The sequence below is a fragment of the Quercus suber genome, unplaced genomic scaffold (assembly GCF_002906115.3).
Source record: "Quercus suber isolate HL8 unplaced genomic scaffold, Cork oak 2.0 scaffold_582, whole genome shotgun sequence".
NCBI classification, from domain to species: Eukaryota; Viridiplantae; Streptophyta; class Magnoliopsida; order Fagales; family Fagaceae; genus Quercus; species Quercus suber.
The window spans coordinates 78,666-143,784 of record NW_027070027.1 but is presented as its reverse complement, the minus strand read 5'-3'; the positions used below and the strand labels follow the sequence as shown (position 1 = coordinate 143,784).

Here is a 65,119-nt window from a genome sequence, read left to right as displayed (position 1 = left end):
TCCAAGTACCTTACCAACCTACAGTTAAACCATTACCCCAATACCCAATTGGACTTGTTTTGTAGTGACAGTTCCCCTTTTGATGCACGGCCCCCAAGTACGTGACTAACCAATTTGATGCGCAGATCCCAGTATGCGGCTTACTCCTCTGCACGAATCCCAGTACGTGACTAACTCCACAGCAACCCTTTGATTGTTATAGTTGATTTGCAGCAGCTTCACATAGAAACACCAATAAGATTTTCAATGTTGGTGCAAGAGACTTTACTTGGTTATAGAACCAAAAGGCGTACAAGAAACGCAACAAGAACTTTTTCTTCTGTAGGAGGAGGCTAGGGTTTCAAAAAGAAAATCTTATGAAGCTCTCTAGGGTTAGGTTTTTCTTTTCCCACCTCCTTTAAATAGGAGCTTAATGGGCTCTCCTATTCCAAATAGGTTTACACAAACCTTGGGCTTTCCTAGTCCAATGAGGATTATACAAATCCATAAACAAATAGCCTTTTAGAATAAAACATTACTGGCCATAATCTGAAAACCCGTAAGCTCAATCGATCGAGATATCTATTGAGCTTTAATGAATCTCGACAGATCGAGCTTCTGTCAAGGAGGTATCGAGACTTACAAATTGCACTTTTCTTGAGCAGTTCTTGAGTAGTCTTCATGTCTTCAATTTAACCACTTGTAATGATCATCTTGAACCTACTTAGATTTAACTAAATACAAGTAAAGTGCGTTTTGTCAAAAGATATGCCAATTACATAAAAATATGTCCTCAATAGTTCCGAAGCGGCAAATAATGCTCCTTTAGATGAAGCTTCGGATATTTTTCTCTATGATAGTGGCCAATGGTTTTGCCTCGACTCATTTGGTGAAGTATTCGATCGCTATGACGAGGAACTTGAGCTGCTATATGGCGATGGGGAAGGGTCCAACTGTGTCCCATCCCTACTGGGCAAAAGGCCAGGGGGCACTCATCGTTGTAAGTTCCTCGGTTGGTTGCCATATGATATTGTTGATGCATTGGCACTTGTGACACGCCCTTACGTAGGACTGGGCATCCTTCTGCATAGTGGGCCGTTAATATCCAGCTTGTATCAGCTTATGAACTAGTGAGCGTGCTCCTGAATGGTTCCTGCATATTCCTTCGAGTACTTCTCTCATGACATAGTCTGTTTCATCGAGGATCAAGTACCTCAAATATGGACAGGAGAAACCCATTTTGTAAAGGACATCCCCCCATCATGATGAAACGTGAAGATTGTACCTTTAGCTTACGGGAAGCATCGCGATCTTCTGGCAATGTCCCATTCCTAAGGTAGGATATGATCGGCGTTGTCCAGTCAGTTCCTAGGGGGATAACCTGTACTTCCATTTTGTCAATGGCAGGGGAATATTGGTTGAAGGATAGTACTTGATTGGTGACGTCTGTATACTCGACGAATGCTACTTTGGCCAAACGATCTTCCTGTTTGTTCTTTTCCCATGGGATTTGTACGAACTTAACCGAGAATTCCTTGCTCATCTTGCTTTTAACCATGATCAAGTATTCTTTCATTTGTTCCCCTTTCACCTCATAATCGCCATTAATGTGTTTGGCCATAACTTATGAATTGTAGTGTATAACAGCTACTTCAGCTCCCGCTGCTTTAGCTAAGTCGAGGCCTGAGAGGAATGCTTTGTATTTGGCCTCATTGTTGGTTGTTGAGAATTGGAGGCGGACCGCACATTCTATTGTATCTCCCTTCGGTGATCGTAGCATGACCCTAGCTCCTTTAGCCTGTTGGTTAGACGAAATGTCTGTCCATATCATCCATGTCATCGGTTTCTCCTCTTCGTCTTTCCTTGTCATGAATTCAACAATGAAATCAACTATAGTTTGTGCTTTGATTGTGGTCCTAGGTCGGTATTAGACATCGAACTTGCCGAGCTTAATTGCCTATAGAACCAATCATCCTGCTACATCTGAGTTGTTCATCGTCTTTCATAGCAGCTTGTCTATTTGGACTACTATGGTGTGCGCTTGGAAGTACGGCCTAAGTTTCCAGGTAGCTGTGATCAATGAAAACACCAACTTCTCCATTGGGGGATATCTCCCCTCAACTCCCCGAAGTGCTCAGCTGGTGTAGTATACGGGTAACTGCACCCAGTCTTCCTCCCGTATAAAAGCGGAACTGAGTTTCTCGAAGGTCGTCTAAATGGCTTACTTCTCGTGTGCTATTTACGAGCATGTCATCTATGTATACTTCTACGTTTCACCCGATTTGTTGTGCGAACATCTTGTTCACAAGTCTTTGGTACATCACCCCGGTGTTCTTTAATCCAACGACACGACTTTGTAGCAGAAGAGTCCTTAGCTCGTGACAGACGAGGTTTTCTCTTGGTTTACTTCATCCAACCTGATCTGATTGTATCCAAAGAAGGCGTCCATGAAACTCAGTAACTAGTGGTCAGCCATCGAGTCCACAAGGAGGTCAATGCGTGGGAGTGGATAGCTGTCCTTCAGGCATGCTTTGTTTAGGTCGGTAAAATCAATGCACATTCTCCACTTGCCGTTTGCTTTTTTGACCATGACCACGTTGGCCAACCATTCGGATAGTAGACTTCCTTAATGAAACCTGCCTTTAGTAGTTTGCATACTTCTTTAGCTATGACTTTGTCCATTTCTTGGGTGAAGACCCTCTTCTTTTGCCGGACTAGGTGGATGGACGGGCATACATTGAGCTTGTGTACCATGGTAGTAGGGCTGATCACTGGCATGTCCTCGTGACTCCAAGCAAAGACATCTCGATTGGTCTTTAGGAAGAGGGCAAACTCTTTACGAACCAAAGGGTTGGCTTGTATGCTGATACGCGTGGTTCGACCTGGGACGTTGTCGTCCAATGAGACTTCCTCCAAGTCTTCTGTGTGTTCTACTATTACCCTTCTATCTTCAATGTTCAGTATTTGCAGGTGATCATCCATTTCCAGCATGAAGACTTAACATTAGCGAGCGATCATCTGGTCCCCTCATGCCTTCCCTATCTCGTACTCCGCTGGGAACTTTACCAGTAGGTGGTTTGCGGATATAGCTACCCTTCATACGTTAAACATGGGTTAACCAATGATGGCATTATAGGCAGAGGAGCAATCAACTATAAGGAAAGTAACCTCCTTAGTGAGCTGCTGAGGGTATGTCCCAATGGTTATCGGCAAGGTGATGGTCCCTATGGGGAAGATCTTGGTGCCACCGAAACCTACTAATGATGCGTCTAATGGTAAGAGGCGTTCTCTGTCAATCCTTATTTGCTGGAATGCTAGGTAGTAGAGGATATCTGTCGAGCTCCTGTTATCTACTAGAACTCGTCAGGTATTGAAATTTGCAATTGACAAGCTGATAACCAAGGCATCGTCATGAGGGTGGTGTAGTCGCCTAGCGTTGTCTTCTATGAAGCTTATGACGGGGTTGTCAGCCCTTATTACCTTTGGAGGCTGTCCGGAGATTTGGACGCTCTGTACCATATGTTAATGTGTCTTCCTTGCCTTTTTATATGATCCTGCCATAGTGTTTCCTCCTACAGTTATCCTTATTTCTCCAAGCGAGGCTATAGGCCTTTCTTCAGCCAGTCGGTTGGGCTCGGGTCCCTTGGCAAGTTTTCACCACCTTTGACGAACCGTTGTAACTTTCCCTGCTTGTTGAGGTTTTCGATCTGCTACTTGAGGTCGTAGCACTCAGAAGTTTCATGCTTATGGTCTTGGTGGAAGTGATAATACTTGTTCCGGGGCCTTTTGCTTGGATCACCTTTCAGCTTATCTGGCCATGTTAGCGTCGCATCATCCCTTATCTACATGAGGACTTTATCCAGCGGGGTCTTCAAAGGGTTGAAGTTTACCATCCTCCGCGATGGGGGTTTCGATCTCCTATCTTCCCGTCAATCATTCATCCGGGCTACCTTCTTGCTTTTGTCTAGACAAAGGTCATCTTGCCACTGTCTCTTCCTTGGCCCGTCCTCTCGAGCTATCATCACGTCTCGACCATTGTCTTTGGGTCATTTTGTAAAGGGAGAAGAGAAACTCCCCTGGTCATAGCCCACGGGTGAAGGTAGTGACAAGGACTTTGTTAATCAGGAGGGCCTCTTTGTTGAAATGGGTTACATATAACCTTAGGCTTTCATCTTCTCACTGCGTAATGCTTAGTATGGCCGCTGAGGATCTTTTGTGTCTTTTTCCCTCGATGAAGTGAGTGACAAAGTGTCCACTCAACTCTTTGAAGGTGGAGATAAAGTTTGGGGTAAGTTTGCTGAACCATACCCTTGTTGGCCCTTTCAAAGTAGTAAGGAAGGCCCTGCATATAATTTCATTTGAAGCTCCTTGCAAGTGCATGAGGGTTTTGGACAACTCCAAATGGTCCAGTGGGTCTCGCAAACCATTATATGCCTCTACCTATGGCAATCGGAACTTGGCCAGAAAGGGGAAAGAAGTCACCTGTGCGGTGAAGGGTGAGTTAGTCTGTTGGACTAGTTCGTCCAAGCTGGTGGAATCCCGTCCTCTCAGGGCATTCATCATCATGTCCATTTTTTCTTTCATCATTTGCATCTCCTGTACCATGCGTAACATGTCAACTTCCAGCTCGGAGGGACGATTGGTATCCTGCTGATCTTGTCTACTAACAGCATTGCTTTCCTCTTGGTCATCCCTTTCTTGGTGATCATTTGTCGGGGGATGATTGTTGTCACGTTCGTCCCTGTCTTGTTTGTCATTTCGATCGTTTGGCTCCTGATCATTCCGTTGCTCCAGCTGTCGTTCCAACTTGTGATTCTGTTGAGTGAGCCGTTAAACTGCTATGGCAAGGGTTTGTACCTACCTCTCCAATGCGTTGGGTGGGTTCCCGATCTCTTGGTTGGTAGTGGCCATTGATCGTGTTAGGACCATACAATTCTTTGTCATTGAAACGGTGATATGGCTTATCACTTGTTTCCCACAGACGACACCAACTGATGATGTTATGAAATCGTCAGTGAGTTGTAGGCTCCAAGTCAATTCAATGGGTACCTGTGAATAAGAACAAAGGGACCAAATAGACGGCACTAGTGTGGTACCGGCCAAAAACCCTCCGAATGTCAAGTTAGTAAATGAGAAATCTCTATGAACTTTATAGTGAGAGAGCTAGAGAGTTTCTGTGTACCTGAGAAAAGTGGAGGTCTAGTATTTATATAGCAGCTGGTGGGAACCAAGGTCCCTTGAGAGGGGGATTTTTTCTTATGGAGAAGATCTGGTATTAGGGTTTTCGAAATTTTAGGGTATCTTTCCATATGAGGGAGATATGAATCTGTAGCAGGTCCATCTTACGTGATTAGCAAGATGTTTCCTTGTGTGAATTTCTGTGAGGGTCAAGTTAGGCCATGCCAAACCCATCGACTCTCGATTCTCCCTGTCGACCTTCTGTTTGCCCTTCAAACAGTACGCCTCTTCAGGATTTAGTGTGGCCTCGTCGCTTTTTATTTCGACACTCTAGTCCCTTTATCTACTCCTGAGGGACCGATAGACTTGTAGGTGTTATCGGTTACTCTTGTATGACATGTCTGGTCCTTAGTAAAAATCCCTATCACAAAGTATCCCTTAAGACTTAAACCCTGACACTTACCCTCCCACACCTATAAGCACTTGTAGATGTGGAGTGACCATCACATCAAGAGTGCACAATAGTGCTTATTAATTAATATGTCACAAATCCCAAAAAAAAAAAAAAAAGGTCCTGTTAATGAGTGTCTGAAGACAGTAGAAAACGTTCATTTTTTAATTATAATCAATCCCTTTTTTCGTACAATTGCACATCTCTAAAGAGGGTTTCTCTGTGTGTGTGTGTGGCTTTCCAATGCAGTGGGGAACATTAAATTCCTATTTAACATATGCACAAATGCAACCATTAACAAAAGCCATTTAAATATTCACATAATATTTTTTTTTTAAATGACATCAATTATATTCTTGACACATCATTTTATAAGATTTTTATAGTAAAATTTATAGTAGTTCTAGAATTTTCCTTCTTCTTGGAATTCAAACCAATTGGAGTGTTTTCTATATAGTATAAATATAAAATAATATATTATTTAACAAGCATTTCTGCATTGGAGCCGAGCTCCATACCAATTACATAATTTTAGGAGCATACAAATGAAGAATAAAATATCTTCAATTTATTGAATGCTAATAGATAGTTCATAATTTCAGCATAGTCCATATCTTCTTCTTGAGGAATTTCTTGTACCAACGAGCTGAATGTTTAAGGTATCTTTTATTCCTATTTTTATAATCTACAAAGTTCATTCCAAATCGAATAGTGTAACCAGAGGACCATTCAAAATTATCCAACAATGACCAAGCAAAATATCCCTTAACATTCGCACCTTCCCTATATATACCAAAGAAAGAAGTGAAATCCAGTTAGAATTCTACAATTCTGTGTGTGTGTGTGTGTGGAGAGAGAGAGAGAGAGAGAGAGAGAGAGAGAGAGAGAAAGAGAGAGGGAGATTGCAATTACTTGATAGCCCTAAGAAGATACCAAAGATGGTCACGGTGATACTCAAGTCTTTGTTGGTCAGCAAGGGCTTCCTTAAGCGACAAGGTAGCATTATTGAATTCACTCACTCCTACAAATATAGTTGGGAGAATTTAGCTTCAAATGGAAATCTCATAACTAGCAATAACGCTCCCATTTTTCACGAGCTTGTGGGATAATTAAAAAAAAAAAAAAAAAAACAAAAAATAAGGAGTTAGAGGAAATTACCATTCTCAGTGATGTAAATTAGTGGATCGTGGTACTTCCTCTTTATATAGAGCAAAATCTCTCGAATTCCTTTAGGATAAATATAGAGCCAACTTGAAGCCGTCTGCGATTTTTAAGGGATACTAACATAAGACAACATGATGTGATTATCTTTAATTGCAAGGTAGAATACATATATATATATATATATATAAAGATATTCATCGTATCATTGATATCCAAAAAAAAGGTTGTTTGTTTTTCCTCTAACTACTAGAACGAAAATGTTGATATGTATTTAGCTAGCTAGTGCATACCGCTGGACCAATGAGGATCCCATTCCGTGAAGCTGCAAAGACAATAAAAAGAATGACCTAGTTAGTATTGCCATATTAGATACATAAGAAACTCATAAGCATGGCTGCAAGTGTTGGATTTGTACTTACCGGTAAGATTAGCGGCAGAATCTGTCGTGTAACTTGCTCTATCACAAGCAGGTTGAGGGGCATAAGTTGCATAATAAGCAGTATAGTAGTTTAATCCTATAAAATCAAATGACCCTTTTACCAGCTTGGATTGCTCTTTGGTGAACTTGGGTAATCGGTCTTCAACGAGAAATCGCATGCTATGAGGATAGTAACCATTTGTCAATGGGTCCATACACCTGCAAAAACAATAGAAAATTTTAAAATCAAACTTTTTAATACTTAGGCACTGGAAAAAAAAATTATATATTCTTTGTTAAAATCAAACTTTTTAATACTTAGGCATTGGAAAAAAATTATTTGACTTCTAAAAATGGAAATAGTATTTTGTATCAATGATACTACCACATCATCTGTATTAAAATCTAATAAACAATAGATATGTGTAAAATAGCTACACACTAACACATGTCTTTCATTTATTAGTGAATAGTTATTTTTTGTAGACATGTCTTTCACTTATTATATTTTGATACTGCTAATGTAGTATCATTTGATACCAAATAGCTCCTAAAAATGAGTTAGCCCTCCAAAGTCCAAAGAGTGATTTTTTTATTTTTTCAAACGTTTCAATATCAAATTAGATAACTTTTGTATATTTATTAGATAACTTTTATATTCACTTTACTTTTGAATGGTGACTTATTTTATTTTATTTTTTGAGAAAAACTTATTTTAGTATTTAAAAAAAAAATTCAAGACTTTATCTTTAAAAAACAAAACATATATATAAGTGCTACTTACCCTTAGCAAAATTTCCAGATCTTGCCCCTGACTTCAATACATAATTAATCATTAAGAGATCAAATTTTGATCTTGCCCCTGACTTCAATATACTTTCATCCCATGACAAAAAATCCACATAGAAGAATCTTACAAGAGAAATCTAAGAAACAACACTTAAGCACTTAAGTCTTGCCTAACGATTAAATTATAAAATAAAAAATAAAAAATAAAAAACATGTAGCAGACCTTACCATCCAAGCATGAAATCAAGGGAACGTAGTGCGGCCCCGCGGTCTCTCTTTGTGTGATACAATGGCTTTATCCAGTGACTCGGTAACGTTATCCCTATTGCACCTTTCTGTGCTGCCTGCATGGTGAACATTTTTTTTACACTCAAAGCTTATTCAAGGGATTTCTTATATTTATCTAAGTTAAACTTCGTTATCATTGTCCAAATCAGTTTAGAAATAGCTATTTATGTGGAACTGTATCATTTCAAAAAGAGGAATGCTACAGATACAAACTATTTTACAACAGTTTTACAAATTGTTGTTATGGCTAACTTCTTACTGGTTATCATTTGAGCCTGCCAATGATATCACTTTTTTATTTATCAATAATCACTTACCACATCAGTAGTTTGTAAAATTTTTTGTAAAAAAATTTATATCTCTAGTATTTTCCTTTTGGAAAACCAACCATGTACATTTAGGGTTTTTTTTTTTTTTTTTTTAAAATTAATTATAAATCTAATATGTTAAAATTTTGTAAGTTGAACCTGATATTTTTTCCTGTACACTTCAACAGCGGCTGCATGAGCAAGCAGTTGGTTGTGTGTCACCAAATATGGCTCTGTCCCTGAATTCCCACCAGTGCAATTTAGATTTTGCCAGGCAGAGCATCGACCTGGTGCAAATAATAATCCTCCTGCATAACCATTAGTGCTGAAAGTCCATGGCTCATTTAGTGTGATCCAATGCTTTACCCGATCACCAAATTCCTTGAAGAGAAGTTCCGAATAGTCCCGGAAATCATCACTAAATATTAGATGCATACGTTAGAATAATCGCTAAATAAATTCACTTTTTCTTGATAGCTTAACCTTTTGGGACAAATGGAGACTTGTCTCTCTATTCAATGTCCCATTTTTTTAAAATTAAAAATTTCACCTATTAGGCTCAGCCATTGAATTGGACCCCACTTATTAAAGAGATTTGAAAGCCATATATGAAATTGTTAAAATAATGGTTAAATTTAATAATTTTAGGTTTTGACACAAATGCTAGGTTATAACTTAATATCAATGTCCTCAGTTTTTCTTTTTTCTTTTTAACCCTAAAATGGGAGTCGTTTAGAATCATAATTATGTATGATATAGTTAATATATGTAAAAAATCTATAATTGGATGGAGAAGAGGCATGGATTATTTGGTGAATTATTCTTCTTCTTTTTTGGGTAAATATTTGGTGAATCATTGATCACTTACACAATGTGTGGACTTTAGGAAACCACCATACTCATCTTCTAAAGCTTGGGGAAGATCCCAATGGAAGATTGTTACAAAAGGCTGTATACCTGCATGCATTCAGAAATAGAAAAATAAAGTGTGGATTATAAAATGTAAAATAAGATCTAGATATTTTGGAATTTTAATATTGAATCCTCACCTTTGCGTAGAAGCCTATTGATGAGCTTGTTGTAGTAATTGATTCCTTTCCTATTAACACCACAACTTAGTTTTCCTTCTGAAATTAGTTTCAAAAATGAGATTGTTAAAAACATAATATGGTCACAAAACAATAACCATTCCATACCACCTAAGATGTGTACTTGATGGTACCCATTTTTATGTCATTTTTATTGGATGGATCTAAACTTTTACGGGATTATGAAAAAGATAATCTTACTTGGCAGTACTCGAGACCATGAGATTGAGAATCTGTATGCATCTAAATTCATCTTTTTCATAATCCGAACATCTTTCTGCAATGTATAACCACAAAACATATATAAATTGTTGGAAAAATCTGAAATGAAGATTTCTTATATTGTGATTATCTTGTATTTGGTTAGATATGCTCAATAATTGTTTTAAAAAATGTGGAAACGTAATTGGGCCTTGAAAATGTAGAAAAGTTGTTTATATATATATATATATATATGTATGTATGTATGTATGTATGTATAAATTTAGTGGCAGAACTAGGATTTCAAATTGGGGGCAAAATTTAAAAATAATATTTAAAAGAATAACCTAAAAAATATCAATATTATAACAAAAACTGAACAAACAATTGTAAACAACTATAATTGTTATACAAAATTGTAAACATAAACTATAATTTCTTTTTTCAGACCTAGTTTAATTATCTCAATAGCTCTCGATCATTTTTCATATTTTTTGAAATTATCTTCAAAAAGAGGGATTGTAGAAAGATTTGTAAAATCTACATCGATACGAATTAGTTTAGAATTCAATTTAGATTCATTATTACACTCGTGGTCCTCTATAATGCATGATAATTAACTACAGCTATATATTTCATACCACTAAAATTAAAAATTAAAAATAAATAAATAAACAAAAGTAGTTACTTCATAGTTACTAACAATCAAAAACAAAAGACTAATCCAAATACATAAAATTTAGACATCTAATTTGATTCCTCAAAATAAGATTATAGTGATATATTGGTTTACTTGTATACTTGTTTCACTACCTCGATTGCTTTTTAGAAAAATTGTTGAATTCAACCTTTTCGTTCCTCTATTCTTCAAAGAATTTAAATTTGGATTGATAGAAAAAACCCGTAGTATAAAACAAAATGGTCAAAGAGATGAAGGAGAGAACAATATAGTAAAGGCTTTAGTGTTTGAGTACGGTACAAGGAAAATGGTTATTTTTTAAAAATTATTTTGAATAAAATATAAGGTCCACTATCAATTGAAATTCAGCGAAAAAGAAAAAGTTTTTTCAATTAAAAAAAAAAAAAGTTTTGGATAACATTCAAAATGTGTGGAGAGCTAAAATTGTGGGACAAGATAAAAGTCGGTATAAACAAATGTGATTTTAACTTGGTAAAAAAATGTGGGGTGAATGAAATTAATGAATCCCTCAATGTTGTATTACTGTGTAACGTTTTTCCCTTTTTCTGATGGTCAAAGCTGGTTTCTTGGGCACCTTTTTGTTTTGTTTTTTGTTTTTTGTTTTTTGTTTTTGTTTTTGTTTTTGTTTTTTTGTTTTTTTTTTTTTTCATACTTCAGAATATATACACACACATATATGCGTGTGTGTGTGTTTCTGCGTGCATGGCCACTTGAACCCTCAATTTTCAAACTATGCAATTATGCAAAACTTTGGTAATTAATTACTAATTAATATGAGTGGTTTTATTTCCAATTTTAATTATGAACATGAAACAAAATATATATATATACCTTGTAGCGATGATATTGATTGTTAGCTACATCTCCAGTGCTTCTATCTGTTATCCTTTCTGCAATTTCATTGTAAGTTAATAATGTATTTAGAGAACACCAAAGGATTCTTTTTTCTTTTTTTTTTACTATTTATGAACTAGTAATTAGAGCCATAAGAGAAATGGAACTAGTATTTAAGCCTCTCAAGTCACAACCATAACATATACAAGTTATTTCTAGTTTGGAGTTCAGTTATGGAAGAAAGAAAGGAAGGGAGGAGAAAGTGAAGAAAAATAAATACGAAAAGATAGGAATGTGACATTTTACGTTGTTCTTCTTCCTCTTTCTTTTTTTCTTTTTTAAAAATCAATTGGGGACAAGTATCCTCAAACTCTGTCATAGATCTTGTTAAGTAATCAATATTTAAATAAGTATTATTAATATTATTTTTATATTTATTTAACAGTTTTAACTTATTAATAATGGAGCAAAATCTAAATAACTTATTGTTAAAATTTTTAACAAGATTTAAATATACCTTTATTAATATTATTTTGATATTCATTTAACCTATTAATAATATAGCAAATCTAATAACTTATTGTTAAAAAATTTTAGAATCTTTTAATGAAGTTACCCTAAAATTTTTTAAGAATCTCAATGGTGCTCCCTTTCCACACTCAGTTTTTTTTTAATTTAGCATTCCACACTAAGACAATGAATTCCCTTATGTGGAATTTGGTATGGGAGAATTCACATTACTCTTGGCATCCAGATTCCTGAGAATGTGATTCCTTGCAATTTAGATGCCTAAGAATGTAATTATTCCTATGTTTGGTTTCATTGGGAATCTCTTAAGATTCTTAAGAATGTGAGATGATAATATTTGGTTTATTTCCAGGAATCTTAAATGAATTATTTATTTTTCCCATTCTATCTTTAGATTTGAATGTGAACTACCAAGTCCTTAAAAAAAAAAAATCTTCCTCTAAATAAATAATGAAAAAATATATGTAAGGACTCAGTTTGGATTGACCCTGAGTATGAATGAGTTTTCAGCCCAATCAAGCCCAAACAATAAATTCATAGAGAGTGGGTTAAAGGTTTAGGCGCTAGCCTTCGTTCACCAAGCATGAACTCTCCTTTATAAAAGAAAACACTTAGAGTTTATTTACAACTGGGGGAATGCTCCTCAGCCCGTGGCCGAGGTGACCTTATTTTTCTCTCTTTCTTTCCCCCCCCCTTCTTTACTTTACTTGCTTTTCTTATATAGTCTTCATCTTCCTATCTCCTTCTTCCATCTGTTGATCATCTATTCGCCTCCCTTCTGGCCATCCGTCCCATCAGAGGCCTTATCGGTACTCAAGTGGTTCACTCTGATCAATGTTGCCCTGCTAAGGGGTTATATCCCCATTAATGCGGCTAGAGGGGTTAGGTGAATGCATTAAGTGTAAATGTGACAGCTTGCTCTGGGCTTGTCCCCTCCAAAAATTATCCTTAGTATGCCGAGGACGAAGAGATCCTCGGCGTGGTTCAGAAAAAGAGGCTTTGTCTAACTTAGCCTTGGCTGGTCAGTCCTCCTCGGCGTTGGCCTTGGGCCTACTATGCGATGGGCTGTGGCTTCAGGCCCACGGGCCCCACAATAGCCCCTCAAAACCCTGCTGCACATTCCCCCGAACGGGGAGGAGGGTTTTGATACCTACGGGCTCTCCTAGGCGAATTGCCCCACAATGGTTTGTGCTTAATGCTGGCGACTTTTTGACTGCTCGATGTGCGTTTCTTACGTTTCAAGACTTAATGCGTGCCCACATTAAATTTTGGCGGCACCATGTTTCCTACGTTCAACGGCGTGATGGTAATCGTTCGGTGGGGGTCTCCTGCTTTTATGTGCAGGCAGTTACACCTGGGGAACCTAAGGGGGGGTATAAGTACCTGTTTAAACCGCCTGGTTCCCTCATTTTCTTGCTTACAGCCATCGATGCGTATGACTTGCGTCTGGTTCAACTTGCACTCTTCCTGAAGAGAATCGCCATATTTCTGTAAGTCTTCTTCTTCTAGTGACCCCCAAATTTCCTTGATTTTATTCCTCCTTTTCTTCTTCTGGAACTTTTAGTCGTCTTTGGGGAATGGGTAAATTTAAGAAGTTGGTTGATTCCGACGAGATGATGAACAAGTTCATTGTCGACTATGGGATACCCAATAATGTGAGTTTGAAGTACTGTGAAGAAGGGGAGTGGTACCTTAAAAGGAGAGAGGGTGAAGTCGTAATCTCGATAGTCGCTTTCGTAGAGGGAGGGATGAAAATCCCTATGAGGCCAGTGACCCTCAATTATCTTAGGCATTTTCGCCTGGCTCCTACCCAGTGTGCCGTGAATGTATTTAGGATATTAGGATGTGTAGAAATCTTGAATGAGAAAATGGGGCTGAGACTGACTCACCACGATGTGAACTGGTGCTATAACCTTCATCACCTGAGGGGTAAGACGTACTATATGAAGACAAGGGACGATAGGATTCGTCTCATCCAGTGTCTTCCTGATTCCAACAAGGGGTTGACTCAAGATTTCCTCATAGTGTCGGGGGAGTGGCACAACGGCTTTCATTGCCCAACAGTAGAGGGGGAGCCAGGTAGGACATCCGAAGTAGGAAACAATCGAGGTTTCAATGTTTTCATCTTTATAACCATATATCCACTTTGGTTTATTAACCGTAGGAGTTTCATTTTTCTTTTCGTAGATCCACACGCCTTTGCACGCCATTTCCACCTAGTTAACAAAGCGGATTTGGAAACAGTTCTCAGGTCGAACCTTTTCCTGAATGAACTTGATAACCAGGTCAGAACCGCTCATCAAATCCTCGGATGCGACCCAGCTCAGAAATCATTCCCCATCCCAAAGCACGTGATTAGAGCTCGTGACTCTCGGCTTACGCAGATCACCGTGGTGGAGGATGATTTTGCATTTTTTGAGGGGTCTTATATACCTGAAGGCATTCCACTAGCAGGTCTCTCCTCATCCCAACAAGTAACGGTGGCCGAGGAAGGACTGTCTAAGAAGGCAAGGGAAGTGGTTGAACTGAGTTCTTCCGAGGACGAATATAGTGTGTTCGACCTAGCTGATCAGTCCAAGGACCCCTCTGGTGACCTAGGGGACCCTCATTTGTCCGAAGCCGATCTCCGGTCTCTAAGAGTTAGTACTCAGGCCGAGATGGGTTTAAAAAGACAGCCCCAAATCAATCTTCTTGACCTGTTAGAAGGCGGTTCCAAGAAGGGTGTACCAGGAGAGTCGCAGCCCCAGCCCCTAGCACCTCCGCAACAAATTTTAACTGTGCAAACCAGGTCGTCTTCTGCCCCCACAGTACCAGACCCTCAGACCGAGTCTCATGACCCGAAAAGGAAGAGACTTTCCAAGGGTAAGAAGCCAATGGATGGGAGCAAATCCCATTCCTCGCCCGAGGAGGGTAGACTTCACAAGCCTCCAAAGCAACTGAAGCTCGGTGATCAACGGAAGGGTAAGAAGGCCACCCAGCAGTCCGAGGCTCAAGCCTGGCTGCCCGCTGCCATGCTCCATGATCAGCCCCTGATGGATAACGCGTCGATGCGGGAATCTCAAGGAGCCGAGGGGGTTCTCGTAGCCGAGGCCCTGGAGAAATCTCTTCTTCTTCACACTGACATGGCCGAGCTAAGAAATATGAGTGGGTCAGAGGTTGTCCTTGACCTTAAGAAATACCTAGGCATGGTGGGTCCTTTGGCACCTATTTACTTTATTCGAATTTTGTCGCTTAGTACCTTCCTTTCTTTTTATGGAGTTACTTGTTTTCATTGGCAGGCTATCCAGGCTCTTTTTAGGTTAGATGAGGAGATCGATGGCCAGGGCAATGCCTTAGCGCAAGAGCATGACAAGTTCTTGGAAGCTGCTAATACCCTTAAGAGATCTGAGGCAGACCTAAAAAAGGCGACCGAGGATCTGGAGGAGATGACGAAGGCCAGGGACGCTGCCGCCTCCTACCTAGCCGTGGCCAGGAAACAAGCTGAGGATCAAACTAATCGCTTGCAAGTCGTTGAGGGTCAACTACAGACTGCCAAAGGGGACATTGTCTATATGAGGGAGAAGTTGACCGCGGCAATCCATGAGAAAGGTGTTGCCGAGTATGCCAGGGATGAGGCTGTGAGAGCTAAGGATGAGGCGGTATTTGCAAAAATAGACGCTGAGCGCTCTGTAGAACAGGCAGAGGAGGAGGCTTTCGCAGATGAGGTGGCTAAGACTGAAGCCATCCTTCGGGCTCAAGTTCCTGCGGTGTGCAGGCATTACTGTTCTCAGACTTGGCATGAAGCTCTCAACCAAGCAGGGGTTGATGCCTCATCTGACCTTAGGAGGGAGGATAGGGTATATTACCCTACTGCCATTCGCGAGGCTGCACCTGCTGCTCCCGAGGAGGGGTCCTTATTACCAGCGGTTAAGAGTGACGATAAGACCGCCGAGGATATATCTTTAACTGACCAACCACCCGAGGAGGTTGAGCACCAGAGAACGTTGGGGGGAGTTATAACCGAGGGTCAGGAAATACCACAAGATGTAGCGAGGCTCCCTGCGGACCCTTCGATTTAACGCACTTAGGCCTTGGCCAAAGCCTTTGATTTGCTTATCGAATTAATTTGCATACTAAGTTGAGGGAACTGATATATGACATAGGATAGTTTTGTTTATTTTCTCTTTCATTTCATTTTGTTTCTTGCCTTAGCGGCGTTGTAAGGAAATTGTATACTTTCTGTTTAAGCCGAATGCTTAGTACTTTGCTTCCAACTACAGATATTTTCTTTTGTTTGCTTTACTATAATATTCTGCTCAATATTTGTATTCTATTTTGGAGTTAGTCTCATGAAATCATCTGTTATCCTTTAAATATAAATATAAAGACCGTATCATAGCTTGACTCTAGGTAACGCTTTGGTTTCTCTCCAGATAGTTATTTTCTCCATGGGTTCGAGTCCGAGGACCATGCAACACCCTGGCTCCGTCTAGTACCTCTATTTTTCTGTAAGTATCTAGTTTTCCATTGGGTTCGAGGACCATGCAATACCTTGGTTCTGTCTAGTACTTTTACCTTTCTATAAGTATCTAGTTTTCCACAGGTTTGGGTCCGAGGACCATGCAATACCTTGGTTCTGTCTAGTACTTTTACCTTTCTATAAGTATCTAATTTTCCATAGGTTTGGGTCCGAGGACCATGCAATACCTTGGTTCTGTCTAGTACCCAGGTATAATGGTGTGAATAGTTTTACCATAGGCTTGGGTCCGAGGACCATGCAATACCTTGGCTCTGTCTACCACTTCTATTTTTCTGTAAGTATCTAGTTTTCCCATAGGTTTGAGTCCGAGGACCATGCAATACCTTGGTTCTGTCTAGTACCCAGGTATAATGGTGTGAATAGTTTTACCATAGGCTTGGGTCCGAGGACCATGCAATACCTTGGCTCTGTCTACCACTTCTATTTTTCTGTAAGTATCTAGTTTCCCCATAGGTTTGAGTCCGAGGACCATGCAATACCTTGGTTCTGTCTAGTACCCAGGTATAATGGTGTGAATAGTTTTACCATAGGCTTGGGTCCGAGGACCATGCAATACCTTGGCTCTGTCTACCACTTCTATTTTTCTGTAAGTATCTAGTTTCCCCATAGGTTTGAGTCCGAGGACCATGCAATACCTTGGTTCTGTCTAGTACCCAGGTATAATGGTGTGAATAGTTTTACCATAGGCTTGGGTCTGAGGACCATGCAATACCTTGGCTCTGTCTACCACTTCTATTTTTCTGTAAGTATCTAGTTTCCCCAAAGGTTTGAATCCGAGGACCATGCAATACCTTGGCTCTGTCTAGTACCCAGGTATAATGGTGTGTATAGTTTTACCATAGGCTTGAGTCCGAGGACCATGCAATACCTTGGTTCTGTCTACCACTTCTATTTTTCTGTAAGTAGAGGTTTGTCCTCGGATCGCTTTACTGGAGATGATTCCTCCTTGGGTCAGATTATAATCTTTACACGTGGCATTGATCTCGCCTCCAGCTCGAGGCCCCATCTGTTTCTTTTATGAAGCGCCCATTGTCCGTTCGTGTTCCGCGCTTGACGCTTCGGTGCGCGAAACGCGCCTTCATTAATGTCCTTGTGAATTAACACGAGTCTAACGGTCTACGGCCTCCTTGGAAATTGGTGGCTTCATTATTAGCCCAGCTGATAATTCTCTTTTCAAACTCTGCATGAATTAATTCTTACCAACCCCCATCCCCTATAAAAGGTGGGGAGATGGTTTCTCCACAATCCATGAATCTCTCAACACAAACAGAAAAAATATCTTCTTCCAGCTCCCCAAACCCTTTTAACAACCCCGCCGGAATTGTGACTGGAACTGGCAAAAGCCGGTATGGCCGTAGCCCCTACTAGGCTTTCAGTGCGGCAGAATCTAGGCGTAACCCTGATGGCGCCCTACAAGGTGGCCCAGAGGGATGTTGTTAAAGTACCTAAAATCTCTCCTCGGAGCACACCCCCGACGAAGAAGACGTGCGAATTCACCTCATGGGCGGTGCTCGAGTGTTGCCGTCTCCAACGGCTAACACTAGTGAGGAGTGGAGAGAATCAAGGGAACATCATGGGAGAAGGTATCCCGGAGCCCCTGCATCTACTCCTCTCTTTGTTCCAGCTCCGCCTGGCCGAGAAGGGAGTTGTCGGTGGCCTGGAAACATGATGGCCCTCCCCCTTCTCTGCCTTTTGTCAAGCTCTCCCATTCTCTTTATGCCAATAAAGGGACGGCTTGACACTTCCCACCGGCTAGCTTTTTTAGGGCGGCTCAACCTGGGCCTCTGATTGTAGAAATAGCTGGTGGGATTAACTTGTAAATTTGTTTGTAAAACATGCCTACCTGAGCCTCTGATTGTAATTTGTACTCTTTCTATTTATGAAATAATAATATCAAGATTTCTCTCTTCGCTGTCGCATCTTCTATTTTTTCTTTTTTTTTCTTTTTTTTTTCTCAACCTACTGTAAAACGACTACTTAGAACACTCGCCTGGTACGCCGACTAGCACCCTAATCCTTCCCACAGACGGCACCAATTGTAAGGACTCAGTTTGGATTGACCCTGAGTATAAATGGGTTTTCAGCCCAATCAAGCCCAAACAATAAATTTATAGAGAGTGGGTTAAAGGTTTAGGCGCTGGCCTTCGTTCATCAAGCATGAACTCTCCTTTATAAAAGAAAACACTTAGAGTTTATTTACAATTGGGGGAATGCTCCTCGGCCCGTGGCCGAGGTGACCTTATTTTTCTCTCTTTCTTTCCGCCCCCCCTTCTTTACTTTACTTGCTTTTCTTATATAGTCTTCATCTTCCTATCTCCTTCTTCCATCTGTTGATCATCCATTCGCCTCCCTTCTGGCCATCCGTCCCATCAGAGGCCTTATCGGTACTCAAGTGGTTCACTCTAATCAATGTTGCCCTGCTAAGGGGTTATATCCCCATTAATGCGACCAGAGGGGTTAGGTGAATGCATTAAGTGTGAATGTGACAGCTTACTCTGGGCTTGTCCCCTCCAAAAATTATCCTTAATATGCCGAGAACGAAGAGGTCATCGGCGTGGTTCAGAAAAAGAGGCTTTGTCTAACTTAGCCTTGGCTGGTCAGTCCTCCACGGCGTTGGCCTTGGGCCTACTATGCGATGGGCTATGGCTTCAGGCCCACGGGCCCCACAATATATATAATATATTAATTATGACAAATTCATTAAAACTGTAGTCTAACATTTCAAAATAACAAGTACAATACAAAAATAACTATTTAAATTCTCAAATGCTTTATTCTTAATAATAATTTTTAAAAGAGCTTAATCTATACCTAGCAATAATGGAGGGTCTCCTTCAAGCTTTTTTTTTTCCACACTTGAAACTTAAATAGAACTTTGTTAAAGAATATATCAACAAAGTTGTCTATTTTGTTTATGTTGTTTTGGCGGGAAAAGATAAAGACAAGGGAAAAGATATTGATGATTTGTTTTATATTTTATCTTAATTGTTTAAATGATAAGGAAAAAGGGTTAAAATTGTCAATTTATAAAAAATACAATTTCCTTTAAGCCTGGGAATCTGGATACCCACCTGTTTCAAAGGGAATCAACATTCCTACTAAGAGAGGCTTAAAGGGGGAATTCAGATTCCCCTGGCATCTGATTCTCCAGCATGATTTGCAACCAAATATGAGAATCTTTAGACATTCCTGAGAATCTTAAAACATTACCCCGTACCAAACGCCACATTATATTCAAATTGAGCCATAAAGGGAGAGGTGTTATTATTTTACCAACAATAGTGTCCAATTTCATGCGTTTACTAATTAGTCTATACTAAAATGCCACATTTACTTCATGCATGACTGCCCGAGTCTTTGCTTACTAATGTATCAACCAAATAAATAAATATAAAAGTGAAAGAAAGAGGATTTTCAAAAAAATAAAAAAAAATAAAAAATTCGAAAGAAAGTTTACTAATTTGTCTATACTAAAATGCCACATTTACTTCATGCATAACTGCATAAGTCTTGGCTTACTAATGGGTTTCTGTTAATTAGTTCAACTGATAAAATTTTTGATACTTGAATAGAAGATTTGAAGTTTAATTCTTACTTACACAGATATATCAGCAGGAACGAATGTTATAGGTTGAAACTCTAAATAAAAAAAAGTAAAAAAATAAAAGCTTGGCTTACTAATGTATCAACCAAGAAAATAAATAAAAGTGAAAGAAAGAGAATCTTGGCTTACTAAATAAGACTATCGGTGTTGGGCCCTGAATTTTCACACACTAACAAATACTATTAATAACAACAAGTTGGATCATTAGCTTTACGACCCATAAACAACCATAAACAAGAAGATCAAATGACATTTAAAAATAATAGTAATTCGACAGTTGGAGAAGATGAAATTTGAATTGTGAATAGGAAAAAGTTTGGATCCAAACTTGTTTAGAGTCCAATGCTCTAATCACTGTTAGAAAGATATGACATGCGTCCTGTCATGTGCAATGCACATGACTCAGTTGGCTGAGCTAAGTTAGTCACACACATTACACTTTCGAATATCTCTTTTAGAAATATTGGCAAATGTCAACCAGTTAAGCTACAAAGGTTTTGACTAAATACACAACATTAAGATCCTCTAGATAGAATAAATTATTTCATGGTTAAAATTAAATATTACACCAAAATTTTTATAAGCTAGAACATGGTCTGCATGAGCTTTACAATACTAATTTGGCCCACAGGTTTTGACAATCTACAAAAGATCTGGCAAGCAAGAGCGAGGACTCTAGCCTCCCAGAGCTAGTTCAGCAGAAAAAGTGAAATCCAGTGTAAAACAGGAAGTAAAAAGAATTTTGTACTGCCACTATTTGTACAGAGAATTGAGCTACTATTTTGCTTGGTCATGCTTTGATCCAAGTCCTTCTAAACTCCTAATCCTAAATCCTCATAGTTATCTCAATTTTCGAGCCTCATATCAACCCACATAGTGTTTTTTGTTTTTTCTCTTTTTTTTTTTCAAGTAAGAAAAACGATATTCTTCCTTTGAAATGGATCAATTTTGATAATAAGATGGTTAATGAGTCTAATTCAAATTCAAATACATTTAAAAATAGGCTACCAAATATCACTCCATTAATTCTTTCCAAACCATCCGTTACAAATCAATGATTTAAAAGTAATGTTACAGTCACAAATTATTTTATAACATTTTTACAAAATGTTGATGTAGTCAATCTCTTATTGGATTTCATCTAAACCCACCATTAATATCACTTTTTCATTTGCCAATAATTACTCACTACATCAGCAATTTGTAATTTTTTTTGTAAAATAGTTTGTATCTCTAGCATTATTTATGATTTAAATTGTACTAGAGAAAATGCTATAGATATAAACTTTTTTACAAAAAAATTTACAAACTGCTGATTTAATAAGTAGTTATTGGTAAATGAAAAAATGATATTAGTGGTGGGTCCAAATAAAAATTAATAAGAAGTTGGCCACAACAACAATTTGTAAAAATGTTGTAAAATAATATGTGGCTATAGCTTTACTCACTTTACCCGTTGTACATACCGTGAGTTTAGTTGATTTGTTCTAATTGTAAATCCTTTTGAGATGATTTATTGTAATCGTAAATCAATCCCTACAATTTAGGGAATTGTGTGTGTAATCTTTATTATAAAATATAAATACTATAGTGAAACAGGTAGAACATTTTTACAACAAAGCTATTATTATTTCTCATTTGGGTTCACCACTTAAATCGCTTTATTACCAACCATTATTAGCTTACTACCTAAGTTTTATTGTGAAATTTTTGAAAATATTTTGTTCGTACCATCATTCTTATAGATACAAGACAAAAACACACCTCATTGTGGGTGGAATCCTACCCAACATAATCTCCATATTTTGTATGCTTTTAAATTTTGTAATTCATAATAAATTTTATAAATCTAGAAGTTTATAGACTATTAGAGCACCCACAGTAGATGTGAGATATGTGCCAAATGCTAAATATTTGGCACATATCCCACACCAAACACAAAAAACAGCTCCATAAGATGTTGCATATGTGCCAAAATTATACCATTTGTGTCCGTACCGTTGCAAATTCGCGACAGTACGGACAGATGTGGTAGACCAAAATAATGTTTTTTATTTGGCTTTCTATCTCCTCTCACTTCTGGTCTTGATTTTTTCTCTCTCTTCTCCCATCAGACCCAGCTCTTCCCTTAACAGAGAAAGAACAAAATGACACACTCCACATCTTCATGGGCGAGGCCACTTCGATCGGATCATCGCCATCTCATCACCGTCGGAGGCACAAGCAACATGGGCGAGGCCACTCCGATCGAATCATCGCCATCGTCATCGCCGTCAAAGGCGCAAGCGGCATGGGCGAGGCCACTCCAATCATCGCCATCGTCATCGCCATTGTCATCGCCGCTCCGATCTCGCCGATCTCTCTCTCTCTTTTTTGGTGGTTGGTTGTTTTGATTGTTGCTGGTTGGTTGATTTTGGTTGATGGTGGTAGGTTGGTCGGGTTGTGGGTGTGAGATTTGGGATGGGTATGAGATTTTGGTTGTTGGTGTTTTTTTTGGTGTAGGGACTAATATTGGTTGTAGTTTTTTTTTTTTTTTTTTTTTTTAGTAGCAGTGGCTGATATTGGTGGTCGGTGGTTGATCTATGGGGGTGGCCGGTGGTTGTGGGCTATGGCGATTGATCTGCGGTGTGGGTTGTTGTTGCTGTTGCTGTTGTTGATGATAATGGGGGAAGGGATAATATATTATTTTAACGTGTAGTAAATATTATTTTAATGTATAAAATTGAATTATAAAACATCTGATAAATGAGATGTTGTAAAATGATGTGGTAAAATAATAAAGTAGGCATTTGGTGTGGCAAAATGGCATAATTTTTGCACCAGCTGCTACGGATGCTCTTATGTTACTCAAAATTTTTAATAACATGATAGTCCGTACATTGATGAATCTAAATAAAAGTTTAATAGTGAAATGAATGAAATGGAGAAGACTTGAATTAATATTTTCCAAAATTAAATTTCATCATAATATTGTATAATATTTCACTAGTAATTCATACTTTCAAGTTTCATATTGTTGGAGAGAGAGAAAGAAAGAGACCTGGATGTTCATGAGTGTAGGTGTCCCATATACTTGGTCCTCTACCATCTTCTTTTGCTGCACCTTCATACTGGAAATTTGAAAGAACACACATGTGCACATAATAATATTGATCATATGCTTCACATCCCAGGACATTTGAAACCCAAAAAAAAAAAAAAAAAATGATACAAATTAACATAGAGAAAATAGAGACTTAGTTACCTGGTAAGACGCTGATGCTGTCCCAAAAATAAAACCTTTGGGAAAAATGGTCCGGCTGAATGAAGTGTCATGACTTGATGAAACAGCAATGACATTAGTCAATAAGGCAAGAAGAAGTAGGAGGCCTAAGTCTGGATAGCCTCGAAATGCCATAATTGATTATGGCATTTCGTGAAGCACTAGGTATAATCTGCTGGTTTTTATAGAGGAGCATTACATAATCTAATTTATTTAGAAAAGAAAAAGAAAAAGTAGAGATGAAAGGAAAAAAAAAATGGAGAAGGACATGCTAATGTAAGTGATCATAGCTGTCCTTCAACTGAATGTTTGACATTGTACTTGCCACATAGAATTATAGATATCCTCCAAGTTACAAACTTTGACCATCCACATTAACTCATGAAAAAATTGATCTATTTTAGCATAAAATTTTATTTTTTCTATTTTATTTTTAATCATGTTTTCAAAACACCCATATTTTAATTTTTATAATTGTCTATCTCTTCATACTCTATTAAGATAAGAATGGGATTAGAAGATATAATCTGTCATCCACTTATCTACTTAGTAAGACTTATTTAAGTAAGTCTTGATTTAGTATTTATTTTTTGGCCTTTAGGGCATTCAAGTACATGATTGCCAAAATAAGTCGGAGAGCCTCTTCTCCAAAAATAAACTAGTAGACAAGAACTTATTAGTTTGGATTGCTTTTTTGTGAACTTGGGTAATCGGTCACCAATGAAAGAGAGAGATGAGCTATTGCACTTACTTGATAGCCCTATGAAGATACAAAAGATGTTTATGGTAATAGTCAATTCTTTGGGGGTCAACATGGCTTCCTTGAGTGACAAGGTGGCATTATTGAACTCATCAATTCCTACAAATATAGTTGGGGGAAAGTTTCAAATGGAAATCTAATAACTACCAATAGCATTCCAATTTTTCATGACCTTCTGGGATAATAAAAGAAAAAATAAGTTAGAGAAAATCACCATTCTCGGTGATGTAAATTAGTGGATTGTGGTACTTCCTTTTTATGTAGAGCCAAATATCTTGAAATCCTCTAGGATAAACATGGAGCCAACTTGAAGCAGCCTGCAATTTTTTAGGGATACTAACATAAGGCCAAAACACAATGTGTTTATATTTAATTGCAAGATAAAAGATTAAAAAAAATTAAGATATTCATGATGTCAATAATATAGCATCAATCATATTTATAATTATTTAGTACCATCAATATACTAAAATAAAAATGTTGTTTGTTTTTTTTTTCCCCCCCTCTAACTACTAGAACATACCGGTGAACTAATGGGGATCTCATTCCCTGATGCTGCAAAGATGAGAAAAAAAAAGGGTCATGAGCACGGCTTCAGGTTTTGAATTTGTACTTACTAGTAAGATTAGCACTAGAATCTGTCGTGTAACTTGCTTTATCACCAGTTGGTTGAGAGGCCTAAGCTGCATAATAAGTAGTATGGTAGTTTAATCCTATAAAATCAAATGGCCCCTTTTTATAGATGAACAATGCTAGAAATACAAACTATTTTACAAAAAACTTTACAAATTGCTAATATAGTGAGTAATTATTGGTAAATGAAAATGTAATATTAATGGTGGGTCTAGATGAAAATCAATAAGAGATTGATCACATTAACATTTTATAGATTATATATATAAAAAGTTATCGATATCAAATTAGATAACTTTTGTATTATTGTATATTTATTAGAATTTATATCAATAACAAGGATTGTTTTGTAGACGTAGATATTTTATATTCACTATACTTATGAATAATGACTTATTTAGTTTTTTTGTTTTAAAAAATCAAGACTTTATCCCTTTTTTTTTTTGAGCTAAATGATAGAATCAAGACTTTATCCTTAAAAACAAAACAAACAAAACATATATATAGGTGTTTCCTACCCCCAAGCACAATTTTCGGATCTTGCCCCTGACTTCAATATATAATTAATCAATGGCAGATCTACTTTTGATTTTTGTTTTCATTTGGGTTGAGAAATTTTGTGATTCTACTGCCATAAATTATTTTACAAACTATTGATGTGACAAATTTTTACTAGTTCTAATATGAGTTTACCACTAACATCACATTTTTGCTTACTAATAATTATTTAGAAAAGTGGGTTCCAGTTAACTCAACTGGTAAAATCTCTGATGTTTGAATAAGAGATCGGAAGTTCAATCCCTACTTACACCAAAAACCGATTGATGTCTTAGTTTGATGATAAATAATTATTATCAAGAACAGACGCTATAAGTTAAAAAATCTCTCAAAAATAATAATTATTATTATTTGGAAAATGCTAAAGTCACATTAACAGTTCATAAATTTTTTGTAAAATAATTTGTGTATGTAGCATTACTCTTTGTCGTTTGGACAGGATTAACAAATTGTACATATTTTCCAAACAACCACCAAAAAAAAAAAAAAAAAAAAAAAAAAATTGTACACACTAATTACGTCCCTCAAACAGAAAGGATATATATATATATATATATTGGAAGACTCAAACGGAAAGGATTAAATTATAAAATGTAAAATAAAAACCATCAAGCAGAATTGGAGTTACAGGTTCTGGTAGAAGATATGGACCATACGGCGCTATATTTGGTTAATTAAAATTATCTCTACTAACTTCTTCTCAAAAAAAAAAAAAAATTCTACGTTTTTTTCGTTTTACTTTATTTGGTTAATATTAATTAAAATTAATTAAAATTATCAGGCGGTATAGGTAGAATAGATGCCATATCTAGCAGTGCCAAGAGATCACCCTCCTACATTCATTTGAATTTTTATATTTTCTTCAGTTTTCTAAAGTGCATGAAATATATTGACTAGGACTTCTAAGTATTATGAATTTATGATTCATATTGCTTGTTGGAAGTGGCCTGTTGGGAGAAATCGCCTTCCTACATATATTTGGATTTATATGTAGTCTTTTTACAACTAAATTGCGTAAGCCTTAATTTTCTTTTAATTCTCTAGATTTGTGTTCCTATTACAGCAAAAATGGTCTATACTACCCATTGTTACCTAAAGCAATCCACATTCATTGACTACCATATATCTCAACCCCTACACTTAAAAGATTTTTTGTTTAAAAAAAAAAAAATTTGATAGATAAGACTCTGAATTTGTGTTGGGTTTCCCCTGTTCGGGTTTATTTTGCTTTAGGATGGTCTTTGTGGTTTAGAGGTTTGATGGTTTGGTTGTTTCAGTTGTAAGGTCTAATGGCTTAGACTTTGTAAAGATTCAAATTGACATATATATACTATCAAAAATTAAAATTACGGTAACGTAATACACAAGTTAATTAATAAGGAGTATACAAAAGTAGAAATAAAAATCATTAAAAATAAATAATTAAACTTGTACTGGATCTTTCAAAAATGTTATTAATAAAGTTTTAATAGGAATATATTTTTAATTAATTGAAATATTTAGAATTAAAGTTTCATTTAAGGCTAGTTACCTCAGAAATTTCATTTAACAAATTATTTTTAGAGAGAGAGAGATATAGGGAAACCATTATTGCAACATTGGACTTCTACATAATATTATTATAGTGTTGGGCTAACTTAATTGAGTTTGAAATTATGGGCTCATATACAATTTATTGAGGCCCATACATGCTAGGTCAATGGGCCTAAACATACATGTTCTCTCTACCATAACCATCCTCGTCAAGTTCAACCCATTCGGAATCAAGGCCTAGAAAACTTCAGTGTTTTGTGATCATTATGACATCATTATTGAAAAAAAGAAAAAGAAAAAGAAAGTGATATTGGTACCATCCAATGTGACTAAAAAATTAAATAAATAAAAAACCACCAAATATGACAATTGTAAGATTATATGTGACGTTGGTGCTGGCCAGTGTGATGTTAAAACGATCTAATATTATTAAAAAAAAAAATATATATATATATATATATATATAATGGTGCGGTGCGATTTTGGGTCATTTTTAGCACTGCACTTTGCGGTGCGGTTTAGCTAAAACCATAACTGCACCGCACCTTATTTTTGCGGTTACTTGTGCGGTGCGGTATGGTGTGGTGCAGTTTAAAGTTTAGCCAAAATCATAACCGCACCGCGCCTCATTTTTGCGGTTATATATGCGGTGCAGTTTGAATGATTTGAAGTTTGTATATTTTTCAAATTTTAGGCTTTTTCTACCCAGCCCAAAACTAATTTTTCCTTTGTTTTGATCCAAGTTTTAAACTATTAAGCTAGTTTTTTCTTTATTTTGGGCTAACTTTCCTAATCAACACTTGCTAGGGTTATCAAACTATTTTTTATTTTTTTTAACTAGGGTTATTAAAGTATTAATAATATATTTAATATTAAAAATAATTAAATGTATTAATATATAGAGAGGATGTAGTGCGGAGAGGTTTGTGCGGTTTTCTTATTATAAAATCGCAAACCATATTGCACCATGCGGTGTGGTGCGGTGCACTATTATTTGCGGTGCGGTACGGTGCACTATTACTTGCGGTGCACTATTACTTGCAGTACAGTGCGGTTATGTCATTTTGCAGGCGGTTTTAGTGTAGTTTTTGCGGTTTGTGCGGTTTATGCAGTTTTGTGAACACCCCAAGTTTCAGTTGTGAGGTCTAATGGCTTAGACTTTGTAAAGATTCAAATTGACATAGATATACTATCAAAAATTAAAATTACGGTAACATAATAAACAAGTTAATTAATAAGGAGTATACAAAAGTAGAAATAAAAATCATTAAAAATAAATAATTAAACTTGTATTAGATCTTTCACAAATGTTATTAATAAATTTTTAATGGGAATATGTTTTTAATTAATTGAAATATTTAGTATTAAAGTTTCAATTAAAGCTAGTTACCTTAGAAATTTCATTTAACAAATTATTTTTAAAGAGAGATAGAGATATAGGGAAACCATCATTGCAACATTGGACTTCTACATAATATTATAAAAGTGTTGGGCAAACTTAATTGAGTCTGAAATTATGGGCTTATATACAATTTATTGAAGCCCATACATGCTAGGTCAATGGGTCTAAACATACATGTTCTCTCTACCATAACCATCCGCGTCAAGTTCAACCCATTCGGAATCAAGGCCTAGAAAACTTCAGTGTTTTGTGATCATTATGACATCATTATTGAGAAAAAAAAAATGATATTGGTACCATCCAATGTGACTAAAAAATTAAATTAAAAAAAAAAACCACCAAATATGACAATGGTAAGATTATATGTGAGGTTGGTACTGTCCAGTGTGATGTTGAAACTATTTAATATTATTAAAAAAAAAATTAAAAAAAAAACTATCAAATGTGACAATGGTATGATCATATATGACAAATTTGACAATGAAATCATTGAATATAACAAAAGTACCGTAATATATGATGTTGGTACTGCATAATGCGACGATGGAACTATCAAGTGTGAGTAAAATATAATGAAATTCTCGAATGTAACAAAAGTATGGTTAAATGTGATGTTCGTAAACCTCATGTGACAATGAAACTATCAAATGTGAGAAAAAAATAAGAGAACTACTAAATGTGACAAAAATACAATTATATGTGATATTGGTACTATCCAATGCGAAGATAGAACTATCAAATGTGAGAGGAAAAAAAAAAAAAAAAAAGAGAAGGAACCACCAAATGTGACGAAAGTACGGTCAAATGTAATATTGATATGGCCTCATGTAACAATTGGAAAATTATCAACGTGTGAGAAAAAAAAATAGAANGGCCATTTGGTCTCTATGTGTTAGAGAATGGCACAAACCAGTGACTCCCTATCACTCCTTTCTGTGCTGCCTGCATGGTGAACATTTTTTTACACTCAAAGCTTATGCATGAGATTTCGTATATTTATCTAAGCTAAACTTCATTACAGTTGTTCAAATCAGTTTCAGAAATTGCTATTCATACGGTTTTGTATCATTTGTAAACCAAGTTTAACCAACCTCGTACATTTAGGGGTTTTTCTTTTTTAAATGATAAATTTGATATAGTTACAATGGATAGGGGATTTAAATTCTTGACGTCTCCAACAGAGACACCAGGAGATATAAGTTGAGCTACAAGGCTCTTGGCGTACATTTAGTATCATTTAGTGTAACTTGAAAATATTTGGTTTTAATATTTTAAAGTTTTGTAAGTCAAACCTGAATTTTTTTTTTTTTTTTTGGGTACACTTCAACAGCGGCTGCATGAGCAAGCAACAGGTGGTGTGACACCAAATCCTCTGTTATTGAATCCCCACCAGTGCAATTTAGATTTTGCCAAGCAGAGCATCGACCTAGTGCTAATGATCCTTCTGCATAACCAAGATTACTATAGCTCCATGGCTCATTTAGTGTGATGCAATGCTTTACCCAATCACCAAATTCCTTGAAAAGAGAAGTTCGGCAAAGTCCCGAAAATCATGATCACTAAATATTAGATGCATATGTTAGAATAACATTTGGGGACAAATAGTGACTTACTTTTTTATTTTTAACCCTAAAAATAAAGTTTGAATTATAAAATGTAAAATAAGTTAATGATATTTTGGAATTTTAATATTGAATCTTAACCTTTGCCCAGAAGCCTATTGATCGATCACTTAGTTTTCCTTCTGAAATTAGTCCCAAAAATGAGATTGTTAGGAACATAATGGGGTCACAAAACAATAGCCAGTGCATTCCAATTTCCAACCTAAGATGTGTACATGATGGTACCCATTTTTATGTCCTTTTCAATGTATGGATCTAACATTTTATGTGATTATGAAAAGGATCATCTTACTTGACAATACTCGAGACCATAAGATGGAGAATCTGTATGCATCTAAATTCATCTTTTTCATAATCTGAACATCTTTCTGTAATGTATAATCACAACATATATAAATTGTTAGAAAAATCTGAAATGAAAATTTCTTATATTGTGATTATCTTGTATATGGTTACACATGCTCAACTATTAGTAAAAACTATGTGGAAAATATAAATGGGCCTTGAAAATGTAGAAAAGTCAAAACTGTGTCATATTATTGTGTAACTATTTCGCCCTTTTCCCATTGTCAATGCTATTTTTCGGGAGATCTTTTTTATTTTTCTTACAACTTTTACCATAACTATCTTATGTGTTAGACTGTGACTAACTACCTGTATATTTCATATGAGCTCACTACTTTTTCTTCACCACTCACAGTCTGCTACATGAATAGTTGTGATACAACTTGTGTCATTTTATGTGGTCTTACAATTTTTCAAATCCTTCATAAAGGACAAAGCATTTATGAGGGTTCCATATACAAAAAACTAATACTTGGAAACCAAACTATGCAATTTCCCTATTAAAAAAATAAAAAATAAACTATGCAATTGTGCTACAAGACTCTTACTAATTAATTGCTAATTAACATGGGTGGTTTTCTTTCCAATTTTTATTATGAAGTATGAACACGAAACAGCATATATACCTTGTAGTAATGATATTCATTAGCTACATCTCCACTGCTTCCATCCTTTATCCAATCTGCAATTTCATTGTAAGTTAATATCGTATTTAGAGAACATCAAAGGATTTTTTTTTTCTTTTACTATTTAAGAACTAGTAATTAGACCGCTACGTATTATTAGCGTAATGATTACTCTACAAATATAAGTGCTTGAGGAGTGTAGAAGAGGTAAGAGCCTAAATTCAAGTCTCTATAATAGAGTTTCATATACATATGTTGGGCTTTTGTGGAGCCTAGTTGTGTTTGATCCGGTTGACGACCTGACCCGACCTAAATAATGTTGTGTGGCTTTTAATGAGAGATTTTATGAGGCTTAGTCCATGGAGCAGAGGCTTAGTCGTGTGCACAGGATGTAGAAAACATAGTTTTGGTGATTAGGGTTTGTTGTTGTAGTTTTTAAGAGAAAAAAAATTGTACAGCCGCATTTTGTATTTTTTTTTCCTGATAATAGTGACATTCCTACAACTCCGTGGATGTAGGCAAACTGCCGAATCACGTAAATATTGTCTTGTGCGTGTGATTGCTTTTCTTTGGCGTGTGTTTTTTCTATTTTTTTTGTTTCTCACAGGTTGTGATTTTCGGGTTAATTCCCTACAACATATACACTTATCTTGACATTATCTTGATACTTTTTAACTTAATAATAATGGGAAAAAAAAAATCTAAATAACTTACTGTTATATTATCTTGATATATTTTTTTAATTTTATTAAACAATTTGGTGATGAATATTTTCATCGCCAAGTCATTTGGCGCCCCAGGTTGGTATGTCTTGGGAAGAAAAATAAATACCAAAAGATTTGGGAATGTAAAGTTGTACATTTTACGTTGTTGTTCTTTCTTTTTCTTTTTTATGAAAAAAAAAAATCAATTTTCTGTATAAGTATCCTCAAAGGCTCAAACACCGTCATAGTCTCATAGATCTAGTTGAAAAAAAAAAATGGTGTAGATATTGTTGGGTAACCAATATTTAAATAAAAATTATTAATATTATCTTGATATTTTTTAACTTAATAATAATGTAACAAAATCTAAATAACTTATTGTTATATTATCTTGATATATTTTTTTAAAATTATTAAACAAGTTGATGATGAATATTTTCATCGCCAAGACATTTGGCGACCCAGTTTGGTATGTCTTAGGAGATGATATAGTATGTATAGTGACGAAAAATTTTGTCATTATAGGTATTTTTTGTTGTAGTGCATCCATTACAAATCAATGATTTAATTTGTAATAGTTGTACATTCCTTGAGTTTATTTGATTTGTTCTAATTGTAAATCCCTACAATTTATGGAATTGTGTGTGTAATCTTTACTATAAATACGAGTAATGCACAAAATAGTTTTACAACAAAGCTAATACTAGTTTTCATCTCTGTCCACTATTTATATCGCTTTATTACCAACCATTATTAGCTATCCACTTAGGTTTTATTGTAAAATTATTGTGTTCATAGGTTAATAATCTCCTTATTTTGTATTTCTTTAATTTTATTGATTCGTGTTACTCAAAAGTGAACGGTTTTAGACCTCTTAACACACAACCAAATTGAGTAGCCTAGTTAATTAGCCAAGTTGTTACTTAGTCAAATTAAACAATTCTAGGTTAAAACAATCAAACAATCGTATCAAGAATATATAGCAGTGGAATAATAAATAACACAAGATATGATCACCCAGGAAAACCAAACTGGTAAAAAACCTGGGGAGGATTTTACCCACTGATCCTCAAGGCAAAACTGAATTCACTATGAAAGAATTGAAGTTCATACAAAAAGACTTACAAGCTCCCCGCTTGAATTCCTAATGCTACCTACAAGTAGAACTTACTGACACGACCCCGTGCAAGCTCCGAATCCACGGACTCCTTCTTTCTTGAATTCTTCAATCAGCTACAAGCACCCACGCTTGATATTCTTTAAGCTTCAATGGTAGTAACCTAGTTGATCATCAAGATGTTGAAGTAATCTCTATCTTGAAAACCCTAAGTTTTGTGTAAAGGAAAGCTCCTCTAGATCTCACAAGAGATTTACACAAAATAGCAATGTATGAGCAACAATACAACTGGAGCAACTCTAAAAACGTGGCTAGGTTTTTGCCTTATATACCTAGGGCAAAAACATAAAACCCTAAACGTTTAATGAGTTAGGGTTGAGTTAGAAAAACTGCAGAAAACGCAATCTAGTCAACTTTCGATCGATCGAGTCTATTCTTCGATCGATCGAGCCAGACCGAAATGCCCCAATGCATCTACAGTCTCTCGATTCCAACTTTACAATAATTAATCAACTTTGAGCAAGCTTAAACAAGACTAATCATATTGTTTTGATCATGGTTTGCCGATATTACAAATTAGAGTTCTAAATACAAAAATTCTTAAACCTTTAGAACCTAATAAACTCCCCCTTTGGCAATCCGTGACAAAACACAAATTAAAAGCTTAAAGTTTACAAGTAAAAAGCCCTTTACAAAAATAATGCTCATAAACTTCAAATTCAATCCTAACTACTATCCATCAGTTGCAAGTGTAGACAGCAGCTCAGTTGAATCAACCTGTATATTTCTAAAATACTCAACAAACGCATAAACACATGTGTGACAAAAAAGAGTAAAACAACAGGTATAACATTCTTGTAAGATTCACACAACGCAGAATAAAGACATATATTAATGATCAACTCATAAATATAAAACAATAAGCAGTGAATCACAAAGCAACAAGAATCAATGAATATATCATGTATATCAATCAAAGTAACTCCCCCTAACATGAATATCCCTAAAAATAATATACAAAGTGAAGCACCTAGATACAATCTAAAAACTCCACAAGCTCCTCAAAAACAACAAATCTCCCCCTAACTACAAAAGCCCCTCTACAAGTCAAAACTCCACTCCCCCTTTTTATGATGGAATGCCAAAGGGCAATCACAAGCCAGCATCAAAAGGAGGTGCTGAGGGTGAACGAAGATGCGCAAGGTCGACTCGCAGAGCGCGAATCTCATCAAGTAAATCCACCAAAATCTGACAATGAGCCGCCTGAACGGTCATGACAGTCTTCAAGGTACGACGAACATCAAAGTTGGTCGAAGGAGGTGGAGGAACATCAGCAGCAGCAACATCACCAGCAGTATCAGGAACATCCTCACCAGCAGGACTTGGAGAAGAAGAAGGAGGAGGTGCGCTACTAGAAAGCTCAGACCTAGGGTGTTTAGAACCAGCTCTAAGATAATCGACCCTCTGTCTAAGAAAAGACGCACCTATGGGAGCAATCACATGAAGGGCTCAGAGGAAGGGAAGCCACTAAGATCAAGATAAAGCAAAATCCTATGAATAAAAATAAGACGAACAAGAGCATGAGAAATAGATGAACTCCTGTAAACATCGTTCAAAGAATGAAGAAATAGATGGGGAAAACTGATAGGAGCATCAGTAACCAGAGCGTACACAAATACACACTGCTCGAGAGGAATGGTGTGAACATAAGATATGGGCCAGATAGAATGACAGGCTATCCTAAAGAACAAATAGTGCAACCCGGAAAGCTTAGCAGAAGTGATCCTAGGATCAAAATCCCACTGGATAGAAGTCCCAGTGATGTAAGACAAGACATCGCTCAACTCGGGAGACACATCATAAGGATAGACAGGATTCTGGACCACGGGTACCCCTAGAGCATCAACTACTACTTGAGGAGTAATGGTGTACTCTATGCCTCGTATCCAACTCTTTACCAAAGTGTTGGAATCATAGATGCGGATAGAGATGTTCGAAAAGAACTCTCTAATCAAGGTAGAAGGTGGAGGAGGATCAGAAATATCCACCAAGGGTAACCAACCCCGACGCTCAAAGTTTGCCCTAATGGCAGGATCAAGTTCATCTAAGAGAACAAAACGCTCAGCCCAAATCTTTCTCTTAAGGTTTAGCTTCTCAAAAATCTCTTGGTTTTTCTCACTCGAAAACCTCTCACGGTCAAAAGAAAGAGGGGATGGAGAAGAGGAGGGAATAGACCTACAGGCTCTAATCTTCCTAGGCATGATGCTAAGGAAAGGACAGAGACACAAAGAGAAAACCAAAAGAAAAGAAGAAAACAAAACCAAGGGCAGACTGTAAGTTAGCACAATAAAAATAGAACAAAATCTATATGATGCATGAACATTAACAATGTTGTGATGCATGTACTAATGCAGTAAACACAGTTTTAATTAGGTTCAATTTCACAAAATTGGCTTGAACATAGAGTTTCTAACAAAAACCCTAAAAAAAATTTGAAAAACCACTTGAAAATTTTGAAACAAAATGATGAATTGATCATCACACATTGTTGAAAACAAATTATAATAACCAATTTCATCAAAACAACAAGCCAATTTCATCAATTAAACCCAATTGAACAAAAAACCCCAAATCGGATCAATTTCAAGCCCTGGAATTTTTAATTTCTCACAAAACCTAAAATTGATCAAATTAAACTATCAAGATCATGTTTATAGCATGTCCCCACAAAAACCCATTGATCAATTACACAAAATTAGGCTTGAATCAACAAAAATCCCAAAAAGAAAGGTCCGAAAATTTAAAGAATAATGCATGAAAAATGCATGAAAAGATGTAAATAAACTCAAAAGAAAGGGTAAGATAGTCATATCGGCTTAAGGAAAGAGAAAACTTGCAAAAAATCTGGAGGAAAACGACAAAAATTTGGACTTTTAGCCTTGCCGAGTCAGAGAGAGAAAGAAAAGTTTGAAAACTTTTTGAAAAAGTGTTTGAATCAGTCAAGAACAGTGTTTTAAAAAACCTGATTCGCGACTTTCGATTGATCGAAAAATACATTCGATCGATCGAATCAAACAGTCATTTTTAAACAAATTAAAGCACTTTTTCGATCGATCGAAAATCAGAATGTATCGATCGAACTGGGCAGAGGCTCACAAAAGTTTTGAGAAAAATCACAGTTTTGAAAATCACAAACCATATTTTGAAAACAACTCCTCAAAGCATTAAACTAATTGAGACAAAATGCATGAGTATGAGATGGAATGCTTTTCCAAAAACCCAAGTTTTAATCCCAGTTTCTCCAAAGAAAAATTTCAGCCATTTTTTTTTTTAAAATTCTCAAGCAAAAAAAAATGTTTTGCATAATTCTCAAAGTATTTCCAAACTTAGTTGGTCAGACCAAAAACACACACAATAACATATACAAAGTTTAGCAAAGAGTAACTTGTGTAGTGTGTAACTAGCAAAAACTTGAGATACATGTGAGGTGATATGTGAATAGCAATTAATCACAAAGTCTACACAATCCATCACATAGACTTTAAAAGAGACTATCACATAAAGAGTTACATCCTATAACTCCCACATCTCCTAGAACAAAAGCTTGCAATCATGTAAGTTTCTTGTATTTTTGCCTCTTTTTTTTTTTTTTTTGTAAGATGGCATCAAGCCTAATAGTACACACCAATTTTATTTATGTGAGATGGCATCAAGCCTAATAGTACATACCAATTTAAGCATTCAGCAATTAAGCCGAGGCAACACCTTATGTTCTTTTTGTGCATGTGCTACACTTTCTCGGGCACAGAATCTTATAATATGCACTAAGGTGTTCATGATTGGCTAGTGAACAGTGATGAGATGGTTATTTATGTCTTTCTCAAAAGGATCAACTTCGACAGTCAAAACAAGTCCGACAGTCAAATAACATGTGACTTCAAGATCAAGACAAAGTGATCAACAACCATAAACATCTTTCCCACACAACATGCACTACAAAGTTTCAACTAGTCAAGTGCAATAAATAAGCTCATCAAAGCTAAACAAGGTACATAAGACATGTTATATGAAAATAAATTGACCAACCTTGTTTTTAAAGACCAAGAGAAATAGTGCCAAACACAGTTTGCTTTCCCCCCCCTTTTTTTTTTTTTTTCAAAAGAGAAAACAAATAAATCCTAGAATGAAATGCATGAATGTAATGCAATGCAAGTCCTAAAAAAAAAAACACAATAACCAAAGAACAATGGTCACAGAGGAATGAGCAATGAAGCACAAGGACCATGTCAGAAAGACTCAATTAGGTCGAATCTTTTGCATTCAAAACCTTTTAGATGCACCATGAGCATTGGAGTTCTTATTCACATTCGCATGATTTTCAACTCCAGAATTGGAATAAAGGTTCAACGCCTTAACCAATTCACCAATAAGTGTCATAGGATCTTGTGCTTGAGGCACAGGCACCTTCGGTTTATTTGCTCTCTTAGCAGCTTGAAGCTTGTAACAGTTAGGACGAATGTGTCCAGACTTTCCACAATAGTGACAAACTCAAACAGGTTTACTATGCATCTTGTCCTTAGAAAGGGTAGAATCCTTAGGTTTAGTTTCTCTCAGATCAACCCTAATCTTCCTAGAAGGTGAAACTTCTACAGGTTTGACTACCTCACTCACAGGTGGTTTGACAGTTTCACTCACAACCTCACTCGCAGAAGGTTCAGAAGAAGATGGAGGAACAAAGTTTGTGGAATGAGGAGTAGACACAGAGATGCTTTCAACATATCCTATCCTAGATTTATCAGAAGGATACTTTTGAACATTCAGCATGTGATCAAGTTTAGAACTAGCAGATCTAGCAACAGATAAATCATGTTTCAAAGTTTTAACTTTATCAAGTAAAAGCATGTTCTCAGATTTCACATGGTTCAAAAGATCATTAGCATCAAAAAATTTAACAAGCAAATTTTTCTTTTCAAGCTCAAGAGAATCAATTTTCTTCAAGCCAAGTTCAACATTCATAGCATCCTTTGCAGCAACTTTACAAAGTTTATTCTAGGCCTCTTGAAGATCTGCATCCTCAGAGAGTTCCCCATCAGAAGGGTTCTCCTCAACAAATATGCTTTCATTGACTACAGCAGTAGCAGTGAAAGTAATAAAGTTTCCATTCTCGTCACATTCAGACTCATCATCAGAAACCTCATTATCAGTAAAGGTTACAGCCATAGTTTTACCCTTATTTCTCAAGAATGTAGGACATTCAGATTTAACATGATCATACCCTTGACAACCAAAACACTGAGCACCCAAAGAATTGTTTGAATATTGACCTACTTTTTCTCTAGGTTTTTCAAAGTTATTAACCTTAGTGGGATCATTCTTCCTAAAGTTTCTAGGTTCAGCAGTGTTTGTACCTCTTGCCCTTCTATTTGTATTTCTCAGGAAGTTTCTAAAATTCTTGGCAAGGTAAGCTATCTCTATAGTAGAGAGCTCATCATCAAATCCACCAACCTCAACATCATCAACAGACTTAAGCGCCATTAATTTGGATTTGTTTGTTTTGGGCAAGTCAGACTCATAGGACTGAAGAGATCCTACAAGCTCATCAATAGGGATGGAGTCCACATCCTTGCTCTCAGTAATGGCAGTCACTTTGGGTCTAAAGTCTTCAGTTAAAGATCTAAGAATCTTCCTAACAATTTTAGGTTGATCATAGATTTCACCTAAATTAAAAGCAGAATTAAAAATATCATTCAGTTTGGCATAAAATTTATCAAAGGATTCATCATCAAACATCCTAATGTTCTCAAACCTAGAAGTTAATTGCTGCAGTTTGTTTATCTTAACTTCCTTTGTGCCTTTATGCACAGTTTGGAGGATTTTCCAAGCAGTATGAGCAACCTCAACATTAGAGATCCTCTTAAATTCCTCCATAGAAACAGCATTGAAGATGGCATTCATAGCTTTGCTATTGAAGCTAGCTGCTTCTTTTTCAGAAGTTTGCCACTCACTCACAGGAGTAGTGGGCTTCTTCCATCCGTATTCAACGGAATTCCAAACTCTCTCATCAATAGATTTCAGGAATGCTTTCATCCTTACTTTCCAATAAGCATAGTTATTCTCATCAAAGTGAGGAGGAACAACAAAATAGTGTCCATGCTCCATGACAGTAGGGGTCAAGGATCAGCTCAGAGATTAAAAAATCTCTAACAAAAGAGCTACCCGCTCTGATACCACTTGAACGGTTTTAGACCCCTTAACACACAACCAGATTGAGTAGCCTAGTTAATTAGCCAAGTTGTTACTTAGTCAAATTAAGCAATTCTAAGTTAAAACAATCAAACAATCATATCAAGAATATATAGCAGGGGAATAATAAATAACACAAGATATGATCACCCAGGAAAACCAAACCGGTAGAAAACCTGGGGAGGATTTTACCCACCGATCCTCAAGACAAAACTGAATTCACTATGAAAGAATTGTATGAACCAAGCTCCCCGCTTGACTTCCTAATGCTACCTACCAGTAGAACTTACTGACACGACTCCGTGCAAACTCCGAATCCACGGACTCCTTCTTTTTTGAATTCTTCAATCAGCTACAAGCACCCACGCTTGATATTCTTTAAGCTTCAATGGTAGCAACCTAGTTGATCATCAAGATGTTGAAGTAATCTCTATCTTGAAAACTCTAAGTTTTGTGTAAAGGAAAGCTCCTCTAGATCTCACAATAGATTTACACAAAACAGCAATGTATGAGCAACAATACAACTAGAGCAACTCTAAAAACGTGGTTAGGGTTTTGCTTTATATACCTAGGGCAAAAACATAAAACCCTAAACGTTTAATGAGTTAGGGTTGAGTTGGAAAAACTGTAGAAAACGCAATCTGGTCGACTTTCAATCGATCGAGTTTATTCTTCTATCGATCGAGCCAAACCGAAATGCCCCAATGCATCTACAGTCTCTCGATTCCAACTTTACAATAATTAATCAACTTTGAGCAAGTTTAAACAAGACTAATCATATTGTTTTGATCATGGTTTGCCAATATTACAAATTAGAGTTTTAAATACATAAATTCTTAAACCTATAGAACCTAACAAAAAGTGTATGAGGTCATAGACTATCATGTTACACAAAAGTTTAAATAAAACGAAATTCTATACATTAATAAATCTAAAAAAAAAAAAAAATCATGAAATGAACGAAATTGAGAGGCCTTGAAATAAAATTTTCCAGAATTAAATTTCATCTAAATAATGCATACTATTTCATTGGAAATTCATACTTTCAAGTTTCATATTGTTGGAGAGAGAGAGAGAGAGCTGGATGTTCATGAGTGTAATTAGCGTCCCATATAACTTGGTCCTCTGCCATCTTCTTTTGCTGCACCTTCATAATAGAAATTTGAAATAACACTCGTGCACATAATAATATTGACATATGCTTGACATCCCCAAGACATTTGAAGAAAAAAAAAAAAAAAAAAAAAAACTATGGTACAAATTAACATAGAGATAATTGTGACTTAGTTACCTGATAAGACGCTGATGCTGTCCCAAAAATAAAGCCTTTGGGAAAACTGGTACGGTTGAATGAAGCAGTGTCATGGCTTGATGAAATAGCAATGACATTAGTCAATAAGCCAAGAAGAACTAGGAGGCCTAAGCCTGGATAGCCTTGAAATGCCATATTGATTTTGGGTTTTTTGTGTAGCACTACATAATCTTACTTATTTAGAAAAGATTAAAAAGAGATGAAAAAAAAAAAAAAAAAAAAACCATAGAAAAGGACAAGCAATATTTTAGTCATCCTAGCTGTCCTTCAACTGATTGTTTGACATTGTATATACCACGTAGAATTATAGATATCCTCTAGGTTTTAAACTTTGACCATTTACATCAGCTCTCGAAAAAATTGATATATTTTATCATATAAACCTTTTTTTTTCTATTTTATTTAACCACGTTTTCAAAACAACAAAATCAAATTATCTATTTTAAACTCTATTTGATTAAAATATCAATTTTTATAATTAGTTCTCCCTTCATCACTATTAAGATAAGAATGGGATTAAAAGTTCTAATCTGTCATCCACTCATCTGTTGTCTTCATTTAACAAAAAACAAAGAAATAAACAAAAAACAGAAAGACTAAGTAGCACTTTTTCAAGTAAGCCCAATTTTTCTATATATTTTTCCCCTCCAGGGCATTCAAGTACATGATGCTTTCAGTCATGAGGAGAATTTGACAACGAGCGACAAGATCTCAAAATTGTAAACTATACAAATAAATAATGTGCATCTCACATATTTTTGTTTTCTTTCTATCATCATACTGCCTCAGAAAAGGTTGCAATATATATATATATATTATATATATTTATATTTATATATATATATATATATATATTTGAACTTTAAGTTATGTGAAGATTAAAATACCAAGGTAGACGGGCAAGAAAAAAAAAACTGAAAAAAAAAATTGCATCAAACTTTTGTAACCATTTTAGGATCCGTATCAATATTATGTATGTCATACACACCTCTAGACCGATGGGGATCTCATTGCGCTCTGCTACCACAACAAAAGTTATTAAAAATAAAGGCTTGGACTTGTTAGTACATAGGAGTTACATAAGAAAATCAAAATAATAATGCCAAATGCTTCAGTAAGCAAAAGAAAGATTAGTGTTGACACCCTATTTTGTTCCTCAATAATGATGCATATAATTTTGCACATGCATCCCTCCAATGATGAACTAATTGAACAATGCACGTAAACTCTCAAATCTCCCTCTCACTTGTTGTGTTAACTTTGCCCTTAATTTTACTTTTACTCATATAAATATAATTCTTGACCTCTATTTTATCAAATTCTCAATTTCAAAATATAGAAATGTTCAAATTATATTTCTGATAAAAAAAATCCCACTTTAAAAAAAAAAAATTAAACTAACTGTGTTTTATTTTATAGTTTAATCACAACACTCTTTTGTCTAACATTTGAATTTAGTGTTTAAAAATGAAAGAAAATTAAAAAGACAATAATACAAAAATGAGTGATGCTAGTGAGGGAAGGCTCTATCGTTTTGACAAAGTTTAGCTACAAAATTAATTGTAGCTTAAGGCTATAAACTCACTTAATAAAATAAAAATTACAATATATTTTGAAAATCCAACCGTTGAATTGCATTTTTTTTACACTTTTAATACACATTTTAAATTTTGTGTCAATCAAATATTATTTATTATCTGATCTATAAGCATATAATTTGTGCATAATTTTAAATCACAAGAACTTGCAATTAAAAAATTTTATTGATAACATGACTATTGATATTTAATTTTCTTGAAATTTTGTAAGCATAGAAGATATAAGAAGAATATATAATCCAATGGTGATTTTGTCAAAGTTCACCTTAAATAAAAATATATTAAGTAAGTTTGTAGCCTAAAACTATAACTAATTTTGTAACTAAATTTTGTCTCTCCAGTTTTGAAGAAGAAAATCTTTAAGGGAGAGAGTCTCAAGAGAATCTCTGATCATTAGGCTCCATTGAACAAATTTTAAAGAAAGTCCTAAGAGTAGAAAAAACAAGGAGATTTCGGTGTCTTCAATATTCTTGATTATAGACTTGTCAACGAGTTCGGTTTTCTTTAAGCTAGACTCGTAGTTTAGGCCATGATTGAAGTAATAGTTTAGGTAAAACAAAAGAGCACGTGCATAGCAAAGAAAAAGAAAAACGAAACTAGTTCATGGGCTGATCCCTTTTTTTTTTTTTTTTTTTTAGAAAGTGCTTGATCTTGTTGTTAATTTTGTTATTACCTTGTTTCTATCATTATCATGCTAATTTTATTATTATCGCTTATTTTGTCACATGATTTAGCTTTAGGCCACCTTATCATAAAATTACCATTTGTTTGAATTGATGTAATGAATTCGGTTAATAATATTGTGTCCATCAATTAATTAATTGAATACCAAAATATCTCTTACTTACTTTGTTGAGACTGGTAGACATACTAAGCGTGCGTGGGTGTCTCACCCTTTCTCATGGCTAAATTTGGCCTCTGAATTCGTCCTTGGTGGACATAGACCATTTTTCTTATCTATTGACACAATCAAATTAAAAAATGATTTTTATTTCTTATTTTATTTTCCCTTTAAAATAATAACAAATAAATGACGAATCCTTCACTTATCAAAACCCACGATTTCTAATTAAAACTCTCAAACATAACATCTTTTTTTTCTAAAATCCCTTCTGGAGGGGTGTTGTCACGTGGCAGTTGTACACAATTAGCTTGTGAATCTGATATGTAGCATGCATTTTTAGCATTAGAGTGATCATAATAAGCTGCATAATTAGCAGTATTGTAGTTTAGCCCTAGAAAATCAAATGACCCATTTACTAGTTTGGTGAACTTGGGTAATATATATATATATATATATATAGTCAAATCTCAGAGAAAATCTAATTAGATTTTAATTGGATTCTCAATTTTGCGCCACGTGCCCCATTTATTTTTTAATTTTATGCCGAATTATTGAGTGTAAAAATTGAAGAGTCCAAATCAAATTAGATTTTAATTAGAGTCCAATTTTCCGTCACATGTCCATCTAAGTTTTTAATTTTTGTGGCAAATGAATTATTGAGTACAAAAATCAAAAAAATCTAAAATCAATTAAATTCTGAATCATATATATATATATATGAGAAACCATTACATATTTTAGAAATGTATGATTTAAAAAAAAAAAATGTAAGCTAATGCCATGTATAATTTAAACAACATAATTGTGATTATTTTTAATTATACCCGTACATATGCACAGGGTTGCACACTAGTCGGTCATTAATAAGAGATAAATAAAAAATTAAAAAAAAAAATCTTTTGTTTAAAACTCATATAATAATATATTATTTAACAAGCATTCTGCATTAAAGTCTTGTACTCCATATAAGTTAGTGAGTTACATCATTTAAAGAGCATAAAAATGGAGAAGAAATAATCTTTAGTTTATTGTTTGGAGACTGTCCAATGTTAATAGATAGTTCATAATTTGACCATAGTTCTTGTCTACTTCTTGAGGAAATTCTTGAACCAACGGGCAGAATGTTTAGGGTATCTTTTATTCCCATTTTTGTAGTCTACAAAGTTGATTCCGAATCGAACAGTGTAATCTGAAGACCACTCAAAATTGTCCAACAATGACCATGCAAAGTATCCCTTAACATTTACACCATCCCTATATATACCAAAGAAAGAAGTGAAATCTAGTTAGAATTCTATAATTAGAGAGAGAGAGAGAGAGAGCTATTGCACTTACTTGATAAACCTATGAAGATACAAAAGATGTTTATGGTAATAGTCAATTCTTTGGGGGTCAACGAGGGCTTCCTTGAGTGACAAGGTGGCATTATTGAACTCATCAATTCCTATAAATATAGTTGGGAGAATTTAGCCTCAAATGGAAATCTAATAACTACCAGTAGCATACCAATTTTCATGAATTTATGGGATAATAAAAGAAAAAGAAGTTAGAGGAAATCACCATTCTCAGAGATGTAAATTAGTGGATTGTGGTACTTCTTCTTTATGTAGAGCAAAAGGTCTCGAAATCCTCTAGGATAAACAAAGAGCCAACTTGAAGCAGCCTAAGATTTTTTACGAATACTAATGTAAGGGTAAAACATAATGTGTTTATCTTTAGTTACAAGATAAAAGTTAAAAAAATTAAGATATTCATTATGTCAATGATATGACATCAACCATATTTATTACTGCGTCAATTTAAAATGATTTTTTTTTCCTATATATTTGATTGTAGCTTTAATATTTTCTTAATGAAATTTCTAGAAGGCTAGGCCATTGAGTACCATCAATATACTGAAACAAAAATGTTGTTTGTTTTTTCCCTCTAACTACTAGAACAAAAATGTTGATATGTATTTTGCTAGCTAGTACATACTGGTGGACCAATGGGGATCCCGTTCCGTGAACCTGCAAAAACAAGAAAAAAAAATGGTCATGTAATTATTACCATATTAGATACATAAGAAACTCATAAGCATGGCTTCGGGTGTTGAATTTGTACGTACTACTAAGATTAGCACTTGAATCCGTCAATAAACTTGCTCTATCACCATTTGGTTGAGAGGCATAAGCTGCATAATTAGCAGTATAGTAGTTTAATCCTATAAAATCAAACGACCCTTTTACCAGTTTGGATTGCTCTTTGGTGAACTTGGGTAATCGATCTTTAACGAGAGATCTCATACTTTGTGGATAGTCACCATTTATCAATGGGTTCAAAAACCTGCAACAACAATGAAAATTTTAAAATTTATGCATATTATTAATTTATTAAATTTGTAAATACTTAAGTTGAACAAATTCTAAAGAAAGAAACCAAAAAGTTGGTGTGATTCGATTGGATCGAAAGCAACAACTTCATCTTAATGGCCAAAAAAGAAAATTAAAAGAAATATTGTGCTTTTGGATGCATTTGGGTGATTGCTTATTTGCTAAAAGTATAATAAAAAAACAAGGGGAAAAAATAACTTTTTTAGGGCGTAGTCCATCAAATTAAGCTCAAAAATCCTAAAAAGTTCCTTTTTTTTTTTTGGTACTTTGCAAAATGAACCCTTAGGTTAAACAACATGGAAATGGAAAAGGAAAAGGATGTCTGACTGCCCTTCTAGCAAGTTTATGGGCAAGAGAGTTTCCTTCTCTAGGAATATGCTTAACAGAAATACAAGAAAAACTAGAAAACATACATTTAACATCCTGCAGTACATGACCCATATAAGAATTGTCCATGTAGTCACCAAGAATAGCATTAACAACTGTTTCAGAGTCACCTTCCACCTCCACCTTGTCAAACCCGAGTTCCTTAGCAAACATCAGCATAGTTCTTAGAATCGGACCAGACCGGGAGGTTGGACCGTGAAAATCATGAATTGTGATGAAAATCGGTTTTTTAAGCATAAAGAACCAAGCATATGTGGCAATTCCGTGAATCCCTAAAACCGAAGTTGGACCGTACGAACCGGTCAAGAACCGTGCGGTCCAACCCCTTAGCAATTTTTTTTATTTATTTTTATTTTTATAAAAACAACTTAACACAGTTTTATTTTACTTAATTAAATTATCCATCTCTTACTAGGAATAAAAAAAAAATTATAATTAGAATCCTTTAAAGATATTCAATTTTACTTCAAAAATTAATCATAAATTTTAATGTTTTCATGGTTATTATTTTATTTTATTAACTTTCTTATTTAATTATTAAATATATGCTTGAAAATCATTAAATTTCCCTCACATATATAGATATATCAGTCAATTTTGCTAGTTTTATAAATTTAATATCTATATTTAGGCTTTAATTAATTATATTATTATTACCATATTAGATACATAAGAAACTCATAAGCATGGCTTCGGGTGTTGAATTTGTACGTACTAGTAAGATTAGAACTTGAATCTGTCGAGAAACTTGCTCTATCACCATTTGGTTGAGGGGCGTAAGCTGCATAATTAGCAATATAGTAGTTTAATCCTATAAAATCAAACGACCCTTTTACCAGTTTGGATTGCTCTATGGTGAACTTGGGTAATCGATCTTTAACGAGAGATCTCATGCTTTGTGGATAGTCACCATTTATCAATGGGTTCAAAAACCTGCAACAACAATGAAAATTTTAAATTTATGCATATTATTAATTTATTAAATTTGTACATACTTAAGTTGAACAAATTCTAAAGAAAGAAACCAAAAGGGTGGTGTGATTCGATTGGAAAGCAACAACATCATCTTAATGGCCAAAAAAGAAAATTAAAAGAAATATTGTGCGTTTGGATGCATTTGGGTGATTGCTTATTTGCTAAAAGTATAATAAAAAAACAAGGGGAAAAAATAACTTTTTTAGGGCGTAGTCCATCAAATTAAGCTCAAAAATCCTAAAAAGTTCTTTTTATTATTTTTTTTTTTTTTTGGGACTTTGCCAAATGAACCCTTAGCTCAAACAACATGGAAATGGAAAAGGAAAAGGAAAAGGGAAAGGGAAAGAAGAAAATAAAAGAAAATTTAGGACATTTATTTTATCAAAAACTTTATACAAATGGGTTTATACTTTAAACTTAATTCGATAAAGTTTTTGTCCGAATGGGTTTATACTTTATAAAGTGACGTGTATGAGTATTTTAGTTGTATGACCCATTATATGACTTTGACACTGAGACCAAACTTTTATTTGGATCCATCCTTGTCATTTTTCTCTCGTAGATATATGCATTTTATTGGGAAAGTTCTCGATGCGGGCTCGTATATTTATGCTAAAATACTTCATCTCCGAAAAAAAAAATGAAATGAAATTTCCTATATCTGACAATAAAAAATAAATAAATAAAAAAATCTAATCTTATATTTATTATTTGTTAAAATTAAACTTTTTAGTACTTAGGCACTGAAAAAGAATTATTTGACCACTAAGAATGAGTTGACCCTCCAAAGGCCAAAGAGTTATTTAATAAATAAAAAGTTATCTATATCAAATTAGATAAATTTTTTACATTTATTAGAATTTAAAAAGATATAAAGCTTATTTTAGGATTGTTTTGTAGACGTAATTATTTTGATAAATTTTATATTCACTATTATTATGAATAATGACTAATCAGCAATAGAGGTGTTAAGAAGCTATAAAGCTATTTTTAACATTAAGTGCCCAAGCTAAATTTTTTTTTACAACTTGCTACAGTAAACTGTTAAGTATATATTATTTTATTATATTTATTGGGTTTTTGTGGCAGAGAGGAAGTGAAAGAAAGTGAGAACAAATTAATAAAATTTTAATCATTGGGAGATCTACTTTTGATTTTGCCTTCATAAAAAATTAATAAAAAAGCATATACATAGGTGCTAACTACCCCAATCACAATGTCCGGATCTTGCCCCTGACTTCAATATATAATTAATCATTGGGAGATCTACTTTTGATTTTGCGTTCATTTGGGTTGAGAAATTTTTTGATTTGGGTAGGATTAACAAATTTTACACGCTAATTAAGTCCTTCAAATGGCAAGTGTTAAATTAGAAAATGTAAACTAAAAACCATAAAGGCATAAAACATAACTTACCATCCCAACGTGAAATCCACAGCAAGTTCCGCAGCCTTCTGGTCTCTCTTTGCATTAGAGAATGGCACAAACCAGTGACTCACAATCGTTATCCCTATCACTCCTTTTTGTGCTGCCTAAATGGTGAACATTTTTTACACTCAAAGATCATGCATGAGATTTTGTATATTTATCTAAGTTAAACTTCATTACACAATTGTTCAAAGCAGTCTCAGAAATTGCTATTCATATGTTCTTGTATCATTTGTAAAGCAAGTTTAACCAACCATGTACATTTAGGAGTTATTTAAAAAAACAAATAATTTATAAATTTGATATAGTTACAATGGTGAGGGTGATTTAAATCCTAAATGTCTCCAACTGAGACACCAGGAGATATAAGTTGAGGTACAAGCCTCTTGGGAGACATTTAGTACCATTTATTATAACTGGAAAAAAAAAATTGGTTTTAATATGTTAAAGTTTTGTAAGTCGAACCTGATATTTTTTCTTGTACAATTCAACAGCAGCTGCATGAGAAAGCAGCTCATGGTGTGACACCAAATATGGCTCTGTCCCTGAATCCCCACTGGTGCAATTTAGATTTTGCCAAGCAGAGCATCGACCTGGCGCTAACGCTTTTGCTGCATAACCACCATAGCTATAGCTCCATGGCTCATTTAGTGTGATCCAATGCTTTACCCGATCGCCAAATTCCTTGAAGAGAAGTTCCGCATAGTCCCGGAAATCATCACTGAATATTAGACGCGTATGTTAGAATAACATTTTGTGACAAATGGTGACTTACTAATTTTATCATAGTATTGAGTTTGAAATCCATACATAAAATGTCATATATTAGGCACCACCGATGAATGCGCCCCATTTATTAGGGAGATTTGAAATCCATACATGAAATGTCAAAATAATGGATAAATTTAAAACTTTAATGTTTTGACACAAATGGTAGGTTATCACTTTAATATCGATGTCCTCAATCTTTCCTTTTATTTTTAACCCTGAAATTGGAGTTGTTTAAAATCATAATTACATATTATGTGGTTAATATATGTAAAACATCTATAATTGGATGGAGAAGTTGGATTATTTGGTGAGTTTTTTTTTTTGGGGGTAATTTGTTGGTGAATCATTCACTTACACAATTTGTGGACTTAGGAAACCACCATAATCATCTTCTAAGGCTTGGGGAAGATCCCAATGGAACATTGTTACAAAGGGCTTTATACCTGCATTTAGTAATAGAAAAATAAAGTGTGCATTATAAAAAGTTAAATAAGTTGATGACATTTTGGAATTTTAATATTGATTCTTGACCTTTGCCCAGAAGCCTATTGATAAGCTTGTTGTAATACTCGATTCCTTCCCGATTCACACCGCCGCTTAGTTTTCCTTCTAAAATTAGTCCCAAAAATGAGATTGTTAGGAACATAATGTAGCCACAAAACAATAGTCAATCCACCAACCTAAGATGTGTATTTGATGGTACCCATTTTTATGTCATTTTCATCATGTGGATCTAACCTTTTATGGGATTATGAAAAAGATAATCTTACTTGGCAGTACTCGAGACCATGAGATTGAGAATCTGTATGCATCTAAATTCATCTTTTTCATAATCTGAATATCTTTCTGCAATGTATAATCACAACATATATAAATTGTTAGAAAATTTTGAAACAAAAATTTCTTATATTGTGATTATCTTTTATTTTGTTAGATATGCTCAATAATTAGAAAAAAGCATTTGGCAAACATAATTTGGCCCTAAAAATGTAGAAAAGTCCAGACACAAAAATTAAAAGCTAATTAGGATCTAACATATATATAATATAATTTATTAGTGAAGCCAAATTTTCAAGTTGGGGGCAAGTTTTAAATAGAACTAGTCGCTAACCTATGCGATGCACGGGAATCTATTAACTATGAAAAAAAAATCAACAATGAATAAAGAATAGACAAACCCCTAGAATGGATTTGAAATTTTTTCAAAAAGAAAGAAAGCCTTAAGTGAAGTTTTGTGAATATGATACCTTATGTTTTGTGAAAATAAAGATCATATTTGATATATTTCATAAGTAAATAAATATCTAACCATTTAACGAACTGGATAAAGAAGAGATTCGAAATTTTTAAGGTGGACCGAAATCAAACCAAAGTTAAATTGTAATAACATCATAATTGGCACCTCCCCATGCACAAAGTGCTTGGGGGTCTGGGGGGAAAGGGTTTGAGTTATGGGGTTAGCAGCATGTTGTAATTATTTCTCAAAAAAAATTAGTTTAATAACTATTTAAAATATAATAAATATATTAAATTGGTAAAAGTTGAAAATTTGACTAAAATAGTCCAATTAAATATAAAAATCTATCTTTCAAATATATTTTTAAATAACAACTTTTAGGTAAATAAAAAAAATTAAATTCTAAGTAAGCATATATAGATATTGAAGTTTGATGGTCTAATAATATGTTAAGTTTTTAACCCATATTATCTTGTTCTCAAAGGATTTTATTTCCTTAAGCAAAGAGTCTCAAGTTAAGTGGGCGGACAATCCAAGGAAGCTACTAAAGAAAAGTAAAAAAATATTAACATAAAATGAAAAGTGATCAAGTTCCAAGAATGTGTTGGTAGCACAACATCCACGCAAAGTGCTTTAAACTTTCATAGTTGGCCTTTTTATTTTCTTTGGATACAAAAATTTCAAACTTTCTCTTCATTTTTTTTTTTTCTGAAATAAATACTTTATTTACTGCCAAACAAAGATATACAATCCAGATTGGGCTTGTTGCCATCTCTATATAATGCCTAAATAATCAAAGGTGATAGAATAGAGATGGGTACTAGCCCATTCCAATTCAAAAGGGCAGCCCATCTAGCTAAAAGATGAGCTGCTTCATTACCTTCCCTGTTTTTTCCATCTTACCTCCCCTGTTTTTTTTTTTTTTTTTTAACAGAACTAATTTAACTTTAAATTTGTGGAGGAAAAAAAGTCAGAGAAAGAATTACCCGTCGAAGTCATTGTTAACCAAAAAGTTAGAGGGAACTCTTTTTAGTCGACTTCATATGCCTTCTTCTTCTTCTACTTCTTTTTCTGGAAAAATCTAAAACTAGAAAGGTCGTTTTACTGGAAAGTGGTTCTCTTTTTTCTTGATTGGAATGTTTGGAAACAAAGATTGAAACAGGTCTTTAAGTTTAGAATGATATGTGATCCTTCCAACCGGTAAGAATCTTGGCTTGGATTGTCTTATGGCTTGATGCAGTTGGCGAACAGATTTTTTAGATTTCTCTCTCTCCAGATTTCTCAGTTTTTTCTCTTTCTCCACTCTTTGCAACTCTCTCTCTCTCTCCCTTTGTTTCTCAGATTCTCTCAATTTTTCAATATAACCGAATTTTGTTTAAAACCGTGTGGGATAAACTTTAAAGTTTAAAGCCCTCAAACAGTGTAAAGAATCGAAACAGGGCAGAAGAGCAAATCTCAGTTAAGAGTGACTTTGAAGTTTTCATTGGGAATGCGGCATTTGGGTTTGTGTTTTTATAAAGAAGTTTGATATGAAGACTTTCAAATGGTCGGTCAAAAATTTAAAAAAAAAAAAGAAAGAAAGAAAGAAAAAAAAAAAAAAAAAGAGAAGGACTCTCAATAAATGAGTGACACTTGTTTTGGTATTTCCTACCCAATAAATGAGTGACACCTGTTTCATCAGATTACTTCAATAAATATCACAATCTTTTATACTATCGAGAAAATAAATTAATCATTTATTGGAGTAGTTTGATGTGGTTTTTTGAAACAGATGTCACTTATTTATTGGGTAGGAAATACCAAAACAGATGCTAAGTTAGTATTACTGAAACATGATATACTTTCTCCTCAAACAGTGTACTGTGCGGTATTTTAAAGAATAAATTGTAGACATGGCGGTTTTTTAAGTGGCATTTTTTTCCTAATGTGGCAACACTCTTTAATGCAGGAAAAGTTTCTGTTTTTATATATAGTATTAGACATTTTAAAATATAACCTAAAAAGTATCAATATTATGAAAAAAAAAAAAAACAATTATAATTTTCGNCCCCCTTTTTTTTTTTTTTTTTTTTTGTCAGCAATTTCGTTCATTTTCTTTATCTCATCTCGCTATCTCTTCTCTATCTTTTGAACAAAAAAGACCCAAATTTTATTTGAGAGAGACATGAAATGGAAGATCTAAGAGTGGAAAGAAAAATAGTGCAAAGTCTGAAAGAGATTGAGATGCAAAGAATGAGGTTTTGTGATTTGTGGGTTTGGCTTGTATTTGTGATTTATGGTTTGGTTTATGCTGCTTGTGCACTATGTTTAAGGAAATTTATGGGATGAAGATGAAGATGATGAAGAGAGAGATGAAATTATTTTGGTTTTGATGATTTATGGGTTTGGTTTATGCTGGGTGTGTAATGCATTTGAAGAAATTTATGGGATGAGGAGAAAGATGACGACCCCGGAGATAGGGTGTTTTGGTTTATGCTGAGTTTGTGATATAGAAAGAGATGGAGATGGGGATAAAAGGAAGAGAGAGTTGATAAGTTTTTTTTAGCGAGGGAGAAGGAGATAGGTAGGATTTTATTATTATTATTATTATTATCAGGTTCTGTTATCTGTTTTCAACATTTACCTAGTTTAATTTTCGCAATGACTATCAATCTTTTTTCAAATTTTTTGAAAGTTTTCTTCTAAAAGAGGCATTGTAGAAAGATTTGTCAAATCTACCTCGATACAAACTAGTTTAGAATTCAATTTAGACTCATTATTATGCTCATGATTAATTCTCCATAATTTTAATTAACTACAAATATGTATTTCATTTCACTAAAATAAAGAAACAAAAATAACCAATTCGTAATTGCTAAAAATCAAGCAAAAGAAGGTTTTTTTTTTTTTTTTTTTTAAATCATTTAAAGCAAAAGTCTAATCTAAATATATAAAGTTTTGACACGAAACAGCATATATCCCCTGTAGTAATGATATTATTCGTTAGCAAATAGCAACATCTCCACTGCTTCCATCCTTTATCCAATCTGCAATTTCATTGTAAGTTAATACAGCATTTAGAGAACAGATTTTTTTGTTTTGTTTTTTTCCTTTTACTATTTAGAACTAGTAATTAGAGCCATAAGAAAAATGTAACTAGTTTTGAAGGAAACAAAGGCAGAGCGAGGAAAATGAAGAAAAATAAATACCAAAAGGTAGAAATGTGAAGTTTTACTTTTTACGTCCTTGTCGTTGTTGTTCTTTTTTTTTTTCTTTTTCATTTTTTAAATCAATCCAGGATAAGTATCCATCCTAGTCTCATAGATCTAGTTAAAATAAATAAATGGTGTAAATATTGTTGGGTCATCAATATTGAAATAAATATTATCTTAATAATGGAGCAAAATCTAAATAACTTATTGTTATATTATTTTGATATATCTTTTTAAAATTATTAAACAATTTGGTGATGAATATTTTCATCGTCAAGACATTTGTCGACCCGGTTTGGTATGTCTTAGGAGACGATACAGTACATATAGTGATGAAAAACTTCGTCACTATAGGCATTGTTTGTTGTAGTGTTGCATCCATTACAAATCAATGATTTAATTTGTAATAGTTGTACATTCCTTGAGTTTAGTTGATTTGTGACAAGTATTTTTTTGTTGGTTTTATTTAGTGACAAAAGTTGTTGGTATTGCATTTTATGTTTGATATATTTTTCCTGAGTTTTAATGTAATTTGGGGTAAATGTACTTGAGCCCCTCCCTCAACCTTGGAAAGCTGCTTCAATCAGAGATCTCGCAATGTAGAGGCGAGCTAGAGGTGACCTAGGTGGCCTGCGAGCTCCACATGGCAGGTGGCCTGGATGAGAATGCAAACGTGCATCTCGCGACCCCCACACGATCTTAGGGGTTGACAAGGTCACAAATTGCACGACCTGTTTGTACTCTACATTCTAGACTGCACCTGTCCAATACACATCTACCAGCACACACACAGAGTTGTGAGGCGTGGCAAGGGCTTCATATAAGGGTGTCATAAACCCTAGAATCTATAGAAGAGAAATCCAAGAGAGGCCTATCATAATGTATGAAGAGAGAGAGCCATTTTGCTTTGAGAAAAACCAATCCAACCCTCTTTTCCATCTCCTACATTGTATTGATTGAGATATTGTAAACACATTCCTCACCCATAAACACAAACCTTGTGAGTGAGAGAAAAAGAAGGGACTCGGAGCAATTCGTTACTAGCTCGAGCTTAGAGGGTTCAAGTACATGCACACAATAGTTTTACAATGAAGTTATTATTAGTTCTCACGGTCTACCATTTACAACACTTTATTACCAACCATTAATAGCTAACCACCTAGGTGTGAAAATATTGTGTTCGTAGCTTAATAAACATTAATAAATCTTTTAAAAAATTTAATCATGAAATGAATGAAATTGAGAACCCTTGAAATAAAATTTTCCAGAATTAAATTTCATCTTAATAATGCATAATATTTCATTGGAAATTCATACTTTCAGGTTTCATATTGTTGGAGAGAGAGAAAAAGTGACCTGGATGTTCATGAGTGTAAGTGTCCCATGTACTTGATCCTCTACCATCTTCTTTTGCTGCACCTTCATACTAGAAGTTTGAAATAACACACGTGCACATAATAATATTGGCATATGCTTGACATCCCCAAGACATTTGAAAAAAAAAAAAAAAAAAAAAAACTACGATACAAATTAACATAGAGAGAAGTGTGACTTAGTTACCTGATAGGACGATGATGCTGTCCCAAAAATAAAGCCTTTGGGAAAACTGGTACGGTTGAACGAAGCAATGTCATGGCTTGATGAAACAGCAATGACATTAGTCAATAAGCCAAGAAGAGCTAGGAGGCCTAAGCCTGGATAGCCGTGAAATGCCATATTGATTTTGGCTTTTTTTGTGTAGCACTAGGTAGAATCTGCCAGTTTTTTTTTTTTTTTTAAGAGAAGCACTACATAATCTTATTTATTTAAAAAAGATAAAAATAGAGATGAAAGATTAAAAAAAAAAGAAAAAGAAAACGTGGAAAAGGACAAGCAATATGTTAGGTATCATATCTGTCCTTCAACTGATTGTTTGGCATTCTATGTAACACGTAGAATTATATATATCCTTTAGGTTATAAACTTTGACCATTTACATCAGCTCCAGAAAAAATTGATATATTTTAACATAAAAACCATTTTATTTAACCACATTTTCAAAACAACCAAATCAAATTATCTATTTTAAACTCTATTTAATTAAAATATCAATTCTAATAATTATTTCAAAACAAAACAAAAAAACTAAGTAAGAGCCTCACCAACAAGCTCTCTAAACTCAAAATTTGGAGAGAACACCCACAAAAAAAGTGCTCCAGTAGTCACTCTAATTCACTGTTCATTAGCAAAAAATTGGTTGCTAATGAACAGTAGCTCTCTAAGTCTGATGACCTATTGTTCATTAGCAAAAGAATTAATTCGAATAAAATATTCAACTATCAATAAAAAGATTTAATTTTTACTCAATAATCACAACGGTAACAACAGAACTATTCTTCATCTTTTCTCTCAAACATCTCTAAATTCAGTTTCAATCAAAATACAAACTCAAATCACAATTTTAAAACTAATCAAATTAAAAATAAAAAATAAATAAATAATAAAAAATAAAAAAAGAAGAAGAAGAAGAAGAAGAAGGCAAAGCTAACCCATCTGAGCCTCGGTGGAGAGGAGGACATGCGGTGGTGGGAGGAGGACTAGCAGAGGACAGGCATGTGTAAACACTGATTTGAAAGGTTGTCCTCTCTAGCCTTTGACATCTGCCGACGATCTTTGTGTGTGAGAGAGAGAAAGAAAGAAAGAGAGCTTCTTGAATGCTCTAGAGTAGAAGAAGTGGTAAAGAAGATAAGAAGAAAAGAAAAAAGAAAAGTGAAGATAGAGATAAGGGAAAAATAAAATAAAGAATAAGAAATTAAAATTGAGAAATGCTACCACAATATTTTTATAATAAATTTTAAGTGGTTGGTTGTTGCTAACTAATACTAAAGAGAAAAAAAAAATTTTAAGTGATGTGTTTAAATTAAAATCAATAATAACTTACCACATATGATTTGTTGTGAAAATATTGTAAAACGTTGAGAATGTAACACTTCTTCTTAAAATTAGATGAATAAAGGAAGATTGAAAAAGAAATATTAAAGAAAGAATGAAGAAAGAATATTTAAATGGGATAGAGAAATGATAGAGAGTCCATTAGAAAGTGTATTTAAAAAGGTAAGTAGGTAAAAGGTAAAATGAACTGTTCACTCTCTAAATAATACAAAAATTTGAAGAGGCTGCTGGAGATGCTCTAAGTTTCTAACACTTATTTAAGTAAGCCTAGTTTTTGTTTATATTTTTTCCCCTGCAGGGCATTCAAATACATGATGCTTACAGTAACGAGGAAATTTGACAACAAGCGACAAGATCTTGAAATTGTCGGGTGAGATTGCCAAATTAAGTCGGAGAGCCTTCTCATGCATGTGATATATATAATATAATTTAAGAAATATTATTTGAGTTCCTTTTGTTTGTTTGTTTGTTTTTTTTTTTTTTTTTTGAGAATGTATTATTTGATTTCTTAGAGAGTGACAATATTATTATTTTTTATTTTATTGAATACAAACATTATTCCGGGAACATATATAAATTATAAAATAGACAACAAATGATCTTGAAATTTGTAGTTTGGAGATGGTTCGATGCTATTAGATAGTTCAACATAAATTCATCAATAATTTGTCATGGCTATTTCTTGAGGAAATTCTTAAACCAATGGGCATAGAGTTTGAGATGTCTTTTCAACCCATTTTTGTAGTTTAATCATTGATGCTGAACTGAACAGTGTAACCAACATCCCCTTCAAACTTGTCCAACAACAAAAACGCAAAGAATCCTTTTGCATTAGCACCATCCCTGCATAAAAAATGGATCAATTAGACTTCAGCGACATCAATTTCTATTTTTTCACAGTTATTAATATGGCATATTGTGATTGGTATTAATAAAACAATATTAATAGTGGATTAGAGAGAGAGAGAGAGAGAGAGAGAGAGTTTGCATTAACTATTTTCATACCCTTTTATAATTGAGTACTGCCTTCTTATAGGAAGTACTGTACAAATTCTGTTACAAGTAACTAATTAACTACCCTTCTCATCCCAGGTACCTTGTTAGCAATTAAACTAAATACCAAACTAACTGTCACAACTATACATTTACACAATTGCTGCTTATCAAAATTACTACATTTACCAGTCACAACTCCTATCGATTCCTTCCCCTTAAAAAACCTTTCCCTCAAGGTTACAATACCCCCCCCCCCCCCCCCCTCTTTGTGGGTGGGGGAAATTGATGTTGCCACTTGTGAAGGGACTCCTAGGTGGCATTGTCCACAAATTGACCTTACCATTGCACTAGTACCTTAGTAATGAACTTATTTCAAAGTTGCTTGGATTTGTCCTAAGAATTGTAACTGCATCCGGATGAAGTTCACTAGCAAAATGAACAAGGGGAAGTGTAGGTAATGGCACAACATTATCACCCAACTTCCGTCTCAAGGAAGAAAAATGAAACACTTGGTGGAGCAAACAAGCAGCAAGAAGGTCCAATTTATATGCCACAGCTCCAATCTTTTGGAGAATCTTAAATGGACCATAGAATCACGGAGAGAGCTTAGTAAAGCCTTTGACTCGTAAAGAATGTTGCCTATAAGGTTGGAGTTTGAGGTAAACCCAATCACCAACTGCAAAAGACTAATCAGATCTGTGTTGCCCCAGCCATTATGATTTATGACCCAAGTTTGAACTCTCCACCCACATGTAGCTCAAAACCTACAAGGTCTAACCCATCCCCACAGTTGTGTACATCATAGATTAAACCTCTGTATCTGCATTTATCCTCAAAAAAGGTTAAAGGCCTGTGCAGCTAAATTTTGTATTATTAAGTGGATTATAAAAATTTAAGATAATAATTAATATTTACAGTGTAAATTGTGGAGTGATTTATTTTTATCTTTTTCTTTTCTTTTCTTTTTGTATGGTACTTTAATTTCAAGAAATAAAGTACTGAGTAAAAATTTTTTTTTCACACTTTTTTTTCTTTCGTAAATTTTATATTATTAAGTAGATTATAAATATTTAAGATAGTAATTAGTATTTAGAGTGTGAACTGTGGAGTAATTATCTTTATCTTTTTTTTCTTTCTTTCTTTATGCATAGTACTTTAATTTCAAGAAATCAAGTATTAGGTAAAATTTTTAATTTTTTTTTCTTTTGTAAAATTTATATTATTAAGTGGATTATGAATATTTAATATAGTAATTAATATTTAGAGTGTGGACTGTGGAGTAATTTATCTCTATCTTTATTTTTTCTTTTTCTTTTTTTCTCTTTTTGTATGGTACTTTACTTTGAAGAACTCAAATACTAGATAAATTTTTTTTTCACTTTTTTCACTTTTGTAAATTTTATATTATTAACTTGATTATAGATATTTAAGATAGTAATTAGTATTTAGAACATGGACTGTGGAGTGATATATCTTTATCTTTTTTTCTTTCTATTTCTTTTTGTATGGTACATTTTTTTCCACTCTCTTTTTTTCTTATGTAAAATTTATATTATTAAGTAGATTATAAATATTTAAGATAGTAATCAGTATTTAGAGTGTGGACTGTGGAGTGACTTTTCTTTATTCTTTTTTTTGTCTTTTTTTATGATACTTTACTTTCGAGAAATAAAATACTGGGAATTTTTTTTTCTTCTGTAAATTTTATATTATTAAGTGGATTATAAATATTTAAGATAGTTATTAGTATTTAGAATGTAGATTGTGGAATAATTTATTTTTATCGTTCTTTTTTCTTTATTGTACTTTACTTTGAAGAAATCAAGTACTGGGTAAACCTTTTTTTCACTTTTTTTCTATTGTAAATTTTATATTATTAACTGGATTATAAATATTTAAGATGTTAATTAGTATTTGGAATGTGAACTGTGGAGTGATTTATCTTTATCTCTTTCTTTTTCATTTTTCTACGGTACTTTATTATCAAGAAATCAAGTACAGGGTAAATTATTTTTTTCAATTTTTTTTCTTAGATAAATTTTATATTATTAAGTGGATTATAAATATTTAAGATACTAATAAGTATTTAGAATATGTTCTGTGGAGTGATTTATCATTATCTCTCTTTTTTTCTTTTTTCTTTTTGTATAGTACTTTACTTTCAAGAAATAAAGTACTAGGTAATTTTTTTTTTTTGAATTTGTATTCATGTGTATCCTTACTTTCTTTTTTTAGTTTGATTTGTATTTCTTTTTTTTTTTTTCCCACCTAAATATTTCTCAAAACTGTTTTTCCTAAAACTTGTTTTGTTTTTTCTTATATTTTTTAGGGGGATAAAATTGTGTTTTTAAGACTCATGCTCTTCATAAGGTTTTATTTATAATCAGAATTTTTCAACCAACCCAAACAAATAAAAAGAGCAATAAAAACAATGATGGAGAACAAAGCTCACTTGGTCTTCACCCAAAAACAACATGTTATTCCCAATTTTGAAGATCAATACCGGATCCAAGAGTTTGAAGGAGATGGCTAGATCGGAGATTTTGGAAGAAGGAGATGATAGCATTTGAGAGATATAAGAATAGAGATTATTTGAGTTTTGGGTTTTAGGAGAAGGAGATAGTAGCAAGTAGCGATAAGTGGCGGATCCAAAAAAAATTTCCAAGAGGGGCCAAACTAAATATAACAAAATTCTTAAGTAGAAACAAAAATCCATAACTCAAACGAAATACTTAATTTCATAAATGAACTTTAACTCAATAAAATTATATATTACCTTCTTTCATAGTATTAAAATTATTTCTGTTTGATTCTGAACTAACTTTTCTAATAATTTTTTAAGCAATCACTTAAACATCTATTTGATAATCTTAAGCTCTATATAATCTTTCCTACCAAATATATATAGGTAACATTACACTATTTATTTTAAAATTTTGGGCTAAATTATACTGTTTGTTAGTATATAAAAATTATTACATATTTTTGGGTTGACTAATTACAGAGGCAAATATCTAAAAATCTACCAATTGTAATGTATTTTAAATTAGGAGCACGTGTTGGCTGATTTTTATTTTTTATTTTTTGCTGAAAGGTTTTAATTTGATGTAGTTTGTTTAACTTGAGCGGGTTCATGTTCTTTTAATTCCTATGTTCTTTTAAATTTTTTCTAGAGGGAGATTTTGTTAAAGCTTAAAAAAAGGCTACAATTTCCAATTCCTAGAAATATCTAAAATGTTCACTATTATTTGTTTCCCGTCACTATTGAGAATGAGGCATAAAAGGAAACTGCAATCAGTTTAAAAGGAAAGGAATCGCAAGCATCCTCTTTTTTTTAATAAGGAATCACAAGCATATCATTCTCCTATCAAGGAACCGCAAAGTGTGCAAACATCAGTTAGAAACTTGGCGGTGAGACTTTGCTAGTTATTACAGTATTATTTTTTAATTGAGTTGGTAGGTGGTGGATATTTCTCATCCTCATCTACGACAAAACACAATTACATTGCATTTGTAGGGTTTCTTCATTTTAAAATTATTTTTGTACTTTAATATTCTCTTTAAAAAAAATTTGTAACTTTTTTTTTGGTTATGTTAACAAGTGCACTTAAAACATTGGTTAACAATTCATTTTAAGAAAATTTTAATACTACTTTTATAAAAAAAAAATTGTCAAAACATTAATTGTTTTTTTTTCTAATTATTTTTTTTTTAAATGAACTATTATCCAATGCCCTAAGGGCATTTTTGAAAATATGTCATTTTAATTAACGTGCTTTTACAATATATGTACCCTTACAAGTTACATCTTCCTTTATAATTCTATTTAAGCATCTTCTGAACCAAATATTCACCATTCATAGTTCACACAAAAAGGAAATGAAGCAAATCCAAACTGCATAGCCCATTTTCACCCAAATGGCACAATACCAGTTTAACCTTTCACCCCAATTAAACCCAAACAGCTTTGTCAATGATTTGACGTGTATGTCAGTATGTATAATTATTTAGAACTGGGAGGTGTTTGAAGAAGCTGGGTAAAGAGTAATAAGCTATTTTTTTAGTTTATTTATGGGGAATAAATTGGGTCCGAAGCTGGCGTAAAACCAATGTTTTATGCCAGCCAATGAGACTAAGCCACGTCATTATTTCAGTAAAAGCCACAAACACCTTACAGCGGACAATAATTGTCACTCTTAAATCCCAAATCACAAAAGCTGATCAGACCAAATTGAAAAATCTCCTTTGCAGCTTTGCTTCCTCTTGTCCGAACCTCCACCCCACCGCACGCCGATGCACGCCGCCACACAAGTCACCGGATTCGTTGCTGGAGCTTGTAAACATGCCGGAGCTGCGTGAGCATGGTTTCACGATTCCAAGGTTTGTTTTTCATGATTTGCCCTTTTTCCCAATTTGGATTTCGAATTATTGATGGTTTGGATTTTTCTTTTTTTTTTGGGACGTTAATAACTTGATTTGTTATGGGTTTTTTTTTTTTTCTCTATATTTTGTTATCTTGAGTGGTGGAGAAGTGGTGACTACACGACAAAGATAGTGGAATGGAGGGAGCTCCAGAAGCGAATGTGGATCTACGAGCTGGGTTCTTTGCCACCATTTTTGTTGTTTTTGCTGGAGCCCAGTGGACCACAAGTGGAACCAGCATGGTCTTGGTGGGGACAACTTTCATGGGTTGTGTAGAGATTTGCATCCTGGTCTAGTGAGTCTCTTGCATTGGAGTGGAAAAGGCAACCCATGGGCTCAACTCGATGCTAACTGGCCTTGCCCTTTGGATGCAGTGTGGGCACCTTATGATCTATTACAAGCTCAGTTCGCTCTTGAGTCTTAGAAATGGTATTGTTTTTTTTTTTTTTTTTGCCTTGGAATCGTGAAACGATGCTCACGGCGGCTTCGAACACTGGTTTTAAAAGAAGAAGTGAATAAACAAGAAGGAAAGTTCTTCAAAAAGCAAAGACACATGGGCAGATTTGACTTTTACATGATTGGAATTTTTTTTTTTTTTTTTAATTTGCAAAAGAAATACATATTTTATTTAAATAATGACGAAGTGTGGCCTCTTTGGGATGCGTAAAACATTGGTTTTATGCTAGCTCCAAACCCAATTGTTCTTTTATTTATAATAAGGATATCCAAATCATTTCGAGTATCTAATTATTTCTATTGGCATGTTTAATCCCTGTACTACACATACCAGACTTACATTAAGGAATCCTTTAAGGGTGATTCTAAAATACTGATGGATATTATAGGATCTTAGGAACCACTAAGTCAACGTCTTAAACAAAGAGCTACCTTAACGAAGAAAAAGGAATATGAGTTTAGAAACTTCATTTCATCTTCTACTGTTTGAATGTGTGCTCAGAATCTGATTATCTATCACAATAGGAAATTAATGCTCTGTTTAGATTGAGGAAGAGAGAGAGAGTAGAGTAGAGTAGTGTAAATGTAAAATGAAATTAGCTCATTTTTAGCTAGCACTACTCTACTCTCCTCCACTCCCCTTCCTTCTCCCTTCCATCCAAGCGGGACATAATTTGAGAGAGAAAATAAATTGAATAAGTTGTTGATTTGAACATACATATACAGTATAACCCAGCATGTCAACGGGATAGTAGATGGAACAATTGAGGTATACGATTCTGTTCCAATTTTTTGAAAATGTCTGGATGCTTGTGGATTCTTATAGATTAGAAAGCTGGTTGAAGATTTTTAAGCCCCCCATGTGATCGTTGTGATGTTAAAGGGACTGAGAGAACCCATCAATAATTTAGTTTTCTTTAGCCGCGCTTTGGACGTCAATGTGTTGGTGGAATGTAATAAAGATGCTTTGGAGTCATTATTTTGGACACAAATTGTCAATGTAGGTAAGAGTTTTGTTAGGACATTTCATGGTTATGGGCTTATGGCCTTTAAAATTATTCAGAAACTTGTTACAAATACAAGAGCTGCCACTACAGCTTAAATTACGGCCTCAAAGAACTCTTTTGGTAACTGCATACTTAAATTCGTCATAAAATGTTCAAGTCAAGTCAGTACTGTTCACCTTAACAAGCTGAAGTCATCTCTATATCAGGCTGAGAAAACAAATACGTTGAACCTGTTAAGGCGGCAAAGTACATATCATTATCAAGTCAAATTATGAGGTATGGACAAATTGCAATTCACCTCCATATCTACTGAAAAAACAAAGACTTTAAAATAATGAGGTGCCTTATTAAGTCGAAACATGCTGACAATACAATTCAGTTATCGCCGCAGAATGAGCCTTTGGTAACGATATTGATAAATCTTAATTTCAGAATATCGCCTTGTTAAGATGAAATCACCTTAATATCCTCAAAGAAACCAAATCCTTCAAATTAAGGTGAAGGAGTCACGTCCACATTTTTTTTGGCAACGATCCTCAGAAGATTGTTACAAAATTATTTGTTACGATGACTGCGTTAACTCTAAATCTTCTGAGAAAGCCGACCTAGATTTTCTTTGATTTTCAATGAGACCGAACCAGAACTTAAATTAGATGTTTTGCATGTATAGATTAACCAGCTCAGATGAAAATATTGCAATGCATAACCATGCTCTTATTGAATACTTAGCTACTATTCTTATCAGACACTGAAGGATCAAAATACATCCTAAAAAGGGTACGTGTTGTACTCAGTCTAGCCTTTCCAGATTTTAAGTTTCTTTTCTGTTATTGAATCACACATATTATCATCCAAAGGTTAATTTTGTTTATCAAGTAACCATCCAAAATCAAGCTTTCTTCCCCTCTAGCCAGCTCAAGCACTGGTCAATACTAACGCTCCCAGAGACTGGCTCCATAAGCTGTCTCCATTGATCTGCTGGTCTAGGTAAGCAGATGGTACCATTGGACCAACCATAACCAATGGTTATAAAGCTCTTGGCATTACTATGAATTAAGACATAAAAATAACCTTTATTGAACAAACGATCTCATACAGAATTATAACCCAATAGGAAAGCTACAGAATCTTATGCACACTGGCATTACTGCTTCCATATTTGAGCAAAACCAATACCAGAAAAAGATAGAAACTTGCCCTGATTCTGTCAAAAAAAGACATCCACATATTTTCAACTTGATATAGCAGGAAGGCAGTTCTATGATCTTTCACTAGAAGATGAAGTTACTAAAACTGTATTTACGTCTACTAAGACCTCCAACTTGTCTCACTAAAACTGCACGCAAACTTCCAGCGGCAGCACCACTAACACTATATTTTCAAGTGTAATCTAACCATTGCTTTTCTCTTCTTTTATTTTTTTCATAACCCATTACTGTATCACGGAATTTCTCAAACCTGTTTTTTTAAAGCCACACGTATTGAGAACCATTTTAACACACTGAATAGCTTTGTCCATCTCATCTGAACTATCCCAATGGCAGCACTTGCCGACAGAAAATTGTCATCAGCACTCTAAAGATCTAATTGCAATTCTGAATTGACATTCTGAGTTAGAAGAGACCAGTATAAAAAAATTTCAGATCATCGTCATCGAAAGAATGTTTCATGGACTCTAAGAAACTTGAAGCCTGTTCATATCTGAGACCCATACTGTCAACACTGGGCAAGTCATAATCATCAAAACCACTACTGCCCCCAACAGAATAGATGGATGAAATGATATCTGGAGAACTTGGGGGGCTGCTGTACAAGAACATCCTCTTCTCAAGCACGCACGTCTGAGCACTCTCCACAGTGTCTTTCCACATCTTAACTGGCCTACCAGTGCCGAGTACCTGCACATGTGCAAAACAATTACTGTAATTACTCCACTCAGAGAGAGCTTTTATATATATATATATATATATAAACCCCTCCCCCCATTCAACCTCCAAGCACTAAGGCTTGGGAATGCACCACCTGAACTAAAGAGTTCGGTCAGAGAGAGCTAAATGAAACTAAATTTTTTTGACTTGGAACTCCTCATCGTGTTCACAGAAGATCACAGAGAGAGCTAAATTTCTTTTGCTTTATTTTTTTTTAATTAACCCATTGTTGTATCTCGGAAGTTCTCGAACCTGTTTTCTTAATGCCACACGTATTGAGAACCATATTAACATGCTGAATAGCTTTGTCCATCTCATCCGAGCTCTCCCAATGGCAGCACTTTGCTGTGTATAATCGAATGCACCAATCTTGTGAGAAGCCATAAACTTGCTCACGTTAGAACTCTCTG

The 65,119-nt window shown here is 34.4% G+C and overlaps 3 protein-coding genes and 1 long non-coding RNA gene across 6 annotated transcripts in view; 1 reads left to right on the top strand and 3 right to left on the bottom strand.

Annotated features, from left to right (window-relative positions):
• Nucleotides 1–6,129: 6,129 nt before the first annotated feature.
• On the bottom strand, nucleotides 6,130–23,631 carry LOC112002103 (beta-glucosidase 12). Its single transcript, XM_065764756.1, is given in 14 exon segments — nucleotides 6,130–6,391; nucleotides 6,521–6,629; nucleotides 6,767–6,869; nucleotides 7,063–7,094; nucleotides 7,192–7,409; nucleotides 8,208–8,323; nucleotides 8,735–8,993; nucleotides 9,444–9,457; nucleotides 9,459–9,532; nucleotides 9,625–9,702; nucleotides 9,865–9,940; nucleotides 11,396–11,454; nucleotides 23,090–23,159; nucleotides 23,294–23,631. Coding segments are annotated over 14 exon segments (1,554 nt in total). The 5' UTR covers nucleotides 23,447–23,631; the 3' UTR covers nucleotides 6,130–6,198.
• Nucleotides 23,632–43,590: 19,959 nt separating this feature from the next.
• LOC111997531 (beta-glucosidase 12-like) lies at nucleotides 43,591–55,668 on the bottom strand. Its single transcript, XM_065764758.1, has 13 exons — nucleotides 55,498–55,668; nucleotides 54,530–54,723; nucleotides 54,326–54,395; nucleotides 49,312–49,387; nucleotides 49,073–49,150; nucleotides 48,897–48,984; nucleotides 48,236–48,491; nucleotides 47,759–47,874; nucleotides 46,083–46,300; nucleotides 44,586–44,617; nucleotides 44,169–44,271; nucleotides 43,944–44,052; nucleotides 43,591–43,862 (listed from the first exon to the last, which is right to left on the bottom strand). Exons 2-13 carry the CDS (start codon nucleotides 54,625–54,627, stop codon nucleotides 43,694–43,696), a joined length of 1,413 nt encoding a protein of 470 aa, XP_065620830.1. The 5' UTR covers nucleotides 54,628–54,723; nucleotides 55,498–55,668; the 3' UTR covers nucleotides 43,591–43,693.
• A 5,388-nt stretch (nucleotides 55,669–61,056) lies between these two features.
• LOC136063826 (uncharacterized) lies at nucleotides 61,057–62,060 on the top strand. Its single transcript, XR_010625462.1, has 2 exons — nucleotides 61,057–61,276; nucleotides 61,418–62,060. It is a non-coding gene; the product is annotated as an uncharacterized LOC136063826 (long non-coding RNA).
• Nucleotides 62,061–63,804: 1,744 nt separating this feature from the next.
• LOC112011061 (uncharacterized) overlaps nucleotides 63,805–65,119 on the bottom strand; it is a 6,702-nt gene continuing 5,387 nt past the window's right edge. For all 3 annotated transcript variants that reach the window (XM_065764761.1, XM_065764763.1, XM_065764762.1), the window contains 2 exons: nucleotides 64,962–65,119; nucleotides 63,805–64,679 (listed from right to left, as the gene is read on the bottom strand). The exon at nucleotides 64,962–65,119 is cut by the window's right edge and continues 130 nt beyond it. In XM_065764761.1, coding sequence (XP_065620833.1) covers nucleotides 64,395–64,679; nucleotides 64,962–65,119 — 443 coding nt within the window. In that variant the 3' untranslated portion in view covers nucleotides 63,805–64,394. The remainder of the gene's footprint in view (nucleotides 64,680–64,961) is intronic.

Coding starts and splice junctions, on each gene's coding strand:
- LOC111997531 (XM_065764758.1), bottom strand. CDS start 54,627: ATGTCATTGCTGTTTCATCAAGCCATGACATTGCTTCGTTCAACCGTA. Junction 47,875..48,235: donor TGTACAAGAAAAAATATCAG/GTTCGACTTACA, acceptor TTCACCATTTAG/GCAGCACAAAAAGGAGTGAT. Junction 46,301..47,758: donor GTGGATTTCACGTTGGGATG/GTAAGTTATGTT, acceptor TTGTTGTTGCAG/GTTTTTGAACCCATTGATAA.